The following is a 72,089-nucleotide window of genomic DNA, read 5'->3' on the forward strand; positions in this document are numbered from 1 at the left end:
ATTGATAATTTAAAGCAAAAATATTTACCTATTTACTTATTTTTTGCATAAAAAATTTCACTTTGAGCAAAATATTAAAATTTCATTGAAGTGAAAGGTATTAGTATGGCCACAACGAAATTGTGTACATGCAAAATGGACAACTGCGTTGTTTTGTGTACATGCCGGCCATTGTGTTGTTGTTGCTTCTCAAAATGTACATGTAGTAAGATGAACAACGACGTTTTCAGTTCACTGTCGTGCCGCTGCAGTCTGTCGTAGCCATTGTGTTTACACTATCATTTGTGCTTTTGCGCGCAATAGATGAGCATTACTTACGCCTGCTTTACACTACTCGCGAAGTTAAACGTATTTCTCAAAGCAAAACAATGTCGGAAGTAAAAAAGAAGAGACGGGAATACTGTGCGGAATACATTAAATTCGGATTCATTGAAAATCCCACAAATCCATCCTCGCCTTTGTGTCTTCTATGTCTAAAAACATTTTCGAATGAAGCAATGAAGCCTTCAAGACTGCAAGATCATTTGAATAAAATGCATCCAGATAAGAGAGATAAGAATGTAGCTTATTTTCAAGACCTAGAGAAGAAGCATAATACTCAGCCAAGTGTAGCAAAACTATTTTCGGCGGCTGCTAAGCACGATGACGACGGACTTCGAGCTTCGTACAATATCTCTTTGTTAATTGCTCAAAAAGGCAAACCACATAACATCGGAGAAGAGTTAATATTGCCAGCAATAAATGAAGTAATAACTACTGTGCTTCATAAACCGGCCGCAGATATTATCCGAAAAATTCCTTTGAGTAATAATTCTGTGCAAAGACGAAATGATGAAATGGCTGAAAACATTGAAGAGTCATTGTACGATCACCTGAGGTCAAGTAAATTTTCAATTCAGCTGGATGAGTTCACTTTACCAACTAATGAAGCATTGTTGTTGTTTTACGTGAGTTTTATTAAAGATGAGAAAATATGTGAAGAACTATTATTTGATAGAAATTTAGAAACCTATACAAAAGGCGAAACCATATTCAATATATTGGAAAAGTTTTGCGATGAGAAAGAAATTTCCTTGAAAAATATTATTTCAGTTGCTACGGATGGCGCTGCGGCTATGACAGGGTGCCATAAAGGCTTCATAGCGTACTTAAAAAATAAAATTCCAAATGTCCTTGGTGTACATTGCGTTATTCATAGACAACATTAAGTTGCTAGAAACTTAAGTGAAAAACTATTTCAATCACTGCAATATGTCATCAAAGCAGTCAATAAAATTCGCAACAGCTCTTTGAATGATAGATTATTTCATCAGCTTTGTGTTACTAATGACGAGGATTTCAATCGTTTATTGTTTCATACTGAAGTTCGTTAGCTATCAAGAGGCAATTGTCTGACTCGATTCTACAACCTGTTTGACTCTGTTATAGAGTTCTTGGAAACTAAAGATACAGAATTTCGAGACAAGCTCATAACATCAAAGAATGATATAGCTTACATGACAGACCTGTATAAATTGTTCAACGACATGGATCTCCAACTGCAAGGCGATAAACAAAATTTAATTAAAACAAAAAACGTCGTTGTTGCTTTCGCAGCCAAACTGCTTCTACACAAAAAGAATCTGGGCAGACGTGAGTTTCACAATTTTCCAAATTTATCAGTACTCGTATCATGCAGTAACGACGAATTTTTTGCTTACTGCCAACATTTGGAAAACCATCACACTGACTTCACCGAACGATACCAGGACATTTTGAACTTGGAAATACCAGACTGGGTGTTGGATCCGTTTTCAAATGTCAACACAGCAATGTCACCTCAGCTGGAAGAAGAACTTATAAAATTGACAACAAACGAGGAAATAACATATCAAGTTCAAAAATGGTTACCAAGAATTTTGGCTACAAAAACCGATCTCGCAATTGTACCCTGGATTGTGGTCAATCGTTCAACGATTCTTGATAGCATTCCCATCGTCATATTTGTGTGAACGTGGATTTAGTGCTGTGACAACACTGCTTACTAAAAATAGAAATCATTTGCTTGTTACCGAACGTGGCGACTTGCGACTGTTCTTGAGTAAATTGGAGCCTGATATTAACAAACTTATTAAAGAGCATCAGATTCATCCTTCATATTAGTTTTTATATATGGATCGATTATTTTAGTTTTATTTTTAATAAAATATTCTCTGTTTTAATACTATAAAGTTGTGTTTCAATAATCATTCTTATTGGCAGGTGGAGCCCGTAAGAGTTAACTTGAGACCTAAGCGCCGTTGTATGTTACGTACTGCGCTTAGGTTTCAAGTTGCTGGTTTTAGTAAAAGTTTCGTTTAGAATTTTCCGTTAATATACATATATAGGTCACAATAATTAATTTGAAGATATAGTGGTTTTTAAATAGGTGAAAAAATGGGGGCGCTAAAAAAATATTTATTCTCAAAGTGGGCGGTAGACAAAATAAGTTTGGGAAGCACTGCTATAGAGTGTAATAGTTTTGTTCACCTAACGGTTGCACGTATCACTTAAATCTATTCGAGATAGATATAGATATATAAATGATGAGGATGACGAGAACAGTTGAAATCTGGTTGTCTGTCCGACCGTCCGTCCGTCCGTTAAAAGCTGTAACTTGAGTAAAAATTGAGATATCTTTATGAAACTTGGTATGCAGGTTTCTTAGTGTGAAGAAAAGTTCAAGTTCGTAGATGGGCGTAATCGGATCACTGCCACGCCCACAAGCCGCCATTATGCGAAAACTTATAAAGTGCTATAACTAAGCAGTAGTACTGTTAAAAACTACTAATAGCGCGATAAAACAATAACTAAATACGCCAGAGACGCAAAACTTTGCCTCCTGAATTATATGACAAAGCTTTAAGGGGAACAGGGTACAAATTGGACGAAGGGCGTGACGCCGCCTACTTTTTGGTGAAATCCCATGTCTCGGAAACCAACTGACCGATTTCGACAAAATTTTGTAAGGGTATTTTTGTTATATTTCTATGACACGTTGTAAAAATGAGCGAAATCGGACAATAACCACACCTACTTCCCTTATAGCACAATTTTAAATTCCACTTGATTATTTTACTTTCCAGTACACAAACCAAGAAGCAATTATTATAACGGGCTTTCCACGAATAATGTCTTTAGTTTATGCCAACTTACGATCAAAAATTTTTCAAATCCAACAGAAACTGTTCAAGCCCCTAGGTACTGAATATTTGTATCCCTGTACCTATAGTTGACTTTTGATTGAAAATGTCGGTCAATGTGTGAGATATATAATTGAAATTCAGGGATAGTACTCTTCTGACAATGGTATGTCTGTATGTTAACATTTGCTTGAATCAGGTCTATACTTCTCTGATCCCACATATAACTAATATAAAGATTTTCGAACTTCCAAGTGCAACAAAATGGAAAAATATTATTTGGGGGGAAAATTAATGGACTCCCTGATCGATGATGAACTGCTGCGCGCAGAAGATAAAAAAAACGTCCGCCAATATTGTGGTGATCGTGATGTGTTGTGTGCTATATTTCGGTGCTTAACTCAGTTAGCTAAACACAACTCAATTATAACAAAAAAACATTCGTGAATGACTTATATTTGCTGTCAACATATCAACAATACTTCAATGCGAAAAATCCTCTTTATTGCTTCAAAAATTAACCATAAAATTTTTAAATTGAATGACAGTTGTTGCCACTGGTGCGCTTTTCCTGACCGCTAGTATATTGTGCCTTCAAGTAAGGAATTAACAAAATGCGAAAAAAATTTTAAAAAACTTTTCAAACAAAAATTTATTATTATTTTATAGTAAATTTCATTAAAACTAATGTAATACTTAAGAGAATATTATTTAAAGAAGAACAAGTCAATGTTCTTTAACTTCGTTTCTGCATACCAAACCCCCTTATGTGCTTAAGATTATGTGTAACAAGTTTCATCACAATATCTCAAGTTTTACTCAATCAATATCTCCATTATTACTCAAGCTACTTAACTTAAGAGCTAAGTTAAGTTGTGCAAAAAAAGGCATTGGTTATTGTACTATGTTAAATCGCTCAGCTTGTATCTACAAAAAGGGAATTCCTCTAAATTTGTGTTATTAACATATTTCGCAAAAATTAAATTTGAAAAGTAAAATGGTATCCCAGACAATTTTGATACGTGCTAAATGAAACATAATCGGTTAAAAAATTAAAAATTAATTTAAATCAAAACCGCATAAAATGGAAATAAATATGTTTCATATAAAAGGAAACCATGAATTGTTACAATTTAAGAACGAGGTCTCATTTCACGTTTTCGTATGTAGGTCATCTAAAATTTATTTTACTTAGCATAAATAATTTTTGGCTTCAATTTTGTTAAAACATGATTAATATATATTTTCTATCGTTTTTTTAACCTCACTCAGCCACTCAAAATTTAAATCATCTCGTCATCCTGCTCATTTATATAGTGACGTATTCTGCCATACACACACGGTTTACAAAATTTGTTTACAGTATTTTGATCTTAATGCTGTAAGTGCTCTGAGTGCGGTTATGGCAAAACTGCTTTGTTTGCAGTTTTGGTTTATATTTCAACAGAAATAATTTAGATTCATTCCTGCGGATGATAAAATGTAAATTTAGTCTTAAGTCACCATCTAACAAATAAAGACGCACTCAAATTTTAAAAAATTTTGGGTTTTGGTTGAGTTGGCATGGGGCCATAAATACTTAAGTGGCGCAGTCGGTCGTGGTAACTTAAATGTTATCAGAAACAAAAAACACGCTTATAGATGCCCACGCAACGGTTAATATCGTGTTAAGTTCTAACAGAATCTTCGACAATAGTGCGACACCGTATAACGCAAAGTCATACATTAAGAAATCAGCAATTAAAAACTTCAACAAAGTAAAACAAATTGAGAATAAAACAAATAAAACTAAGAAATCAAAAATTAAGATCTTCAAAATAAATAAAAATAAGAAATCAACAATTAAGAATTTCAACCAAGTAAAATAAATTAAGAAACAACATATAACAACAACAAATAAAGCAAAATGACAGACCCTGAAGCAGCACCGACGTCTCTCTCAGACAGCAACATGAGCTAGGTCGCATACCAGATTGCTAGTGTTGAGTAGTTCGAAGGAGACCCAAACACGTTGTACACCTTTATTAGCCGAATCGACTACATATTGGGTCTTTATGTTAACGGAGACGCACGCCAACAGCAGATCCTGTTCGGACATATCGAGCGCGGTATCAGTGGAGATGTTATGCGCTGCATTTGAGTTAATGGCATGAGAACTTGAACAGACCTCAGACAACAGCTAATACTCAACTACAAGCCCTAGACCCCACACCACATCCTTCTGGAGGAATTTCGCAGGACCCCATACAAAGGCAATGTACGAGCATTTTTGGAGGAAGCAGAGAACCGCAGGCAAATACTAAACAGTAAGCGTGAATTAGAACAAAACTTTGAAGAAAAAACATTATACCTTAGATTAATCAAATCAAGCATAGAATCTCTAATAGATAAGTTGCCGCCGCACATTTATTTAAAAATCAGCAATCATAACATACCAGATTTGCGAACACTTACAGGAAAAGGGCATTTATGAACAGCCTAATTATTCAAATACAAATTTTCAGAAACAAAACTCTTCTGATAAGCCGAAAAAATTTCAAAACCATAACACCAATTATTCACCAATATCATACCTTACTTGGCGAATGTCACCATTTTATCAACAATCATATCAACACCCAACACCCAACAATCCTAAACCAAATTTCCAACCTCATCCAAATTATAATCCTCAAACAAGCCTACAACCACCAAACACACCTCGAACTAACACAATCAACAATCGACAAGCTACATTTGACCAGAACCGTTTTGGGCATCAGTTCCAATATCAAAATCAACATCCATCATATTCAAATTCTGTTGTACCCAATCAACCTACTAAGCGAGTGAGACCATCCAATAGCGATCAGAGTAGGATGAGTATTGAAGAGTTAAGACATCAGGAGGAAGCTGCTGATCAGCCACAAATATACTATTACACACTTTACTATCCGACTTATGACTATTCGAGTTATTATCCGGAACACCATGACCAAACAGACAACAGCAACCAGAATTTACCACAATTCCAACAGACCGATACAAACCAGTACGATTTTGACATCAATACATAAAAGGAAAAGAAAATCATGTGGCGGACGCTTTGCCTCGACTAAAATTGGAGGAGACATACATATTTTAGTGAACAGACCCAGCACAGTGCAGAAGAAGGCTACGGTGACTTGATTTTTATAACAGAAAAACCAATTAACGTATTCAACAAACAAGTAATATTTTCTAAATGCTCACCAAACATCAGAACTACAAAATATTTCAAAAAACACATACATAACTGTAATCTTTTATGACACTATGACCGAAGAAAAAGCTAAAAAATATTTGATCAACTACATATTTTTGTGGCAAGAGTAGCGCGTTGTATATTGAAAGCGACGCAGATTTCGAAATCATTCAAACCGCACACAGGGAGATCATAAACAATAATTATACAAAAATTCTTCGCAGCCTGATTTTGTTGAAAAACGTACTTACTTAAGCAGAATTAAAGGAACTGGTTCTGACTACTCATGAAAAACTTCTAAACCCCGGAACTCAGAAAACCACTAAATTTTTCGGTGAAACTTACTATATCCCTAACAACCAATTACTTATCCAAAACATTATAAATGAATGCCACATTTGCAATTTGGCAAAGACAGAACACCGTAACACAAACATGCCAATGAAACTACACCTAAACCAGAACATTGCCGCGATAAATTCATGATAGATATTGATTTATCCGAAGGCAAACATTATTTGAGCTGCATGGACATTTATTCGAAGTTCGCTACGTTGGAGCGGATAAGGACGAAGGACTGGATGGAATGTAAAAATGCACTTATGCGCATATTTAACCAACTGGGCAAGCCTAGACTATTGAAGGCAGACAGCGATGTCTTGAGAGTGAGGAGGTTGATTTACAGCTCAACACGACAAAGACAGGGATAGCGGACATAGAAGGACTACATAAAACAATTATTGAAAAGATCCGCATAATTAATACATCTGACAATGCCGAAGCCAAGTTGATCAAGATGGAAACAATTCTTTACATATACAATCACAAAACCAAACATGACACCACTGGACACCCAATACTTGACACTAAGGAAAACCAAGAATATCGCAAGATCGAGGAGATAGTTGCACTTATGAATCGGGAACGCGTATTGATAGCTGCGGTCCAAGAAACCAAACTAAACAGCCGCTCAGATCTTCTGAGTTATACATGTTTCAACGTAATACGTAAAGATCGCGAGCGAGATAATGGTGGTGGCCTAGCCTTCATATTGCACAACACCGTGCAGTATCGTCTAATCGATGAAGACATCGACCGCAGGGATACTACTCTAGAATGTCAGGGTATAGCCATCCGGTCCAGCAATGTCGAGCTCGAAATACTTAATATATACATCCCCTCAGTTACATGTTGCCCTACAGGATATCACCCGAATATAGGCGCGCTACTTCGTGGTGAAAACCGTTTGGTACTAGGCGACTTTAACGCTCACCACGACCTGTGGCGTTCCTGTCTGTCAAATGATCGTAGGGAGATGGAGCTGGCGGAACAGATTGACGATTCGACATTCTGCACAATGAATGACGAAGCCCCCACCAGAGTTATGGGCACCTGTAATAGCTCGCCCAATATTACCATTGCTAGTGGTGGTCTGATAAAAAACATAACCTGGTGAACTATGCTAACTCTCGCATCAGACCATCTGCCCATAATTATCTCGATCGAGAAACCTCCCGATTGCATTTCTGTGGACAACCGTACCTTCATTAACTTTAATAAAGCTAACTGGGTCGGTTTCACAGAATTTACTGAGAGCACGCTCTACCCATTCCTACGGACGTATGCGTTGGCGAACGTCAATTCCGCAAGGTGATCGCAGCAACTACCGCTCGCTTCATCCCGGCTGGAAGAATAGCGGAAATCCGTCCGAATTTTCCAGCCAAAACAGCCGTTTTAGCTAATGAGCGCGACACCTTACGCCATGCCGATCCCGGGGATTCTCGAATAAGGGATCTCAATTTGGAGATTCGGCGTATGGTAAATCTAAATAAGTGGACGAAATAGATAGAGCACCTGAAGTCCTGCAACCTCTCCTCCGGTGTGAGTAAGCTTTGGGCTACTGGTGAAGACCGAGGAAGAGGTTCTGAGTGTCATTAACACAGCAAAATCTTCAAAATCCATAGGCCCTTATGGAATTAATTTGCTAATGCTAAAGCATCTAGGCTCGACGGGAGTAAGTTATCTCAATAAGGTCCTCAACCTGTCGCTGACCACTCTTCAAATACCCGATGTGTGAAAAGTCAGAAGAGTAGTCCCACTACTGAAACCTGGGAAACCCGCCAACAAAGGGGAATCTTATCGTCCGATAACTCTCCTCTCCCCAGTAGTGAAGACACTTTAGGCCTTGTTACCCCCGAACTTCACTCACCATCTGAGCCTAGCCAGCCACCAGCATGAATTCCGAAAAGTGCACAGCACCACCACAGCACTTAGCCTATTAAACGCTCGGATAGTTCGTGGCCTAAACCAGAAACCACCCTGTGAGAGAACGATCCTCGTAGCGTTGGACTTGTCAAAAGCATTTGACACAGTCAACCACACAACTAATTAAACAGAGGGTTCCGCAGGGTGGTGTCCTCTCCCCGCTACTGTTTATCTTCTACATCTCAAAACTCCCGCCGCCACCAGAGGGGGTTTCCATATCCTCGTATGCAGATGATTGCACGATATTGACGTCAGGCAATGGAATCGATGACATGTGTGCGAAAGTAAACAGCTACCTCTGCGACCTTTCTCGTTTCCTCACTACACGGGACCTCACACTTTCCCTCACCACATCCATAGCGACCATTTTTTCGAACTGGACGAAGGAGTATAGACTTTAACTTAATATTGAAGTCGATGGCGTGAAAACTTCGACTGTCAATAACCCTAAGATTTTAGGTGTAACCTTCGTTAGTCTATGCTCCTTCACACCCCACACGACCGCGAATATCGCCAAGGTACTGAGCCGCAACAAAATCCTCAAGTCACTAGCCGGCAGCACATGGGGAAAAGACAAAGAAACGTTGTTGGCAACATACAAGGCAATCGGCCGGCCGGTCCTCAACTACGCAACACCTATATGGTCGCCTGGATGCAGTGATACGCAAATGAGGAAACTCCAGACCACGACGGGATGCCTTTTGATATCTCCAATCGAACACCTACACAGTGAGACGCTTATGCTCCCAGTTAAGGAGCATAATGAACTCCTCTCCAAGCAGTTCCTGCTGGGATGTTTTCGTAGAAATCATCCTTGCAGCCATCTGCTTGGAGCGGAACCGTCGACGACGTCGTACAGTACGCCGACCTGACTTCGGACGCAACTGACTTTCGACAGCTACTGACCGCCATTCACAGTGGAGCCATTAACACCTTCACAGACTCCCTTCCCGTGAATTGCGTTCTTGGAGTCAAACCACCACCCATCGCAGACGAAGAGCTCGAGTTGCCGCGAGAAACGCGAGTGACCCTAGCGCAGCTTCGTTCTGAATATTGTAGCAGGTTAAACTCCTACTTATCCGGAATAGACCCAGACATAACCAATGTATATCCTGCATGCAACGACTCTCCGCATGACACTGACCACCTCATTGCATGCCCTACCAACCCCACTCATCTAACACCCTTTTCCCTTTGGTCCGACCCCGTCGAAACAGCACGTTTCCTGCGCCTCCCGTTAGATGACGTCGATGACAACACAGATAACCCTTACCGTCCTAACGGGGATTGATAACCGTTAAAACAAAAACAACAACAAAAAAGAAAATAAGATAAACCAAATTAACATTGACAGGCAAAAATATGAAGTTGACACCAGATACAGAAAGGGGCCCCTACAGAAACGCAAATTAGAAAATCTAAAACCAAACAAAATTGTAGAACAAACAGACGATGATCATTACAAGATCACTAGCAGAAACAGAGTCACCCATTATTACAAAACACAATTTAAACAAGTAAGGAAAGGCTAAGTTCGGGTGTCACCGAACATTTTATACTCTCGCATGATAAAGTGATAATCGAGATTTCATTATACGTCATTTACATATTTTTCAAATACCGTATTATTGTAAAGTTTTATTCCGCTATCATCATTGGTTCCTAATGTACTATGTATATGTATATCATACAGAGAAGGCATCAGATGGAATTCAAAATAGCGTTATATTGTAAGAAGGCGTGTTTGTGAAGCGATTTCACCTATATTTCGTACACGTCATCAGGGTGTTAAGAAAATATTAAATATCGAATTTCATTGAAATCGGCGAAGTAGTTCCTGAGATATGGTTTTTGTTCCATAAGTGGGCGAGGCCACGCCCATTTTCAATTTTTAAAAAAAGCCTGGGTGCAGCTTCCTTCTGCAATTTCTTCCGTAAAATTTAGTGTTTCTGACGTTTTTTGTTAGTCCGTTAACGCACTTTTAGTGATTTTCAACATAACCTTTGTATGGGAGGTGGGCGTGGTTATTATCCGATTTCTTCCATTTTTAAACTGTATATGGAAATGCCTGAAGAAAACGACCCTGTAGAGTTTGGTTGACATAGCTATAGTACTTTCCGAGATTCGTACAAAAAACTTAGTAGGGGGCGGGGCCACGCCCACTTTTCCAAAGAAATTACGTCCAAATATGCCCCTCCCTAATGCGATCCTTCGTGCCAAATTTCACTTTAATATCTTTATTTATGGCTTAGTTATGACACTTTATAGGTTTTCGGTTTCCGCCATTTTGTGGGCGTGGCAGTAGGCCGAATTTTTGCCCATCTTCGAATTTAACCTTCTTATGGAGCCCAGAAATACGTGCACCAAGTTTCATCATGATATCTCAATTTTTAACTCAAGTTACAGCTTGCACGGACGGGCGGACGGACAGTCGGACAGACAGACGGACGGACGGACGGACGGACGGACGGACGGACGGACGGACAGACGGACGGACGGACAGACAGACATCCGGATTTCGACTCTACTCGTCACCCTGATCACTTTGGTATATATAACCCTATATCTGACTCTTTTAGTTTTAGGACTTACAAACAACCGTTATGTGAACACAACTATAATACTCTCCTTAGCAACATTGTTGCGAGAGTATAAAAACGTAAGAAAATTATCAGATCCCAACTCCACAGGTATTTGGTGTACAGTAGCATTGCTGCTCATTTTGACTGGCACAGACTACACACAACAAATCTAATTAAATGACATTACCACCGGCTACGGATATCTCCTGTTTTTCGGACAAACCAATCCAGATATCATTATCCTTTGAACACCATTGTTTAACAATCAACTTGACAAAAATAAACCAGGTAACAGATTACTTCAAAGAAAAGCTGCGTGGCGGTTACCAGGCACCACAAATCAAATTTTTATACAATAAACTGAGAAGATTGAATGGGCAAAAATCAAACAGCTACGAAAATCAGAAATCAGCATAAGTCACCGTTATTCGTTTTTCTGCTTTCTGCTTTGCTGTAGCTTTCGATCGTATACATAAGTTGCCGCAGCAGCTATCGACAATTTTCGACAGTCGTCAGCAGTCACAGTCGAGAAAAGTAATGCATTCGACTTTTTGCTACTTTTGATTTTTTTGGCTGTTGCTTTCGATCAGCAGCGTAAGTCGAAAAAAGCAAGAAGCGTCCGATTCGTGGAAGTCGACCGTTGCGACCGTTTTTGGTTAGTTACGACTTTAAAGAAATGTTTGGCAATTACTTATCGGACGCTTCTTGCTTTTTTCGACTTACGCTGCTGATCAAAAGCAACAGCGACAAAAATCAAAAGTAGCAAAAAGTCGAATGCATTACTTTTCGCGACTGTGACTGCTGACGACTGTCGAAAATTGTCGATAGCTGCTGCGGCAACTTATGTATACGATCGAAAGCTACAGCAAAGCAGAAAGCAGAAAAACGAATAACGGCGACTTATGCTGATTTATGATTTTCGTAGCTGTTTGACCGCTCGGGTTTGGGGCCGCGACGAGGCGCGTGGTTAGAAGTGCTGTAACTTATTTTCTACTGGTCGAATCTCTATGAAAATTTGAGAAAATGTTCTCAAGAAGTTGTTCTTTAAGATAAAGCAATAAAAAATTTCGATTTTTTTAAATTAAAAAAGGTATATAACCCCTTAATCCCATTATATACACCGATAATGGAAGGGCAGTGACGTATTCTGCCATCCACACACGGCTTACAAAATTTGTTTACAGTATTTTGATCTTAATGCTCTAAGTGCTCTGAGTGCGGCTATGGCAAAACTGCTTTGTTTGCAGTTTTGGTTTATATTTCAACAGAAATTCATTCATTCTTGCGGATGATAAAATGTAAATTTAGTCTTATGTCACCATCTAACAAATAAAGACGCACTAAAATTTTAAACAATTTTGAGTTTTTTTTTATTTTTATGGCACAGGGCCATAAATACGTAAGTATTTATACACTCGGGGCCACGCAAAGCTTACCACTATACTTTATTAAATTTTTTCTTCAATTTTTTTTTTGTAAGTTGTTCGTAAGCAGAAGTAAACTAAATTATATTATATGGTTATAATTAAGGTTTTTAATTTCTTACGTAATAATAATGAGGAGGATGGAGTCATGTGTAGAAGTTCACGGAAGTGAGGAAAGTTCTCTGATCGCCATTCACTTGGGAGTGGCCAGAAACGATTCTTTTACACATGGCTGAAGCAGCTCACATCTTCCGGTCTTTGACCAAGTATCCTCTGGGTAGCCTAAGAACATCCGTTCGAAGGCGAGCTAAAGTGAGAAGGCAAAACATCCCCCACATAGGGTTGTGCGCTGGGTTTGGGACCCGCCGCGTCAAAAACCCCCCCAATGAAAAGGGGGGAATGAACAACAAGCCTCCGATGAGAGACCCCCCTTTTGATGACGACCATGGCAAATGAAATAAGGACTACGAATTAAGGGCATGCACCTGGAATGTCCGGGCCCTTAATTGGGAAGGTGCCACTGCCCAGCTGGTTGATGTGCTCGCGAAAATAAAGGCTGACATCACCGCCGTCCAAGAAATACGATGAACGGGACAAGGACACAGACGAGTAGGTCCTTGTGAAATTTACTACAGTGGCCATATAAAGGAGCGTAAGTTTGGTGTTGGATTCGTGGTGGGAGAGAGACTCCGTCGCCGAGTACTATCATTCACTCCGGTGAATAAACATCTAGCCACAATCCGCATCAAAGCGATGTTCTTCAACATATCGCTGATTTGCGCCCACGCCCCGACGGAAGAGAAGGTCGATGTGACCAAAGATGTCTTCCATGAGCGCTTGGAACGCGCTTATGAGAGCTGCCCCCGCCACGATGTCAAAATCGTGCTTGGCGACTTTAACGCCAGGGTGGGCAAAGAAGGTATATTTAGCAATACGGTCGGTAAATTCAGCCTCCACGACGAAACATCCCCAAATCGGTTGAGGCTGATCGACTTCGCCGGGGCCCAAAATATGGTTATCTGTGGTACTAGATTCCAGCACAAGAAGATACATGAAGCTACCTGGCTGTCTCCGGATCGAAAAGCCACCAACCAGACCGATCATGTTGTGATAGACGGAAGACACGTCTCCAGTGTTCTATACGTGCGTACGCTCCGAGGTCCTGACGTCGACTCGGACCACTATACTGTTGCAGCAAAGACTCGCACCTGCCTCTGTGCAGCAAAAAACGCACGTCAACAAACACAAGGAATGTTCAACGTCGAGAAGCTGCAATCACAATTTACTACTCGGCTTGCACCGCTGCTCTCTGAAAGCACTCGTCAACAACTCGCTATAAGGGAACTGTGGGACGGCATTTCAAACTGCTTACGTACAGCTGCAACCGAAACCATTGGTTTTCGGAAACTGCAAAAGAACAGATGGTACGACGAGGAGTGCCGTGTCGCAGCGGAGAGAAAACAGACTGCCTACCTCGCAACGTTGCGATCGACCACAACAAGTGCGGGATGGGATAAATACCGAGAGTTGAAGAGGGAAGCGAGACGCATTTGCAGACAGAAAAAGAAAAAGGCCGAAATGTGTGAGTACGAAAAGCTTGATAAGCTGGCCGACAGGGGTAATGCTCGAAAATTCTACGAACAAATGCGGCGGTTTACAGAAGGTTTCAAAACCGGAGCATACACTTGTAGAACTCCCAAAGGTTATCTAGACACCGATGCCCAGAGCATACTTAAATTATGGAGGAAACACTTCTCCAGCCTGCTGAATGGCAAGGAAAGTACAACACCAGGAGGAGGCGAACCCGATTCCCCAATCGATGACGATGGAGCAGACGTTCCATTGCCCGACCATGAAGAAGTTCGAATAGCAATTACCCGCCTGGAGAACAACGAAGCGTCGGGGTCCGATGGATTACCGGCCGAGATATTCAAACACGGCGGCGAAGAACAAATAAGGAGCATGCATCAGCTTCTTTGTAAAATAAGAATATTTGGAATTTAAGTTTGCTCTGCCCAATCCATAAAAAAGGAGGCCCCACAATCTGCGCCAACTAACGTGGGATAAGCGTCCTCAACATCGCATATAAGGTTCTATCGAGCGTATTGTGTGAAAGATTAAGGCACACCGTCAACAAACTGATTGGACCTTATCAGTGTGGCCTTAGACCTGGCAAATCAACAACCGACCAGATATTCACCATGCGCCAAATCCTGGAAAATACCCATGAAAGGAGAATCGACACACACCACCTCTTCGTCGATTTCAAAGCTGCTTTCGACAGCACGAAAAGGCGCTGCCTTTATGTCGCGATGTTTGAATTTGGTATCCCCGCAAAACTAATACGGCTGTGTAAACTGACGTTGAGAAACACAAAAAGCTCCGTCAGGATCGGGAAGGACCTCTCCGCGCCGTTCGATACCAAACGAGGTTTTAGACAAGGCGACTCTCTATCGTGCGTCTTCTTCAACCTGCTTCCGGAGAAAATAGTTCGAGCTGAAGAACTAAACAGACAAGGTACCATCTTCTATGAGAGTGTACAGCTACTGGCGTATGCCGATGATATTGATATCTCAGGCTGGACAAGGAAGTACAGAAAATGGGTGTGGCTGTGAACGAGTGCAAGACGAAATATCTCCTGTCATCAAACAAACAGTAGTCGCACTCTCGACTTGGCTCTCACGTCACTGTTGACAGTCATAACTTTGAAGTTGTAGATAATTTCGTTTATTTAGGAACTAGTATTAAAACCATCAACAACGTCAGCCTGGAAATCCAACACAGGTGCTACTTCGAACTGAGTGGGCAATTGAAAAGTGAAGTCCTCTCTCGCAGAACAAAAGCCAAACTCTATAAGCCGTTCATAATTCCCGTCCTTCTATATGGTGCAGAGGCTTGGACGATGACAGCAACTGATGAGTCGACGTTACGAGTTTTCCAGAGAAAAATTCTGCGAAAGATTTATGGTCCTTTGCGCGTTGGCCACGGCGAATATCGCATTCGAGGGAACGAAAAACTGTACGAGATATACGATGACATTGACATAGTTCGGCGAATTAAAAGACAGCGGCTACGATGGCTAGGTCTTGTTGTCCGGATGGACGAAAACACTCCAGTTCTGAAAGTATTCGACGCAGTACCCACCGGGGGAAGCAGAGGAAGAGGAAGACCTCCACTTCGTTGGAAGGACCAAGTGGAGAAGGACCTGGCTTCGCTTGGAATATCCAATTGGCGCCACGTAGCGAAAAGAAGAAACGACTGGCGCGCTGTTGTTTACTCGACTATAATCGCGTAAGCGGTGTCTACGCCAATTAAGAAGAAGAATAATGAGTAAACACAAACCAGCTTTTCTGTGCTTATACAAAAGCGGCCGATTTTATTATTTTTAAAATAATACCGCGACTAAACTTTGTGTTTCAATTAAGCAAAAATAACATAAAACATTAATTTCAATTACACTATAATTAAATTAAATTAAAAAAATATATATATAATTTTTCCATCGCATATCAGCCTCTTACATTTCGAGCTCATTTTGAAAAGCTCACCAACTTTCAAATGATTTGATCTAAAGGTGTGTTTTGTTTTTAATTTTTAAAACTTTTGATAAATAACATGTTAACTTATTTTTAATTAAAAAACTTCTATGCCGCAAAAAGTATCGCTATAAATTGTTGTCAAATATGCACAGCGCTTGAAAATTTTGAGTGGTTAGCTTTTTGCGGTTACGAGTGTATGTATATACTAGCTTTGCCGCGCGATGTTATCCGCGGTTTATTAGGTAAAATAATTTAGTGATTAAACACATTTTCATAAGCAAGATAATTTAAATTTGAGCATCGGAAAAATCAATTACAAAATTTGATGACTGATTTGATTGACGGTAAATAACATTGCGAGACTTATGCTTCATTTAGTCACCGACATGCCGTCTTTACGTAGTGCCAACACAGTTGTTGTTCTCTCCTGTTGATTACATTTGAGCAATGTTGCCATTGTTCAATTTGTACAAATTGTTTTCAAAACTTTTAGCTTATGTTGCCATTGTTCAATTTGTACCAATGGTTCTCAAAACTTTTAGCTTAGCTGTTATAATTTTTATCAATGCAAAACATCAAAACTTAATTCTAATTATTAAATATGTTGTACTTATTTATAAACAATTGTATTCGACTGTAACTTTAAGTTGGTTTAAGAATATTTCAAATACATATATTCAAGTTATTTTTTTAATTACTACAAAATATCGAGACTGGCAACCCTGTTTAAGAGAGCAAAATTGTTCAAAAAATCGATTTTTTTATTGTTTCGTTAAATTCTCCGCGTTTTTGAAGTCGGTTGACAAGATTTCTCGAGAACTACTCAACCGATCTTCATGATTTGAGATACAATCCTTAAAGCTTCGGGCGAAGGATTTTTTCGGTTACATCTATTTGTAAAAGTGTGTGCCAAAATCCAATTTCCAGTTCTAATTTAAGTTTTTGTTTTAAACACGTATTTTTCACTTTAGATGATGCTGTATGGAGTTATCCTGCCAACGCGGGCGCATCTTTTTTCCAAGGGATCACTGGAAATGGTGTCGTAATGGTCGAGTTTAAAGTATTTTTTTCCAAAAACTCAAAATTTCTTTGATAGTAGTTGTGTTTGTTACAATAAAAATTCTAATAAAATATTTCATTTTTATTTGAGAAAATAATTGTTGAAAAAAGATGTTTTTTACCAGAGGAAACCAATGTAACCCTTTAATAGAGTTCATTCGTTTATACGAAAAAAAATCCAATCTACTAAATATTCAAGTTACGGGAGGTAGAAGCGGTGGTGAGTTTTGAAACAGCAACAATGCTCAAATGATAACAACAACATCTACGTTGTCACTATTGAAGGATGGCACGTGTGTATGCTAATAAAAATAGTTCTTGCTCTCGACCTTGAGTTTGCTTGTAATTTGCATGGTGATGAATGAATTTGCACCGATCTATGTAGCACCGATCTTTAACTCTCGGAACATTGTATTTGTGAAGTGTGTTGCCTTAACTTCAGATTTGAATTCGATCGAGGATCTGTGTGGAATTTTTCAGAAAAAATTTACGCATTTTTCGAGCAATATGACAGCTTTAAGCCATTAAAACTTGCAGTCTTTTTTTGTGAGTGGGGGGTCAAACCACGTCAAGTGGTCCATGAAAATTTCGAAAAGTCTCAGATTTGGTAAATTAGCAGTTCATTAGGAATGGGACCAGACGCATACCCTGTGGTATAAATATTTCGTCAAAATTCTGTTTTTTGTTAAAGTTATTGATAGTTGAAATTTAGAGCACAATAAAATTGTAAAATTATTTTCTCATAAACTGCTGGAGATAAATCGATGAAATTTTGTGAAGTCAAAGAAAAATGTACGTGCTATATTAGAAATATTTTTCCATGGTCCTTTTGTTTAAATAATAATATTTTATATAATTTTTTGTTAAACAATTGAAATTGAAAGTATGTGACACAACGCGGAAAATATTCACCTTTAATAATCTATAAAAAAAATTTTGTTCATTCATACCATTCCAAAGATATTGCATTTTTTGTCCTCCTAACTCTCTTAAAACGTATGGCTTACTACATTCAGACAACAAATTTGTTTGCAATACCTTCAGTTTTTTCGAATGGCGCTTGTGGAGTTCGTACGCAATACATTTGTATAAAGTTTTGACAATCCTCGGCGTTTATTCTTGCCTTAAGTGCGGTAATAAAATTGTTCATTTATTCAAGAACTTATCATTTCCTTCCTTGTTTTGCGCCAAATATGAATGACCACGTTCTAAGTTTATACATGCTTATATGCAGGGGCAGATTCTGAGTAGAATTTTAGGGGAAGAACTGTATAATTTTGTACTTGATTTGAAAAATCTAAATCTAATCTTCTAACTTTATTTTTGATACATATTTCAACATTTATCACACAGGCAATGCCGTAGTTTATGTTGAGGAGCCATTCAACTTTTCTGAAACATCGTTGTTCTGAGCCAAGTTTTGATTCGGCACAAAAAAGAAAATAAGCGTTCAGCGCTGGCATTTGTGGCTGGTAAGAGTATGAATCGTCGGATATACATATGTATATCCTTATCGCAAGTCTGAGGGTTCCTAAGGCAGAAACCACTTGCGTTCTCGTAATCATTTGCATCTTCCATATCCAAAGCGCTACTTCTGCTTTGAGCTTCGATTTTTGCAGTTCATTGTTTTTTGGCAAAATTTTCTCAAAATTTCTAACTAGGCATTCATTTAGTACAGTTATATCTTCTTCTTCTAAGTTTAGGTTAAATTTTGGTAACAGCTGACTCAAATTGAAACTTTGAAGAACTCCTTTGGACAACCGCGTTTTTAAATCTTGCATGTAGTAAATCTGTAGAAGTCTTCCCAGCTTTGAGATGGGTGACTGTTTCGATGACTCTGACAACCATTCTGGTTTTTTCACTTCCACATCAACAATTCAGCAATCTGTGTAGCATTTGAAAAAACTGCATGAAAGTGAAGATCAGCCCGTATTCTTCGTATGTTCAGTGTTGCAACCAATGTTGTTATGACGTTTGATGATTTCGAAAATTCGATTTATTCTTTCTGCAAAATCACACAAAGTGGCTGCAACACTTAATCATCTTCGTAGTTTTAGTCGGCTAGGCTGCAATTATTATCAATATAGTGTTAATAGTTCTATCACCAATACCATAATTAGTATTTATTTTGAAATGCTTACAATGTCAACTGATGTTGTCGTGGTACAACTTCCAATTGGCTGCGATGATTTGTAGAACTCGATTGACCCTTCGTTTTGAGTCTCTTGAGGACTTCCACGTAAAACTTGGCGTTGACGGTTTGTCCAGGAGGAACAAATTCATGGTGGACGATGCCTTTTATGTTAAGAAAGACAATGAGCATATGGTTCACTTTGGATTTACTCATTTATCAGCGACCTCTTCCCGGCCCTCCGAAAAGGTCTAGTGCCACTGAAACACACCACTTCTTGCTAAAGCAACATCTGTGTAAGCCTGATTGATCATACGTCTTTGTCGCATATTTACAGAGCTTCACAAAGACTCCAATCGCGTACCTCTGCTCTAACGAACGGTGTATTTTCAACTTGCATCACTCGCAGAAACATGTCGCTCGAAAATGTTTGACCTGGCTCTCCTGGTGCTCGGAGACAACTGACCAGTCGCTCGTTCATTAGTGAGGAACGCCATCTACCAAATCCAGTCGGTGCATGCACGCTCCGAAGTACAGCCGCGGTGGAAGAAAATCAGTTCAATTACATTCGGACAAACCCTGTAGACACTGGGGTCCATATATTTGGTATCTAGGGGCTTTAACAGTTTTTGTTGGATTTGAGCAATTTAAGGTCAGAAAGGGGAATACAATAAATGGATTATACAACCAAAGTTTTGACCCGTTAAATTAATTAATTCTTGATCTTGCATCATTTTCGCAGTGTGAAGTAAGAATAAGAGAAGAGTGTACCAAGTGTGGTTGCTCAATTTTTATACCGGCTTCTTTAAGCCTCTTTCATAGCATTTTTAAGCAACGTTACATGGGCAGAGGCGGAAATATCATTCGATTTCATCCATTTCCACACTTGTCCTAAGCGAATTTGGCTATGTTAAGTGTAGTGGTCTAGAAGATATGTACATTAAACATATGGTGGAGACACGTTCACTTTTTAAAAATTTTCAGCTCACAGGTGCTCACCTTGTTACTGCAATCCTCTGTGTCAAGTTTTAACTTTGTATCTTATTTTAGTGCTTAGTTATGCCACTTTGAATGGTAATCACCCGTATTTCACTTATTCCCGTCATCCTGATCATTTATGTATACATAGTCCTATGTCTATTTCGATTAGTTTTAGGTGATAGGTACAACCGTTGTGTGAACAAAACTATTATACTCTGTAGCAACAATTTGCAGGACTATACACATTATAATGTTATGTTGCCATTGCATGCCATATATTTTACATTCACATCCTATAGTTTAAAAATAATCGAAATTGGACTGCAATCACGCCCACTTCCAACATAACACAATAATGATTTTCTTTTACTTTACATCATATAAATCCAAACCATAACAATTCAAGTCCTCGTATACGGAAATTAAAGATTTCAGCTTCATATTCAGCCTTTCTGCCGCAAATAACAGACAATCTTCTCGCTGTCTTAATAAAATTAAGTTGACATTTATGGTATTCAGAGTTTACTTTTAAAGTTAATAGGTGGCAACTTTAACAAGATAACACATTCAAACTGTGAGCAACCCTTCTAACAGCTGATTCGAACTGTCAAAAATTGTGTAGCTACAAAAATATTTACATGTAAGCAATGCCTCGCAGAAGTGGAAAAGAAAAATTACTAAACGGACTGTGCTTAAAAAACATGTTGGTATTGCTGCTCCAAGATTCAAGTAGGCGCACATTTCTATATTCATATAACTTTTATAATTTTGCGCATTGATTTAAGCAGTGAAGATGAGGACTGCGATATTCTAACGGACTTTAATGTTAGTGCAGCAAAAATTTATGTCCTCAAGAAGATACAGCCACGTAAATGTGCCAAAATCTAAAAATTGGATTGACACAATCCTTCCCAACTTCGATAACAATCGTATGCGGCAAATGTTACGACTGGAATCTCCGGAATTTCAACATATTTTAAGCTTAATCAAAGAAGATACTGCTTTTAAAAATAAAAATTCGGTTCCTCAAATGCCAGTGGAATTGCAATTAAAGATCGCACTTTTCCGTTTTGGTTCTAGTGGGGATAGTGCATCCATCAGAAAGGTTGCAACCTTGTTTGGAGTTGGAGATGGAGGAACTGTGTTCAGGCCGCATTATTTCTGCCATCGTAAATTTGAAATCTAAGTTTTTGTGTTGGCCAACTAGGGAAGAAAGACGCAAACTTGTAGCCAATACAATGCACTAGCTGCCAGGGTGCATTGGCTATGTCGATGGCACTGAAATACGTTTGTCGGAATCTCCAATTAAGGATCATGAATTCTATTTTTCCAGGAAAAAACAGTATTCCATGAAAATGCAAATAGTGCGCGACTATTCTTTGAGAATTCGACAAGCAATAATTGGATATAGGGGCAGTGTACATGATGCTAAAATTTTTGCAGAATCAGCTATTGGACGAGCACCTGGAAATTATTTTTGTGAAAGGCAATGGATAGCCGGTGATTCTGCGTATCCCTTAAATAGAAATATAATTACACCTTTTCGGCAAAATAGCAACGAACTGTCGCAATATAAAAGGGATAGGTTCAACAAATACTTTTCTAAATATCGAGTACGAGTGGAAAATTGTTTCGGCAAAATAAAAGAAAGATTTAGCAGCTTAAAAGAGCTTTGGTTTCGATTGTCCAAAGAAAATAATTACAAGAGCTGTTGCAGGTGGATTTTAGCCTGCAGCATTTTGCATAATATATTGCAAGACTTTAACAATGACGACGATAATAGCTGTGATGGGAAAGAAATCGATTATCCTCCAGAAATTTATGAACAACACGAATTACGAATTGCATTGGCTGAATTTGTTAATAATAGGAGCTCCCAATAAAAGTTTCTGAGTGATTTTTTTTTAATTTTTAGAACTAAATGTGTTTTTTTAACCAAATACTATTTAGTTGTAAAGACAATTATTTTAATATTTAAAGGAAGAGTTCCAATGTAATTAATAAATAGACTAGTAATTTATGTTTATACCATATTCGTAGTGCTTTCTTGGTGTATCCTCGGAATGGGTTAAAAATTATAAAGTACAGAAAATAAAAACCGCCAAAGAATATGTAGCAGTGTTTCCGACGACGTGTTTTTCTTTACGCTTGATTTGCAAAACAGGTTTTTATCAACACAGGCTTTAGTTATTTAAATAGAATTAGTTTCGTATAGAAATCTAAACTTTACAAATCTTCATCGAAATCTTCAACTTTTTAGTCGACATTTTTAGCCTTTGGTATGCAGTTCAATAGCCTATTAAATTTTATTGAAATAAAAGATGTTTAATATTTTTCTAAAAAAAAAAATGCTTAGCACCGCGAGATTTTTATTGCATTATTTTCATTTTTTCGATATCAATTCTTTCTTTCATTTCCAGTTCTTTCATAGCTATTCTCTCCCTCATTTGAATTTCCATAACTTGAATTTTCCTGTCAGCTTTTTTTTCTACCAACTCTTTTTCAAATTTTTCTTCATCGAGAACGTCTGATAGGGTTGTACCCGAATATATAACCTTTCGGACAACCTTTGACGTAGAAGGGGTGACCAGAGGCTCGGGTAATGCCACGATTTCCTCGACGGTTATATCAGAGGACGTGGTAACTTCTGGTGAACCAGTACATGCAATGTCCTCGGTATCCAATACAAGGCAGTTTGAAGTGAGCTCCCTATAGCCAAAAATGTCTTCTAAGTCATCGTACCGGGGACACGTTCTTACGATCGCGTCTAAAAAAGAAGTGTATTTGTAGGATATATACATTTAAAAATTTATGATGTGTAGAACCTACTTTTGGTAGTGTCACAATTATCCATGGTGCCACCTCCCGTTGCATTTTGCCAGAACTTGGCCTTAGTGTACTGCAATCTTAAGTTTTTTACCTTGCAACGCACCAGAGTCCAATGCAAGTCGCTGCCAGTTTAGTTCAAAAATCTTTTATAATAATCTTGGGCCGTTGGTTTCTCTAGTGGCCTGTTGTCTCTCAAAAAGTTGATTAAACTTTCATTTTCGTTGTCGGTCCACTTTCTGTAGGAAGCCTTTCGAACACGCTTATGTACAACCTGCAATAGAACAATTATAGGCAGAATATTTTCATATTTATATTTAAAAATATTGCGAATTGCGTTTACCTTCTGTATTTGTGTGTTGCTTTCCATTTTTTCCAAACGCGAATAGTCAGCTGATCAAAGTTGCCAGTTTAGCAGGAAACAAAAACACGAAGTAAAGTAGAGTAATTTTGCCTAAGACTGTTATTTCGAACTTGTATAGGAAACAACAACAAACAAAGTTACCACGTTGTAAAATGTTTTGAAGTTAGCAGATGGCAAAATTAACACATCAGATAATAAAGAACTGTGAAACCCTAATTATTTTTTGATAGCATTGTGTTCAGATGGTAAAATCGTTTCAGGACGTACACTCGGCCCCAAAATAATATGACCTAATGAAAATAAAGGAACATATTGTTTTAGAAATACTCTATTAAGGTGGCCATTATTTACCTCAGCCTACTTATAAATACAAACATTGATTTTAGTTGCTTTGAAGCCAACTATATATTGTAGAAATATTTTCGCAAGTGCACGTTAGTTTCATTTTGGAAATTTCAGTTTTTAAAATCAGTTTTTTAAACCATCATTATTATTTTGCAATCACCTTCATTAATGATGGGTTTGAGTAAATTTGTTATTCAATTAATATTATTACATATTATAATTAATGCTTTACTTTTAAGTCCATTTAATTTTTTTTTCTAATGGCGATAAAACTGTTGACTCTTTAGTCACACAGTTCCATTCATTTTCGGTGCACTGAAAAAAGTTATAAACATAAATGTGAAGCTTTGAAGAAGGTTATAAAACTAAACGTTTACATTTAAGATTTAGAAAAGTATAAAATGAGGACTTCCATGCAGTAGATCTGGGGTCTCATTCAGTCTTTTTTGATCGTCGAATTACAAAGCCCTTTTCTTTTTAAATAACTGTACGTTCATACAAATATTAAGAAATTAAAGAAGAAGTAATTATAGTTTATTAAATTGATAAAAAAGACCAAACATAGTTATATGGTAAGTAATGCTTTTCATCGCATTTTGTGAAGTAATGGAACTCTTATAAGATTTTCAAAGTTCTCCCATAACATTATAGCCGAGTTAACAACAGCGCGCCAGTCATTTCTTCTTTTCGCTACGTGGCGCCAATTGGAGATTTCAAGCGAAGACAGGTCCTTCTCTACCTGGTCCTTCCAACGGAGTGATAGTTTTCTTCTTCATCTGCTTCCCCCAGTGGGTACTGCATCCAATGCTTTCAAAGCTGGAGAGTTTTCGTCCATCCGGACAACATGACCTAGCCAGCGTAGCTGCTGTCTTTTAATTCTCTGAACTATGTCAATGTCGTCGTATATCTCGTACAGCTCGTCGTTCCGTCGAATGCGATATTCGCCGTTACCAACGCGGAAAGACCCATAAATCTTTGGTAGAACCTTTCTCTCGAAAACTCGCAACGTCGACTCATCAGTTGTTGTCATCGTCCATGAGTGGCTTATAGAGCTTGATTTTTGTTCGTCGAGAGACGATGTTACTTCTCAATTGCCTACTTAGTCCGAAGTAGCAAGCAAGGGGTATTCTGCGTTGGACTTCGAGGCTGACATTGTTGTTGGTGTTAATAGGGGTTCCAATATAAACGAAAATATCTACAACTTCGAAGTTATGACTGACAATAGTGACGTTAACCTGTCAGGCGATTGAGGTGAAAGTTTCAACGCGCCCGACGGTCCAATTCTGACAGGCTGGCTCATCGTACCTTAGGCACGAATTTGGTTGTGTGGCTAGGGAATACAAGGAGAGTTTAGTGAAAGTTATGGAAGAAGGTTGAGGGTGTTTTGTTGGTATGAGCTTGGGAGCAGGTCTATAGGATCTGCAGGGTCGTAGGAGTGAGGATATCACCTCTCTTCGCGTCGGTGACATTCTATTATCGTCCTGGAGTGTGCGGGGATCTGTTATGAGCGTTCTTTCCCAGCTAATGCGGGGTATATGGTCGGAAAGGCAGTATGATTTCAAGAAAGGACGCAGTATAGAGAATGCAGGGTTTCATGTTCAGAATGTCGTAAGGGAGATTAACAGAAATGAAAGTATGTCCTTGACATATTTGTTGACTTCAAGGAGCATGTGACTACCAATGGTGGGATCGAATGGTACAACGACTAGAGAAGCTTGGCTGTCCGCAAATTACTCTTTGTCGGAGTTACTTTTTGAAGAGAAAGGCCTCTCTAGTCGGCATAAATGGGAATGTGGAGATTGAAGTGATTTATGGCTGCCCTCAGGGATCCATCTGTGGTCCATAAATTTGAAACCTCTCAAATTGAAGACTCTCTGCTTGGGCAGCTCGAGCCACTCTGTTAATGTTGTGCGTATGGGGACGATGTTCTCCTTCTGGTCGAAGATCGCTCGCGATCTGAGTTAGAGCGGACGGGAGGACATTTATTTAAGATTGTAAGTTCTTGGGGTTTAAATGTTGGTGTGGAGATATCAATGTAAAAAACGCTGAAGGGCAGATTGTCACCGGTCCGGGTAGACGGCGTCAGCATCAAGAATGTGACGCAAGTCATATACCTGGGGTTGACCAAGAGTGAAAAAATGTGCTTTGTTCACACGTAATGAAGGTAAAGGAGCGACTGCAGGCAACAACGCATTTTGAGGAGTGATACGGTCCTCGGACGTCGTTCTGTTCGCACCATAAATTGTGGCTTGTTTCTGGCCTGTGCCGATGCATGGTGGGAAGCAGCCACGACGGTCGTGAAGTCCCAAAAACTCCTCTCAATTCAGCGTTGTATAAGGTTTTCCTGTATGTCGCACCATTTCACCGGATGCTATGCAGGTTTTAATAGGTGCACCCAGCGCTGTATAAGGTTTTCCTGTATGTCGCACCGTTTCATGGGATCCTAAGCAGGTTTTGCTAGGTGCACCCCTTTTTGACCTGATTGTCATACACCGTGCTATTGCATTCAGGTAAAGAAAGAATTGAGTGTGTCATTGCTACGGAATGACTGAATTTCCCGATGCACCTGGATATAAGGGATCTGGGGATTAGCTGTATTGATGAACCATTGGAAGATAGTGGTGTGATCTCCACTAGTCGGAATACCGAATAGTTAGGGTCGTTTGCGCGTAAGTTGTTTAAGCGGCGAAGGCCTTTAACTAAAAATTAGGGTAAGCTATGAGTAGTGTGTGTATGGAGTCCAACCCCTGACCACCAGTTCAGAGCTGTTACGGTCTGACTGGAGACTTAATTCTGGTACCACGGGGAGCAGGAGCCTTTGTATTTCGCTCCAACCTGCTCATGCGGACTGGCCCCTCGGGAAGTTTCATGGCGGTTGTGGTTAAAACACAAATACGGAAAGAACCGACACATTGTCAGTTGAATCTGGAGCTGTATTGCAACCGGGTGCCGGACACAAAAGCACGGCAGAGGTTTAAGATGGGCCTAGAACCCTATCAAAGTGGTTAGTGTGTCCATTTAAAACTGTCAATTAGTACTGAAAATGCCTAACATTCTCAGGGCGCTGATCAACGCCAATGTCGTCAGCAGGTACCCACGTTACACACACCGGACGTTGTCAACAGTGTCGTAGGAGACTAGTCGCTGGTGCGGCGACTGTTCGTTTAATGGCAGGAGATAATTCGTCTTTCCAGCGTTCACTGCTAGGCCCATTTTTTTTCGCTTCTTTACCCATTCTGGGGAAAGCTGAACTAACAGCGTAGTTTTTGAGGCCAATGATATCGATGACATCGACGTATGCCAGCCATTGTACACTCTTATTGAAGATAGTACCTTCCCTATTTAGTTCTGCAGATCGAATAATTTTCTCCAGCAGCAGATTGAAGAAGTCAAACGATAGGGAGTCGCCTTGTCTGAAACCTCGTTTGGTGTCAAACGGATCGAAGAGGTCCTTCCCGGTCCTGACGGAGCTTTTGGTGATGCTCATCCTCAGTTTACAGAGCCGTATTATTTTTGCGGGGATACCAAATTCAGACATCGGGGCATAAATGCAGCTCCTTTTCGTGCTGTGAAAAGCAGTTTTTAAATCGACGAACAGGTGGTGTTTGTCGATTTTCTTTTCACGGGTATTTTCCAAGACTTAGCGTATAGTGAATATCTTATCAGTTGTTGATTTGTTGATGGTGGGTTTCATTCAATCTTTCTATGATAATATGCGCGATAAAAACTTAAATGCGCTTTTGAGGAGATTTATCCATGGTAGTTGGCGCAGATTGTGGGATCTCCCTTTTTGTGGATTGCGCAGAGCACACTTAAATCCCAATCGTTGGGCATGCTTTTCTTCGCCGCCATGTTTGAATAGCTCGGCCGGCAGTCGGGCAATGGAATGTCTGCTCAATCGTCTTCGTTTAGGGGATCCGGTTCGCCTTTTCCTGGCGTTATGCTTTCACTGCCATGCAGCAGGCTAAAGAAGTGTTCTCACCATAAATTTAGGCATCAGTCACTGGATCACTTCTTAGGTTCTACAAGATTATACTCCGGTAATGAAATCTTTGGTTAGTTGCCGCAACTTTTCTTAGAATTTTAGAGGGAGCTTGTCATGCTCTTCGTACTTCTGTAAATGCATCTCGCTTCCCTCTTCAACTCTAGGTATCTATCCTATACCGGACACTTTGTGGTCGTTCATAACTTTGGGAGGTGGGCAGTTTTTCTCTTCACTGCGACACGGCACTCCTCGTCGTACCAGCTGTTCTTTTGAATTTTCCGAGAACCAATGGCTTCAGTTACAGCTGCACGTAAGGAACTTGAAATACCGTCCCACAGCTCCATTATACCAAGTTGTTGACGAGTGCTCTCAAATTCCGTCTGTTTGTTGACGTGCGTTTCTTACTGCACAGGGGCGTGTGCGTATCTTTGCTGCAACAAGATAGTGGTCCGAGTCGATGTTAAAACCTCGAAACGCACGCACGACTAAAACACTGAAGACGTGTCCTTCGTCTATCACAACATGATCGATATGGTTGTTGGCTTTCCAATCGGGAGACAGCTAGGTAGCTCGGTGAATTTTTTTATGCTGGAATCTAATACTACAGATAACCATATTTCGTGCCCCGGCGAAGTCGATCAGCTTCAACGCATTCGGGGATGTTTCCTCGTGGAGCCTGAATTTACCGACTGTTGTGCCAAAGACACCTTCCTTACCCACCCTGGCGTTAAAGTCGCCAAGTACAATCTTGACATCGTACCGGGGGAGGCTCTCACAAGGCGTCTGGAGCGCGCTCATAGAAGGCATCAGTGATCACATCGTCCATCGCACTTATTGGACGGCGGTGATCTCAGCCTTTACTCTCACGAGAACCTCTACGAGCTGGGCAGCGGCACCTTTTCAATTAAGGGACCGGACATTTCATGCATGTACTTAAATCTTTATCCTTAATGCTTTTGCCATGGTCGTCATCAAAATGTGGTGTCTCTTCCCAAGCTGGTAATTTTCATTGGTAGTGTCTTTTACGTGGCGAGTCCCAAACAATCCCTATGCGGGATTACTTTAGCTCGCCTTTAAGCGGATTTTATGCGGCTACCCAGAAGATACTTGGTCTAAGACCAGAAGTCGTGAGCTGCTTGTGTGAACTTCTACACCAAACTCCATGAATTTCCTTTGCATGCCGTATATTTTACAAGTATATTCATTTGGTATTGTTTGAGAATAATCGAAATCGGACTGCAACAGAATGAAATTTCGGTTACAACAGAACTTAGCACTTCTTTATTTGTTCTATTTGCGTTTTTTATTCAATTCATTATGTATTTTCTTTTAAGTGATTTAAATTGCAAAAAATTACAAGAATACTCATAATAACATGGTCGCTGCCTTCATACTATTAAATTTAAATCGTTCAATAAATATTTATATGCGCAAAATGTGACCTGATTAAACGAAATAACTTGTTTAGTTTAGGAATCACTAGATATGGCTTCGAGAATTATAGCAATATTTTCTATCCATATGGTTTCAACTATCCATTTAAAACTACATTCTCGCTCCGAACTTTTAAATATGATTGTTGGGTCACCCTAATGACAGTGACCCGTGCTACGGATAAAAGTAATACATTGTTATTATAAATCTCTTTTATCTCATTGCTTGTTAATAACTCAATATACATATACATATTGTACTCATAATTTTCTTTACTTATGTCAATGCTCAAATCTTCTAAAGAGTAATTATGTATATACATACATATGAACAACTTTGAAAATAAATCACTCGCTAATAAACCGAGAACAAGAGCACACTGCACTTTAATTTGTTTTGTACCCCGTATATTTTAATAATAAAATAAGGCAAGAAAAACGCTTCTTGCTCCAATATTGCGCCCAACGTGGGACAGTGTAAAATAAGTTTACTTTCTCGTTCAAACTGTGAAAAACTCTAATTGTGATTATTATACAATAGTTGCATCAATTGCAGTAAAAAATGTACATATGCACTTCCAACAAATAGTTAAGTGCAGTAATCAGAATGTAAATTACATTCGCTGTTGTTGGTTGGTCCCTGGACTGATTTCAGTTTATTTGCACATAACTGGTTTGCAATAGGATGAGTTGTCTGGTGAAATTTTAAGAATTTGTGTTGCTGAAATAACCGCTCATTGGAAAGCGTACGTACATATAAAATCAAATTACTTTATCATCATACATACGTTTACCCGTTCACATGCATGCATAATTCGCTACATCACCGTTTGGAACATTTTGGTTAACGGAGTTGACTTCGCTGCGTTGTTGGCTGATCATCGCATACTCAGCATACTTAAACTGCACTGCTCAGCTGAACGTTCGTAGCTGGCACTTGAAAGCGTCGCGCACTTGGCCGTTGCATCATTACCGCTATTCTGTCAGCGCACCTATTCCGAGAGCGCTGCTGCTAGTTATATGCTTTCTGTATTGAAGATTTGGAACCATCAGACACAGGTAGCGCTGATTTAGAGGATAGCTATGTCACAGCCAAACTTTGCATTCAAGCACAACTTGGGGACGAAGGAAACGTTACAATTAATTACCCTGAGACAACAGCTCCAACACCTGTTTCCACGCCATCGTTCTTGCCAAGGTTGTCGTTGCCTACTTTCAGCGGGAATTACGCAGAATCCAAAAACTTCATTGTATCTTTTACTCAACTTGCGCTCGGGAACCTAGGCTATCAAATATACTATGAGCGTCAAAAGTGAGTCAACACCTATGGAAATTTTGGTTTTCGTATAATTACAATCTCAATCTCAATACAAACATAAAGGTTTATTCAATACTAAAAGAACAAGAGCAAAAAAACAACAACAAATGAACGGTGTGATTTTCTAAACACAGTTAAACCAAAACATGTCATATTTTACGTGTCAAAAGTGAGTCAACACTTCTGTTTAAAATTAAAATAAAAGAATAAATGTATATTTTTATGCAATTTAGTATTTGGTTTGGCCTCCCTTAACCTTAATTACTTCTTCTAGTCTTCGTGGCATCGACTCTATCAGCTTTTTTGTGTACTCCACTGGTATTCTTCTCCACTCCTCCAGCAATACAGCCTTAAGGGACTCTTTACTCGAGATTTTTTTTATTTTTTCGTATTTTCCGGTCCAGATAGTCCCATATATGCTCAATTGGGTTTAGGTCTGGGCATTGAGGGGGATGGTCCAGCCGTTTTGATGTTCATTCTTTCGCCAAGCGTGAGGTATGCTTGGGGTCATTGTCTTGTTGGAAGATCCAATAAGTAGACAAGTCCAATTTTGCAACGCTTGGAGCAACATTGCTTTTTAATACCTCTAAGTAACCTCGCGCATTCATTATAGATTCAATAAAAGCAAGTTCACCAACTCCGGAAGCTGCAAAACATCCCCAGACCATTACCGAGCCTCCACCATGTTTTACCGTAGTTTGTAGATTTCGTTCATTGTATTCTGCATTCTTTTTTCGCCAGACTTTCCTGTGCTTTTCTGAACCAAAAATCTCAAATTTACTTTCGTCAGTAAAAAGGACGGTGCTCCAGAAAGAAAAATCTGTGTTTTTGTATTTTTGGGCATCACTTAATCATTTCGCTTTGTTAACTTTTGAAATAAATGGCTTCTTTCGCGGTCGGCGACCATGAAACCCATTTTTATGCAAAATTCTTCTGATTGTGCTGGCACTTACGGTTTTTTCCGATTCCGTTGTGATGTCTTTCGCAATCTCTACTGCACTACTACCAGGTTTCTGTTTAATTGTATAGATTATTTGCCTTACTTCCCTTTCACTCAGCCGTTTTGGTCGGCCTGATCGGTTAAAATTTTCTAATTGCTTATGGTTTTCAAATTTATCCACGATTTTTTTTATAGATAGACACATAAGTTTGAAGAATATATATTTTTTTGTTTAAATTATTACAAATAGTTTTGTTTAGTATTGTATATATTATATGGGTGAAAATAGGCTTCCGGGGGAACTTAGTACCCAAAAAATATCGGTAACGCACCTATACTGCAACCTCTTTATTATTTTTAAGTCCTTTAATTTAAATCTCTGTGCCGAAAAATCAACTATTTCGATCAGGTGATCTCAGCTGTTGACGACCATATGATTCTTTTGTTACTTGTATATTTCTACAATGAGTCATACGCACAGAAGACTCCGACGGACAAGTTGCTGTACATTTACTCACGTCGAAATCAAGGGTCGCACCAGTAAAAAAGCAATTTCTTCCACAACTCCAACTTTGCGGTGCCCACCTTCTCGCTTGCCTGTATGCTAAGATAAAGAAAATATTCACAACTGTTCGCATAACTACTTTCTTTTGGACTGACTCGCAACTAGTTCTACATTGGGTAAAACAACAAAAGGGTATCTGACATACAGGAATTGACCGCAGGTGGACAATGGTGGTATGTGCCTTCCAAAGAGAATCCAGCTGACCTAGTATCTCGAGGCTGCCCTGCTGCTGAGCTCAAATCTTCGATTTGGTTTTCTGGTCCTAATTTTTTGCGAGAAAACGCGATGAAATGGCCAAGGCACATAGGCAATATTGAGCTTGACATGGATATTGTGAACGGAGAAAAACGCAAGAAGACATTAGCTGTAGTTAAAAAGGTAAATTACTTGATCGATGTCATTGATGGCATAAGCTCGCATCTCCATTGTCTGAGTCTCATCGCCTGGCTCTTTCGGTTCAGTGATAAATGCAGACGAAAGCCTACAACAAACACCATTTCGCCATCTCCTGACGAAATATTGCATTATCTTCAATATTCAGCAACAACATTTTTCAAATGATATTCAATTGCTTCGAAAAAACCAAGCTCTAAGAAGTAACTTGAATTTTCTGACACCATTCTTGGACAACGTAACCGGTTTTGAACTCGTAAAGGTTAGTGGACGTCTAGACTATGCAGATTTACCCAACCCGCAGAAACATCCGATTCTACAACCCAGCGATTCACAATTTGTACTAAAGAACGTTCTATACTTACATTTGCGAAATTTTCACGCTGACCCAAAGGCATTAGTCGCCTTCATCAGATTAGAATTTTGGATTGTCAACGCTAGAGATGTTACTCGTCGCATCGTTCGTTCCTGTGTGCATTGTGTTCGTTACAAGCCAGTGCTGTTACAACAGGTAATGGACCCACTACCAGTTACACGTATTACACTTGCACGCCGTATTACACTTTGAAACCGACTTTTGTGGACCAATAAACAAATATCTTCGAATTCGAGGAAAACCCCCCACCAAGTCACATTTAGCTGTATTCGTGTGCCTCGTAACTGAAGCTGTGCACATCGAGGTGGTCTCCGACCTATCAACAAACGCATTTCTAAATGCATTAAATCGAATGAGTGGTCGCCGTAAAATGCCATGTGATATCTTTTGCAACAATGCTACCAATTTTGTGGGCGCATCTAACCAGTTAAAGGACCTCAAACAGTTCTTATTCAAGACTGAAACTTTACATGAAATCTATAAATATTGTTCCTCTGATTTTATGAATATCCATTTCATTCCACCCAGGGCAGCTCACTTCGGCGGCGTCTGGGAAGCTGCCTGAGCGCTCACTGGAGCTGAAGACCGTTTCACACCTTGATCGCTACAACACAATCACTGCCATCAAGCAAAGTTTTTGGCGTCGCTAGCCTGTGGACTATATAAACGAACTACGAGCCCGCGTAAAGTGGAAAACACCTTCACCTGATCTCACTAAGGGTGATTTAGTGATCATACATGATGACAATCTGCCACCGCTACGTTGGATATTAGGTCGGTTCGGGAATCTCCAAACTGCCAATGAAACTCTTTGTAGGCCACTACATAAATTAGCCATTCTTCCGATTACTTGAAAGATAGTTCTTTCAACGGTGGCCGGGATGTTGGGTCACCCTAATGGCAGTGACCCGTGCTACGGATAAAAGTAATACATTGTTATTATAAATATCTTTTGTCTCATTGCTTGTTAATAATTCAATATACATATACATACATATTGTACTCATAATTTTCTTTACTTATTTCAATGCTCAAATCTTCTAAAGAGTAATTATGTACAAGGTCTGTCGCAAAAGAAACAGGACTGTTAAAAAAAAACAACAAAAAATTAATATTTTTCAAAAGTTATATTTTTTTATTCAAAGTAGTTTCCTTGTGCTTCGATACAGCGTTTAGCCCGGTTAATTAGCATTTCAAAAGAGTGTTTAAGGTAATTTTTCGGAATGCTCTTGAGAATATCGGTCGTCGCCTTTTGGATAGTTGAAATGTCCTGAAACCAGTTTCCTTTCAAGGGCAAATGAAGTTTTCCAAATAGGTAAAAATCACAAGGTGCCAGATCAGGTGAGTAGGGTGAGTGATTAATGGTAAATATGGAGTTTTTTGTCAAAAAAACAGTAACAAGCGTCGACCGATGACACGGCGCATTATCGTGCAACAGGCGCCAGGACCCTGCCTCACGGTATTGTGGTCGAGCACGACGAATGCGTGACAAAAGACGCTTCATAACACGACGAACTCTCGGTGTACAATACCCTCGGAATCGTAAAAACAAATCAGCATTGTCTTTATTTTTGACTTCTGCAGACGACCGACTTCTGATCGTCACAGAGATCCTCACGACCTTCTTGGAATCGCTTAAACCACTCATGCACATTACTACGGGATAGGCACTGATCATGATCAACTTTTTTCATCATTTGAAATGTTTCAGTAAACGTTTTCCCAAGTTTAAAACAAAATTTAATATTTGCTCTTTGCATTTTACGACCGATGACCAAAAGCTGCTGTCACATTTTGATCGATAACATCGATTGTAGTTATCCAATTGTCTTAAAATTTTTACGAAATGTCAACTTTTTATTTTTATTTCATATCCCTACCAATAGGTGGTGCCACCAGAAACCGTTATATTTAAAAAGTTTTGTTTCTTTTGCGACAGATCTTGTATATACAAATGAACAACTTTGAAAATAAATCACTCGCTAAGAAACCGTGATCAAGAGCACACTGCACTTTAATTAGAAAAACGCGTCTTGCTCCAATAATGATTCTAGTAAAATGTAAGATTTCATCACTTCTAAAACACTTTTTATATTGTTTAAAATAATAATGTATAAATAGGTTTTGATATCTGGTTTTAGTAAAGCATTTGACGCCGTTCCGAGAGCATTTATTACACTGGTCTGTAGTGAATTTGTTGCTTTAGATATAATATCGAATTTTGTGTTCACAATTTATGAAACTATCAATGATTTTCTAGGATTTACTCTTATAATTTTTAAACGTTTATTTTCATTTTACATTAAAAAAATCACAGAAAAGGAAACAAAATAACTAACATTTTTATGATATCAGTTTTGCTACGAACATTAAAGTAAAGAGAGAGAATATGAATAAAAACACATTTAATGAAACTCCCTTAATAAACCTTTCCTTTAAATTTTTATAGTTGGACATATTTAAATTCTAATTTGCCATTGTATGACGACACCTTTCTTATACCATGTTCTGACCGAACTTTATCACTAGTAATTAAAATGGGACCCTGTTTATTGGGATCACACCAGATCATGAAACTTTAAAATTAAAATGTCGGCGAAAGGGATGTTCAGAATTTATTTAATTTTTTAGTATAATTTTTAATAATTTTTTGGTCGCGAAGGATCATTGTCATACTGAATTAACATCCGGAATGGTCTCGATATCGTGACGCAGTGTAGATCGATTTTGAACGCGAGTGATAATTATGTGATGTGGTAACCAACCTTTTTGTTGCTTGGTCGTGTGGGGTCACGTGTTCTCAGCTCACATTCCCTTGAATGGGTGAACAATCCAATACTTGTTGAATTTTGCTTCACAATGATAGGAAGAGCCCATTTACCTTGTGGTTTCTGCCCACACTGAGCTGGCCTTGGGACGCCTCCGTTATTATTTGAGAGATGTACCGCTCCAGTCAAAGTCCCCACCTGACAATATCCTTGAATTGTATCATACCAAAGTGTTGGAGTTATACTAAATTTTAATTATAATAATAACACCGAAATGCTATAATTTTTTAATATCTTCCAAGATTTTATGTTACATTTTGTAGTGGGGTTTGAAGCTATTATAATTGTTTCTCATAAACCATCCGTATGAGGAGCGCTTATATATGTATATGTATGCGATTAGAGCGACATTTGAAGTTTGCTCTTCCTTGACTGTATGTTTTTAGTTATTTTATAAATTTGAAAATTTAGGCAATTATGAGACAATATGGTTGAGATACTTATGTATGTCGATGCTTCGACTTCGAAGATTCTCTGAATTTTCAGATTGTTTGTGAACTGGCACCATTTTTCTAAGAGAAGTGCTTTTACTTGCTCTTCTCAATCTGAAGCCATTAATCATCGGATCATGACTTTTGCTGTTTTCGTAATCAGCAAAAGCCCAGAGGGAGTAAAGTTTTTATTTTTATTGTGATTATTGTGGATAATTGAGGAAAATTGCGGGCTAAATGGTAATCGTACGACGCACCGCCCATTATTTGATCGAGTAGTTCTGGTTTTATATAATTGTTTACAAGACTGATTTTCTCCAGTTGGATTTAATATGGAGAGAAGTTTCCCTAATTCTTGAAACTTCTTAAATGTGAATTAACGTGTTGGTTTGTATTTGCAGGAGTATAGTTGGTATTTATATGATAATTCGGAAGCACGTGTATAAGTTCCCTTTTTTTGTTAGCAGCTTCAGCCTATAAATAATCGTTGTGATCCTTAGTCTATTAAGGATCTGAGCTTAAGCCATTCTCCTCGGTGTTCGATGGAGACGGCTGCTGTGGGTAGTAGTACCCTATTTTAAATTTCGCTGAGTAGCGTTTGAGATTTTTGTGACTTTGAGCAGAATGGTTAGAAAAAGTAAACCGTTGTTACAACTAAACACTGAATCTCTTTGTGTAAGCGCTGGTTTTAAGTGACATGGGAAATTTGCTGTAATGGAGCAAAGAATTATGCCTATTTTGATAATAGATGCAATTAAATGTGATTTTACAACTTTTGCAATTTCCACGCAGTCTTTTTGGACTGACGAAATTGTTTCTTTTGTTAAATTTCAATTTAATTAAACTTCTCGCAAGATATACATATGTAAGTTTACTGATGCCCCCTTATTCATTGTTTCCTTAACGTTTGGTTTTCTTTACGGACATGAACAATATCGTCTTGAAACGCTTCTGTTTATATTGTTGTAGCTTCTGGCTTAAGGTCTGTTGAAGCTTCTTTTTAGGTCCGTTTGAATATTTTTTCATTTAAATAGTTTTTTGCCTAACCTATTAACGATTTCGTACTGGGTAGTTTGAAAAACGTTCATTTGTTTCCAGGTTGTCTTTTCTTCGCAAGTAGCCGTAGCTGAGAGTGTCGATTCGGCGCCGTTCCAGCAACTCGGACTGACCTATGAAACGACGTGGCACATTTTACGTAGCGATCTTAAATTGAGAGCGTACATAATACAGTTTGTGCAAGAACTGAAGTCGCTCGACCTGCCGAAGAAAATCCGACGAGCCAGTGTTTTTCAGCGATGACCCCGTTTTCGGACTCAACCAAAGTAGTAAACCAAAAAAAAAAATGCCGCATTTGGGACGGAAAGCTACCATTTCATTCAGAAAAAACACTGTTTGATATGGTATATTTCTTCAAAAATGATGCCCATGAGACCAACATTTGATAGAGATAATTTTCAAAAAATAAATGCCAAAGAATATTCTTTCGCATGATATTTGATATACAATCCCTATTAAGTTTAAAGTATCTGTGTTTTTTCTTTAAAAAAATATGGAAGCTCGCAAAGGATCATTATTGTTTATTTACCAGAATTGGATGGGAATGATTGTGGTAATGTTTTATGTCGATAGAACCGACAAAAAATTTGAAACAGTGAACTAAAGTTTGATAGATTCTTCACTTGTTACTTTTTCAATTTTTGACAAGTTGTCATTTCTTGATTATCGACCAATATTATTTCATATTAATATCTAGGTTTTAGAGCTTCCCAAGCCAAATTGATGCTATCGTCACTAAGAGCGAACTGTTTAACTACTACGCCTGCTTGGCCTTTTGTTTTGTATCTGAGGTTGATAAAATTTTTGTGCTTTTGATAATTTTAAATGATTGATGTAAACGGCTGTAAGCATGTTTCGCAAGGATGCCTATTGTTCATAACCACTATGAAATATTGCTTAGGATCCAGCTCTCAAGAAATAAAAACTTCATATAAAAAAAAAACGCTTAAGAAATTGTCAAGAAAATTTCCTGCGGTATGCAGCTTTAAAGAAATCTAGTATTAAAAATTATACATTTTTTCAATTAAATACGTATATGGGAATACTGGTTTTACGAAGAAACATGAAATCAACAATTGTTTGATGAATTAAAATCAAGGTAATCATTAAATTCATCCTACAATTAGTTAAAATCATTATTGTGAAAGATAGTTCATTTTGAAATTTTGTATTAAAATTTTTTATTAATAAGGTATAAAAAGAAATAATGATAGAATTAGTATATTTTTTTTGTTTATATAATTTTATATGATAAGTTTGTATAAAGAACTCAGCAAAAATTTTACCCGCCTGTTTAACAAAAACATGTATTTTTGAGTTATTTTTAAAGTCTGACCTGCCCACTGAAATTATTTAAATGGCCGCAGTATTCTAACTGTGCAAAGGTAGCATAATCATTAGTCTTTTAATTGAAGGCTGGTATGAACGGTTGGACGAGGTATAAGCTGTTTCATATAAATTTATAATAGAATTTTATATTTTAGTCAAAAAGCTAAAATTTAATTAAAAGACGAGAAGACCCTATTTTTTTTTTTGAAATTTTGTATAAAACTTCCCAATCTTCTTTCATATTCCTTAAATGAAAATATTTATATACTTACACACTTAAGTTTTATTTGTTCTTTTCTCTTGCTCTTCTAATAAGGATTATTCATAATGCGTAACCAGCTGTCAAAATTACTTGACTACAGCTCAAGTATGTATTGAGAAATTACTTAAGAGCTGAATACGGACCTTATGTCTGAATTTGCCTCTTGTGTAGAATTTGTGGCAACTCTACTCTAGGCTGTGGAGTAGGTGCAATTTGATTAATTAACTTTAATTGATGCGAAATTATAGTTTGTATTTCTTCATACTGGTCTAAGCACTAATCGCATATTGCGTAAGCCGATAATTAAAAATTTGTTGATACTTTTGAATCGTCAGAATCTACTATGGTGTCATAAGCCGCCTCCAAAAAAAGAACTTGTTGTTTATTTATAATAACGGCTCAAAGATGTCTTGAATAGGTGATGATGAAAGCCAAGTGCAGTATCATATTGTATTAAGATCAATCGAATCACCATAATTTGTTTAGTGCTGTTTAGTGGTAGTCGGTTGTACTAATATCCGTATTTAAATCAGAATTTCGAATTGCAAAGGAATGAGTTACACCATCTTATATTTGTTGGGTCTATATTCGGTTATTTAATATCATCTGTTAATTAATTAATAATTTGTAATAATAACATCTGAAGGGATAAATACGCACGCCGACTTATACGTTAGCAGCTGTTTTACAAAATGAGATTTCCCCGAAAAATGCGACTTAGATTTAAAATATTTATGGGAGGAAATTTGTATGAAATTCGACTTCTGAACGCTATTGCCAATTCAGACTTCCAGTTATGGAGAACTTCCAGCTATGGAAGTTCGAGGTATGTAAGTTAAACTATATTTCGTTTTAATATATTTTTTACATTTAATATAAATTTACTAGAAATCGAAATTTTTCGTTTTGAATAGCTTTTAAGTCGTGGGCTTGTAAATATGCTTTTCTGTTCTTGTGCAATTGAGAGCTCTTTGAAGAGATCAATGCACTTTGTATGTACATATGTACGCAGGAATTGTTTGTACGCAATCCTGCTGGTTTACTGCAAGGGGTATTATGGGAAATATTCTAACGTGCATTTTGAATAGATATGTATATGTAATGTATATGTATTCAATTATTTTTTTATAGTAAACGGTTGGTTTTCAAAAAATATTTACATACATAGTTATTTCTATAATTTCTTAAATTTTACACATCATTTATTCATTTTCGAAATAATATAAATTTTTCTTTAATTTGTAAAATTCTGATATCTAATTGAGCCAACGTATATAGGGTACATATTTAGACACATTGTATGAATAATGTGGAGATGCACAATGTACATATATACATATGCATATGTATATGTGTGTTTGTCAGTTTATAATAAGTTAGCAATGTGTTTTGTTTATTATGTACTTTGTTAATATTTTTGGTACGCAAATGTGCTTATTTATTTTGAAATAAAAGCATAGTGCAAAAACGTTATTTAAAAGTATTACTATACTCCGTTGTACATATAGTATATGTATTAGGGTGTGCCATTTTGAGGCAACCTTTTTTTCAACTGAAAAACAGGCACAAAACTTTCGAAATGTGTAAAAAAAAAGTCACTCAAAAGATGAGCTCTTAATATTAATATTAAGAGGTGCCTCTTTCAAATTTTCTGTTTTCCATATAAATTACATGGAAAAAAAATCGTTTTTTTTGTAGTGGTTATTCTGCGGAGGTTATTATATGTGCACGCGATGGCTGCCAGTTGGGATGGTAAACTCGATTCGGATTCTACTCGAGAATCGAGTTTTCTCGTAAAATAATCGATTTTTCAGAATCGATCTCCAGTAGTCGAAGTCGATTAAGAATCTATTCTTGACATTCTAAAACCTAAAATTTCACTTACAATATGGCTCACACTGCCTAATAAGATAATAAGATGTATAGAGCCTCTTCTAAATTTCATTCAGTCAATCGACGATCTTGCAAAACCATATCCGGTATTTTGACTATAATTTTTGGTGTTTATGCGCTTTTTAGACGTCCTTCATGTGGATCGTCTTCAAGGCTTGTACGACTACATTTAAATTCAGCAACCCATCTTTCTATTGTTCTAATAGTAGGTGAACACTCACTTTTAACATTCGTTCGTGAATTTCTTTTGGTGCTACACCTTCCAAAAATAAGAATTTTATCACTTATAATCATTTATATTAAGCATTAAATTAAAATATACATACATATAGAGGGTCAGAGCCAAAGTGATGCAGCCGTATAAAAAATTGTACCTTAAAACTAAATACATTTTCAAAAAAGTATAAATACCACCTAACAGCGGCAGATATAAACAATTGATTTATGCTTTAAAAATTTAGACTTCATTGTTATTTTATTTATCTGCAACAAGAACTAACTTCAGTATTAAATTGCACCTTACAGCGAAAATGATGCAGTAACAGAAAGAAAACATTTATACTTTGTGGGATACCCCTTATTATTTATAACTGATTTCATACGTTTCGATATGGATTCCACCAATTTTTTTGTAAGGGTAGGTGCAATTTTATTCCATTCTGCTTGCAGAGCGCTTTTCAATCTCTTATTCTAAAACTGACCACAGATTCTCAATTGCACTTAAATCTGGAGACTGTGCAGGTGTTTGTACTATGAGCGGACAGTTCCAAATAAGCCAACTTTGCATATTTCCGGATATGTGCTTCATATAATTAATATTTATTTCGTGGCCCTTTATAGCACATTTCGTTTCAAAATGTCCAGATACACACTCTTGTCCATAGTACAATCAATGAATTCCAAATTCCCGACTCCAGAAGAAGACATGCATTCCTACACCATTATATGAACTCCACCATATTACTGTGCTACGTAAATTTTGCGGTTGTAGCTCAGCTTTTGATTTTCTCCATACATAACTCTTTCTATCCGATCTAAATAGGCTAAATTTGCTTTCATCTGTGAAAATTACGGTATCCCACAAGCTTTCACCTATATAAATGTTCCTTTGCAAACCTCAACCTTGCACTTTGATTTTTAGCATTGAGGTATGGCTTATTTCAGGCTGTGCGACAATTGAAATCAGCTTCTCTAAGCACTCTTCTTATAGTTGCCGGATGACTTTTCTTCCCCAAATATTTTTCCACCTCGCTGCTTAATGTTGAAGCAATTAAATGGGGATTTTCTCGTATTTTCCGTACAATCCAACGAGAGCAGTTTCGTTAAATATTTTATTATGAGCCGATTCTTTTTATTTGCGACGCGACTTTCAAGGACATAACGTTCAATGATATCCTGAATAGTTCCATGACTCAGTTTACCTATTTCCGCGATTTTGCGTTGTTCGGCGGTCCATTTTAAACTGCACTTTACAACATACAATACTAATGGAACAAATCTTGCAACTTTCAAGAATCAAGCCAGTGAAATACTTTGAGGTGTAAAACCTCAGAATCGACTTCGAAGCAGACAAACACATCATGTTTATTAGGAAAACGAAAATCGTTATATGAATTATTTATTTTTCCCAATACCATACTACCATACTATTAACCAGTCACGTACTATAAAACCATCATCTAGACTAAAGTCAGCGAGAGTTCGAAACTTCTCATATTTAATTTTAGGCACAAAGCCACAATGTTTTCAGTCCAATACGCTCTCTCGTTTTCATTGAGATAACTCAGATATTGGCCGATATAAGCGGTACAAAGTCACCCTGAAATACGAAAATCTATATATTAGGTATATGGAGGCTAAGAGAAGTATTAACTCGGTTCAACCCATAGAGACATACCATTATCAGAAAATATTTATCGTTTAATTTCAATCAGGATCCGGGGTCCAAATATTCGGTACCTATGGGATTGAACAGTTTCTGTTGGATTCCAATAATTTTTAGTTACAAGTATTAATTACTTTTTGATTTGTGTAATGGAAAGTGAAAGGATCTAGTGCAATTTAAAACTGTGTTTTATGGGAAGTAGTCGTAATTGTAGTCCGAATTCGCCCATTTTCACACTGTAATATAGGAATACGATAAAAATGTTATGTATGTATCAAATTTAAAAGAAGGCGGTGCCACGTCCATTGTCCAGTTTTCACTCGGGCTCCTATAAAACTCTCTTATACCCCCTCAGAGGTAAAATTGAGTATTTCTGGGTTATTTAGTTTTGGATTTATTGCGCTTTTAACAGCACCGTTATATGGGGAGTGAGCGGTTTCATCCATTTTTACACTGTCAGTAAAAGTTTTTATAAGATTCGTATTCAGCAAATTTGGTTGTCGTACATTGCTTAAGTGGTTTAGGAGATATGTACCGTTAGGTAAACAAAACTATAATACTCTGTAGCAACTGGTTGCAACTATCAAATTTTAATCTAAAATAGCGTACATTAATAACAGTAAATACTTCGAAAATCGCCGAAAAGCTGTCGTCGCTTACAAACATTTTTACCTAACTGCTTTTCCATTTCATTGCTGCATCGTTTTGGCTGTGAACTACTGTATACCGATTTTGGCACGGATGATCTCATTAGTAAGGCACAATGATGGGTTAAGTTTTTTTTTTTAATTGCGTAGCCTCGTCCCTTAAAATTATTAAGGTACATACCTCCGAAGCCATTAAAGCTATAACAACCAAACTCACCTAAAGTAAATATTATAAGAACTCTTACCGACACTGTGAAATTCGGTAATAACCCCGCCCATAGGCAGTGGCTCAAAGTATAATTGGACGCTACGTATAAGATTGTTGAAATGCCGATCTTTCTCTTCAATGGAAACATTTCCATTGCAAAGCCAGGAAAATAGCTTAACGTTCTTCTTTATTGGCGCAGACACCGCTTACGCGATTATAGCCGAGTTAACAACAGCTCGCCAGTCGTTTCGTTTTTTTGCTACGTGGCGCCAATTGATTATTGGATTATCAATATCATCGGCATACGCCAGCAGCTGCACACTCTTATCGCACGATAGGGAGTCGCCTTGTCTAAAACCTCGTTTTGTATGGAACGGCTTGGAGAGGTTTTATCGATCCTGACGGAGCTTTTGGAGTTGCTCAACGTCAGTTTACACAGCCGTATTTGCTTTGCGGGGATACCAAATTCAGACATCGGGGCATAAATGCAGCTCCTTTTCGTGCTGTCAAAAGCAGTTTTAAAATCGACGAACAGGTGGTGTGTGTCGATTTTCCTTTCACGGGTTTGTTGCAAATTTCGGCGCATTGTGAATATCTGCTCGGTTGTTGATTTGCCAGGTCTAAAGCCACACTGATAAGGTCCAATCAGTTTGTTGACGGTGGGCTTTAATCTTTGACACAATACGCTCGATAGAACCTTATATGCGATGTTGAGGAGGCTTATCCCACGGTAGTTGGCGCAGATTAAGGGGTCTCCTTTTTTATGGATTGGGCAGAGCACACTTAAATTCCAATCGTTGGGCATGCTTTCGTCCGACCATATTTTACAAAGAAGCTGATGCATGCTCCTTATCTGTTCTTCGCCGCCGTGTTTGAATAGCTCGGCCGGTAATCCATCGGACCCCGCCGCTTTTTTGTTCTTCAGGCGGGTAATTGCTATTCGAACTTCTTCATGGTCGAGCAATGAAACGTCTGCTCCATCGTCGTCGATTGGGGAATCAGGTTCTCCTTCCTCTGGCGTTGTTCTTTCACTGCCATTCAGCAGACTAGAGAAGTGTTCCCTCCATAATTGAATTATGCTCTGTGCATCGGTCACTAGATCACCTTTGGGGGTTCTACAAGAGTATGCTCCTGTCTTGAAACCGTCTGTTAGCTGCCGCATCTTTTTGTAGAATTTTCGAGCATTACCCCTGTCGGCCAGTTTAACATAACGTCTTTATACTCACACATTTCGGCCTCTTTCTTTTTCTGCCTGCAAATGCGTCTTGCTTCTCTCTTCAGAAAGCAGAAGTGGAAGTCAAGTAGAAAATCGTTCTGCTGTCTGTTGTGATTGTAGCATCTCGACGTCGAACCTTCCTTGTGTTTGTTGACAGGCGTTTTTTGCTGCACAGAGTCGGGTGCTTATCTTGGCTGCAACAAGGTAGTCCGAGTCGGTGTTAAGACCTCGGACCGCACGCGCATCCAAAACACTGGCGACGTGTCTTTCGTCTATATATCACAACCTGACCGTTCTAGTTGATGGTTTTTCGATCCGGAGACAGCCAGGCTTGATGAATTTTCTTATGCTGGATACTAGTACGACAGATAACCATATTTCGGGTTCCGGCGAAGTCGATCAGCCTCGATCCATTTGGAGATGTTTCATCGTGGAGGCTGAATTTACCGACCGCAGTGCCAAAAATATCTTCTTTGCCTATCCTGGCGTTAAAGTCGCAGTCCTTATTTCGTTTGCCATGGTCGTCATCAAAAGGGGGGTCTCTCATATGAGGCTGTTTTGTCTTTTTCATTGGTACTGTTTTTGCTTGCACGTTCTAAACTTCATTGTCGCAGACCGTATATGCACTCTTTGCATTTGCTCCGAAGGTTATCTACTTTGCTACTGCAACAACAATAAGGTCGTCTGCGTATGCAATTCATTTAACGGCATTAAGTAGGTATCTCCTTAGCATACCTTTCTATTTAAGGTTCCAAAGAAGGGGCCTAGAATCGAGCCTTGCGGTATTCAACTCGAAATAGAGTCGCCTGATTTCAAAATAACTCATAATAATTTTCATAAGATATTGAGGAGCGCGTATGTCATACCGAGCCCTTATTATGTTGTCCACTTTGCTGAGTTGAAGGCATTTTTCACGCCCAAAGTGATCAGCGCGCACAATAATATTTTTTTATTCCGCCTTTTCCTTTTTTTTCCACTTAGTGCGCAGTTCGCAGTATCAACGACATTTTTTAGTATGTCAATGGTGCACCTTTTCTTCATATTTTCTTCCTGATAATCCGCGGGTTTCTCGATTGTCATCTAATCCAGGTGACTTGTTGCATGCTTTATATGCATTGTGCATGCTTATATATGCTGTTTCCCTAAGGTTTTTGTTTGCTTCGTCACAGAGTTTTTCGAAACAACTTTTTACAGCGGCTACATCAGAAGCTTCTTCTGGCTTTCAAATATTTTTCTGCGACATTTTGCATTTTTTCACATTGATTACGTTGTAGACGGCGTATAGCTGATTCGCAGAGCTTTCAGAGCGCAGCTATTTCTTCATTCCACCAATACGCTGGATTGCAGTTATTGTGTTGAAATGTCCTACATATAATTGCGTCTTACGCTGTGAACAGTTCTTTTCGCATTGCGGATATCAAGAGAATGACGCCTTCGCCTTGTATATTTGCTGAACTCCAGACTATTTCCATAAGGTCGGCATCAAAATCTTTTTGTTTCTAGCATCCTCTCTAGCATGTGCTTCTGCTGCGGCGTTCCGTCCCTCTGGTATCCGAGACTTCAGCACTATTAGCCATATGGTCACTATTTGTAAAAATGTCCGACACCGTTCACCTAATGTGTGTATCTGCCAAGAGCGTCTTTGGTAAACCTGAGGTCGATTATGAAACCTTTGTTTCCCTTTTGAACAGTATTTTGTGTTCCGCGATTGAATATCGTATGATTCATTTTGCCGAGGACTTCTAGTATCAGACGCCATGTGAAACAATTATGTTATCTGGAGCGAGATATAAATGGTTTTATTTTACATGACCACATTGCATCTTTGCCGGATATACCTGAAATCCATGTACTTTCAGAACACCGGGAGTGGGCTTAGTAAGGCGACATCAATAATTTTTTTTTTTCAAATACTGTCTGTTTTAGCGGATCTTGTGCTGCAGCCCACGAATTCTATTTAATTGTATTATCATCATTTACCTAAAGATTTTGTCATCTACAAGTACTTGGGGCAAGTGGTACTCAACGCTGAGTGTGCTTCTTTACAAAGCAAACAGCTTGGATCGTTAGTGAATGACATCGCTACAAGTCCACCGGCTTCACAATATAAGTATATATAGTGGCGACCTGTCTACGGGGTTGTAATGTGCCCCAGGTGGAAAACCCTAAGGCAACGGGGACTAGCGGAGTATTCCCGAATTCGCCTCGGGTCTCTCGCACGCTCTTAGTGCTTGTTTCCAGCTATTCTATTCGCACTCCTTTTGCAGTGTCTCACATATCTCTTCTTGAGTAGTTATTTCATCCAAATCCTTGCACACAATCGTGACGTTGTGGGTGTTGCGCTGTATCACAGGTAATTCTAGTATTTGGTTAATTTCACTACTTGCTGTTTCTTCAGGTAGTTTTATATCTGTAAATGTATGGTTGGGAGAACAATTGAGTGGTCAAAACGAAACAGCAATGCAGAAATAAAGCACGCGCTTTGTTTGGATTGCTGTGTCAGGGGAAAAAGAATATGTTTCAACAAAAGTGCCACGGAATATATGCAGGTAAGTGTACATGGATTTTTATTTAAAAATACAAATAGTACTTATGTATCTTTCCTTGTAGATTTAGTGTCCGTTTGGATATACAGTTTCCCAAAATTCTCAGGAAAGAAATCAAATATAGTTGGTGTGGAAAACTAAAAATTTTAAGAAATACCAGAACCGCACTAAAACCACAACCACCTCATTTGAACACTATACATATTTACACTGGTTTGTAGGCGAAGCTGTTACAGCGGCGAGGGAAACGGGATGGATTTTCTGCCAGCAACACAAGATTAGTTTCGTCAGTCCTCCGACACATTGACTCTTTGACAAAACGTTAGTTTCGGCCATTGGTTGTCCGTGATAAAGGAGATTTCGCAGGAAATAATAAGTGTACAACTTAACACATAATAAATTAACAAAGTTTCAATAATTAAAGTCAAATCAGATTCCGGGAACCTGCTCCGTAAATGCGCGGTAATTTGAACATAAATATTTTGCAAGTTCAAAACAGCCACACGCGCATCCGGCGTAATACTGCTATTGGTGCTAAAGTGCTGATCTTGCATACTGCACTTACTGCAAACAATAACCTTGTTCACGCCTTTGGCTGAGTAACCGAATATCAAATGTTTTAAACTAAATAAAGAATTAAATTTTATAAATTCAGTCTCCTTTTCGTAGTTTCCGGGTCCGATCAATAAACGAAAAAATCTCTATTCTTTTAAGGCGTGTTCGATCTCAGGAATGTACCAAAGCATTATCCAATGGGTTTCGGTGATCTCGCAGTTTAGATATATGTTTAATTCTGCTATCTTCTACTTCTTTCTTTACCATAGGAATATCAAGATCTTTATGGATATTTTCGCTACGCATGTACCATGGTGAACACATAATTGTTCGAAGAATTTTCGATCGGAATCTTTGTATAATATCAATATTAGTTGCACAGGTTGAATGCCTTCCATCCAAATCGGCTTTACAACCGCATTAGATAAAAGCACTTTGTTGTCTAGACTAAGTTTAGAGTTTTTATTTAAAATTCAATTTAAATTTGCAGCTCTAATCTTCATACATGTTATTTTACTAGAGATGTGTTTTCTCCACGTGAGCCTTCTGTCTAGGTGAATCGCAAGATAATTTACTTCATTCGCTTGGGGTACTAAACTATTATTTATTTTTACTGCCGGGCACGGTCTAAGCTAAAATGTAACATGCTTACACTTCTGTTCACTCACATTTATACGCCAGTTCACTAGCCATCCTTCGAAAGAACTTAAATGCTCGGCTAATATTCTTGATGCCAGAATGTGGCAGTTGTTGCGGTTCACTGTAGCTGTGTCATCCGCAAAAGTTGAAGTTAATACATTCTTAGCTGTTGGAAGATCTGCTGTATATATGAGGTATAGAGTTGAACCTAAAACGCTGTCTTGTGGTACACCAAACCTTATCTGTCTTTCATCAGATATGAAATCTCCTACTTTCACCATAAATTGTCTATTATTTAAATAAGACTCCAATGTTTTATACAATTCTAAAGGTAGAGTTTTTTTAATCTTACATAAAGGCCTTTATGCCATACCTTATCAAACGCTTGAGCTACATCTAGAAATATTACTGAACAGTACTCACTGTGCTCAAATGATGAAATGAGGTTCTATAATTTCATTTTGAATAATAATTATCAGATTATCGTGCATCGAACAGCATAGAGTAGCGCGCAGATTCGATGTCGTGTCGCAGTGTAGATCGAATGTTCCCTACTTGTTTTTAAAGAAAAAACGAATAAACTTCAAATTTACTGGGTAATGTTGTCAAGATCACGATCGGTCGGATTCGGATCTTCTTGGAACTTTTCAAGTATGTATTTTATACGCTTTCAATTTAAGATCTCGATGTTACATGCGCTAAGTCGTTCAAACGTCAGTTCGAATTGCTGCGAACGGCGCCGAATCGGCGCTCTCAGCTATGGCTACTATATTTTCTTCACTCCTTGGTGGATATGGGCAATTCGGTCGATTATTATTATGTTGGCCATAAGTTGAGCGTAATAATGTTGAACGATTTGTAAATGTTGCTCAGACGTAAGTCTTTCCAGAATGAAATGTCAAACAAAAATAACATGACAGCTTGACACGACTCACGCGTGATCTTCCAAAAAAGGCTATTGAAAAAGGTACCTATAACTGGATAGCTCGTTATAAAGCGAATGATAATTTACTGATGTGAGACCATCCTTTTTGTTGCTTGGCGCTGGGTAGCGTCGTCGTATGCTGCCATCTTGCTAAGTGTGGTGTTGTTCTCAGGTGTGGTGTGTATTAGTAGAGTCCCTGCCAGCCAAGAGTGGTTAAAAAACTAGTGAAACAGTAGGTTCAGTAGTGAGCTCATCTTGCTAAGTGTGGTGGTGTTCTCAGGTGTGGTGTGTATTAGTAGAGCCCTGCCAGTCAAGAGTGGTTAAAAAACTAGTGAAACAGTAGGTTCAGTAGTGAGCTCGCCATAAGCCGCGTGAAGATTCTAACCACTTTTCTCCTCACACGTACATATACATGTGATCATACATCTCTGTTGCGCTCATTCAGCAGTGTCATATACTCGATATATGAAAAATATGTCACAAAGCACTCCACGCTTTTCTCATAATAATGCAGGATTTTTTCCTTCATTATTATTGTTAGTTTATACAAAGAATTATTTTTCACTTTTTAGCTTGATGTGCTTTAAAAGCGTATTTTATAGTTTTTTTAACCAAATTTATTTTTAATTTTTTAGCTTGAAACTCCAAATTTGTTAAAATCAGTTCAGATATTAGGTAGGTAGAATATTTCTTTTTGTATTTTAAATTTTTACGAATTCTTATTTTCCGCGGGAACCAAAAAAGTAACGGTACAAACTTGGCTTAATCCATTTCTATTGTTCTTGAATAGCACTCATAATTCAAGTGGTCGACCCGGAAAATAGGTAAACTAGGTAGGTGGGTTGGGAGAATGGGGTCATGTGTAGAAGTTCACGCAAGTGAGGAAAGTTCTCTGATCGCCATTCACTTGGGAGTGGCCAGAAACGATACTTTTACATATGACTCAAGCAGCTCACGACTTCCGGTCTTTGACCAAGTATCCTCTGGGTAGCCTAAGAATATCCGTTCGAAGGTGAGCTAAAGTGAGAAGGCGAAACACCCCTGCATAGGGTTGTGCGCTGGGTTTGCGACCCGCCACGTAAAAAGCTCACCCCAATGAAAAACCAACAGCAGCCTCGGATGAGAGACCCCCCTTTTGATGACGACCATGGCAAACGAAAGAAGGACTACGAATTAAGGGCATGCACCTGGAATGTCCGGTCCCTTAATTGGGAAGGTGCCTCTGCCCAGCTGGTTGATGTCCTCGTAAAAACAAAGGCTGACATCACCGCCGTCCAGGAAATGCGATGGACGGGACAAGGACAGAGACGAGTAGGTCCTTGTGACATTTACTACAGTGGCCATATAAAGGAGCGCAAGTTTGGTGTGGGATTCGTGGTGGGAGAGAGACTCCGTCGCCGAGTACTATCATTCACTCCGGTGAATGAACGTCTAGCCACAATCCGCATCAAAGCGAGGTTCTTCAACATATCGCTGATCTGCGCCCACGCTCCGACGGATGAGAAGGACGATGTGACAAAAGATGCCTTTTATGAGTGCTTGGAACGCACTTATGAGAGATGCCCCCGCCACGATGTCAAAATCGTGCTTGGCGACTTAAACGCCAGGGTGGGCAAAGAAGGTATCTTTGGCACTACGGTCGGTAAATTCAGCCTCCACGAGGAAACATCCCCAAATGGGTTGAGGCTGATCGACTTCGCCGTGGCCCGAAATATGGTTATCTGTAGTACTAGATTCCAGCACAAAAAAATTCATCAAGTTACCTGGCTGTCTCCGGATCGAAAAACTACCAACCAGATCGATCATGTTGTGATAGACGGAAGACACGTCTCCAGTGTTTTAGATGTGCGTGCGCTCCGAGGTCCTAACATCGACTCGGACCACTATCTTGTTGCAGCCAAGATTCGCACCCGCCTCTGTGCTGCAAAAAACGCACGCCAACAAACACAAGGAAGGTTCGACGTCGAAATGCTGCAATCACAACAGACTGCCGAACGATTTTCTACTCGGCTTGCACTCCTGCTCTCTGAGAGCACTCATCAACAACTCGCTTTAAGGGAACTGTGGGACGGCATTTCAAACTCCTTACGTACAGCTGCATCCGAAACCCTTGGTTTTCGGAAAGTGCAAAAGAACAACTGGTACGACGAGGAGTGCCGCGCCGCAGCGGAGAGAAAACAGGCTGCCTACCTCGCAACGTTACGATCGACCACTACACGTGCGGGATGGGATAGATACCGAGAATTGAAGAAGGAACCGAGACGCATCTGCAGACAGAAAAAGAAAGAGGCCGAAATGCATGAGTATGGAGAGCTTGATAAGCTGGCCGACAGGGGTAATGCTCGAAAATTCTACGAAAAAATGCGGCGGCTTACAGAAGGTTTCAAGACCGGAGCATACTCTTGTAGAACCCCCAAAGGTGATTTAGCCACTGATGCGCAGAGTATACTTAAATTATGGAGGGAACACTTCTCCAGCCTGCTGAATGGCAGTGAACGCACAACACCAGGAGAAGGAGAACCCGGTTCCCCAATCGATGACGATGGAGCAGACGTACCATTACCCGACCATGAAGAAGTTCGAATAGCAATTGCCCGCCTGAAGAACAACAAAGCGGCAGGGGCCGACGGATTGCCGGCCGAGCTATTCAAACACGGCGGCGACAAGGCGACTCCCTATCGTGCCATTACTTCAACCTGCTTCTGGAGAAAATAGTTCGAGCTGCAGAACTAAACAGAGAAGGTACCATCTTCTATAAGAGTGTACAGCTGCTGGCGTATGCCGACGATATTGATATCATCGGCCTCAACACCCGCGCCGTTAGATCTGCTTTCTCCAGGCTGGACAAGGAAGCACAGAAAATGGGTCTGGCAGTGAACGAGGGCAAAACGAAATATCTCCTGTCATCAAACAAACAGTCGTCGCACTCGCGACTTGGCTCTCACGTCACTGTTGACAGTCATAACTTTGAAGTCGTAGATAATTTCGTCTATTTATCTTGGAACCAGCATAAACACCACCAACAATGTCAGCCTAGAAATCCAACGCAGGATAACTCTTGCCAACAGGTGCTACTTCGGACTGAGTAGGCAATTGAGAAGCAAAGTCCTCTCTCGACGAACAAAAACCAAACTCTATAAGTCACTCATAATTCCCGTCCTGCTGTATGGTGCAGAGTCTTGGACGATGTCAACAACGGATGAGTCGACGTTGCGAGTTTTCGAGAGAAAAGTTCTGCGAAAGATTTATGGTCCTTTGCGCGTTGGCCACGGTGAATATCGCATTCGATGGAACGATGAGCTGTACGAGATATACGACGACATTGACATAGTTCAGCGAATTAAAAGACAGCGGCTACGCTGGCTAGGTCATGTTGTCCGAATGGACGAAAACACTCCAGCACTGAAAGTATTCGACGCTGTACCCGCCGGGGGAAGCAGAGGAAGAGGAAGACCTCCACTCCGTTGGAAGGACCTAGTGGAGAAGGACCTGGCTACGCTTGGAATATCCAATTGGCGCCATATCCAGCGAAAAGGAGAAACGACTGGCGCGCTGTTGTTAACTCGGCTATAATCGCGTAAGCGGTGTCTACGCCAATTAAGAAGAAGGTAAGTGGGTTGTCTCATTTTCCATTTATTCAGGTAGAGGGGTTCAAATATTAGGTAGGTAAAATATTTCTTTGTGTATTTAAAATTTTTATGAATTCTTTTTTTATATTGAATGAATCTATTTTTTTCTTTTATGAGATTTACCAATATTGTGAAATATAATCGAGTCACATCGACGGGACAGCGAAAGTTTAAAAAAGGAGTTTTCTATTGCAGTTGCTTTTCGGAGGCGTTTTGAAAACTAGTATCTGAATTTTTTTTTACTACAAAAATTTTATTATAAGTATTAATTTTTTCGATACCTAAGTCACATGTTTTGCATTATTTGATATTGTTTCTTCTGGTGCGCGGTTATATATACATATATCTATATAAAGTATACCCGGAAATTTGTTGTCAAAACTTATTGAATATTTTTAAGATTTTCATCAAAATATATTATTGTACATTAATTTTTCGTCATATCCATTGCGAATTCACTAGCCGCCATTTATGAAAAATTTAACTTCAGTAAAACGGAATAAATAGCTCTATAATTGCGGAAGCAAGCTTAAAAAGACACCTTTTCGTAATTTCCACGAGGATTATTAAAACACTACAATGTTCGAATAACAGTGGTTGAATATATTATAAATTAACGCATTGCTAGCGAGTTCAGTTGCATTTGCAGAAAATTGTCAGATCAACCCTGAAAATGACTTTTCGAAACACCACAGAACACGCCGTGCTCCGAAGAAATATGACGATAATCCAGCAACTGCTTGTAATTTTGATTTCCAGACATTTTATAGAAAAGAATTCAAAATTGTCCTCGAAAATTTCACAAATTATATTCAAGATAATTTGCAAGAAACTATGTCAACCTTCAAACCCATTCAAGAGATGTTCAGGATTCCAGCTAACAGAAGTAATATTACAATAGTATCTATACAATTTGCTGTGCAATTGGAACCTAAGTTCTTCAGTGAAGATCTAGATTGTATTTTTGCTGAAACACAAATTCTTTTTGATTCATGTAAGGAGTGTAAATCTTTCGATGACATTTCTATAGTAGCGTACAAATTGAGAAAGGTCATTCCTTCTGCGTACAAAATTGTTCATTACATAATGAGTAAATTGAAATTTGTTTTCAACGATTTGCGTACAATAATGGGGGATGAACGTTTGAATTCTTTGATGCTGCTTTCTTCTTCAAAGGATAAAGTAGACAAAATCGATCTGCGCGATGTTGTTGGAAAATGGTCAATGTTGAAACATCGCAGAATGAAAATATAACTCAGAAATTTATATTTTTTGCAATTCAATTTCTTAAGAAAATCTTGTTTTTTCCTGCGTAACACGTCGCTGAACAATATATGTATTTTATATTAAGAGAAACATATTAAATGATGATTATACTAATATGTACAATACTTATTTGAGAATAAAATAATGAATTATGCTATTATGTTGTCAAACTTCTCCGTAATACCTTATCAGAAATGAAGATATCCTTATTTTATATATATTTATAAACATATACATTAAATCGGCAAATTCTTGAAATGAGTCGGCATTTCAAAGGGACTCACCCCCTCATGATCTGGATCCTCGCGATGCCCCTGAGTATACTTTCCTTAAGGATATACATATATTTCAGTATATACATACATATACTATTCAAATGTAACTAAAACTAGTTTTATACAGTTGTTGCACACTTTTAGGAGCATCTTTTTGGTGAGCTGCTTAAACTTACTCTCGCCTTCCAACAGTGTCGCTCAAATATTCTAGCTGTCAGTACCACTTAAAAAAAAAGTTACAAACAAACATACATACCTACAAGTGAAGCTAATAAAAGCGTATTAAAAAATAACCCGAAAATGTGCGTTGGTGTTAGTGAATAGAGAAATAATTTGTAGTTGTATTGAAATATTTGAGAAAAGTATACTATATAGCAGCCGTGGCTGGCAGGGGTGAACCAGTTTTTCTCGTGTGGTATAGTGGTGTGCACATCTATGGGGAGGTTTAACTAATTTAACCAACGAGATTCCAGCTGTTAAATAGGTTATCTCGATAATTTACTAGATTGGCAAGATTTCACCATACAAAAATTACAATTGTCAATCTTGTCCGCGAAGAGACGCCCGTCGCCCCGGGCGCAACGTCTTGGGGGCGGCAAAACGATCTTCGCTGTTTTTTAAAACTCCAATTCGGGCAAAAATTCCTGCAAATTGTGTCAAAAGTGTACAAGATGTAGGGCGAAAATGGGTTTTTTCTATGGCTTTTAATAAGATGTCTTGTAAATTTACAATCAATGTCCTCAAAAACCGTATTGTGAGAATTTTGGAACTTCAGAATTTGCGTGGCTTCTAGTTCCTAAATTTTATATACTTAATATTGAAGATATTGTGTAAAAATTCACTTTTGTTCGAACCACCTCATGAAACTTGTAGGTAGGTAGATAAAGGGGGCGGCAGAAGATCCTTGGCCCCGGGCGCCCGAAGTTGTAGCTACGCCACTGAAACCATATGTATTTTTCAATACCAAATTAAAATCTCTATCGGCAGTAAGGGCAGTCTATATTAATGAATAGATAAAATTAATTGTAATCACTTCAAATTTTTCGTTTAAACATTGCATTAGAATTTTCATAAAATTTTTATCTTTTCTGCCATCAGAACGAAACTTTTTCAAGCTTCAATTTCCAGAACAGTTATAACCTTGACGCTCCGAACACAAAGAGAGCGACACGACTGCTGTCATAGCACGACAGTGAACTGTAAATGGCGTCGTGAATCCTTCTACATAAACATTGTAAGAAGGCAGCGACAAAACAATGGCCGGCATATACACAAGACAACACCATACTAATACCTTTCACTTCAATGAAATTTTAGTATTTTGTTCAAATTGAAATTTTGTATACAAAGAATAAGTAAATTACAAATGATATAACAGAGCTATTTTATACTTTTATTTGTAAAATAACACCAGGATTATTAGAGCTTTAAATAATTTTACATTTTACATATAAGTGGCATCACTCGTCTCTACTGTCAATTCTACTGTCGTCGGCAAATATAAATATATTTTCATGTGCTGAACACAATGAGCGCGACACGACATGACAGCACGACAGTGAACTGAAAATGGCGTTGTGGGTCCTACTCCATGTACATTTGTGAGAAGGCAGCAACATAACAATGGCCGGCATGTACACAAGATAACACAGCTGTCCATTTTGCATGTACACAATTTCGTTGTGGCCATACTAATACCTTGCACTTCAATGAATTTTTAAATTTTGTTCAAAGTGAAATTTTGTATGCAAAAAATAAGTAAATAGGTAAATTTATTTGTTTTTGGCCAAATGAGCTTCAGCGTACTACACCCGCATACAACCCTACATAGAGCCGCAACATCGACACCCGCATTCATCATTTCACCACACAAATTCCACAACATTTCCACACATAACATCCACAATGTCACCGCTACAGCAGATCTAGCAGCTGACCGGCACCCACGCCAAAAAGCTAAAAAAGGAATAACGGGCGGCGAGCCGGTCCTTTTTTCAACGTCACGCTCAAGCAAGTAACAACGCGCGCTCGACCTCATTTGTTTCTTCGCTCAACCTCATTTTTTTCATCGTTCGACCGCATTTTTTTCATCGTTCGACCTCATTTTTTCCATCGTTCGACCGCAGTTTTTTCATCGCTCGACCTCAGTTTGTTTCATAAAGAAATCGTATCAAAATTGTATTTATCATAAAAAACCAAAAGCCTTGAATTGAAGTTGTGATTTCTGATTTTTCTCAATAAATTCTCCCGGTTTATTCCTTCGTTGGAAAACAAGAAAAAAAGGTAGTTTTACGGTTTAAGGTATTGAGCTAGTGTGTGACTTCGAGCCCTAGTGAAAAGCACTATGGGAAATTAGCAAAAAGTTTAATAAATAATAAAGTGAGCAAAAAATTCATACAAAGTGATATAAACCAAATAAAAGTGAAGTGAAACACATACATAAGTACACATTACATACATATTAAAAGTGCCGAAAAAACAAAACGGAATTAAGTTATTATAGAGTGAAAAAAAAATATGCAGTTGTAGAGATCATCAGCAGAGGTCAATAATACAAGTTATAAATCGCGAAAGTTGGACTTTTTGTGTTCCGTTTCATTGCCATTTAAGGGGGAAAACGTTAGACATATATTCCCTTCACAAATCAAATTCACAGTTATTCCGTTTCATTGCTACCTGCCATTTAAGGGGGAAAACGTTAGACATATATTCCCTTCACAAATCAAATTCACAGTTACGAGCGATGCTCAAGTGTGCCAGCTTATTCCCAGTATAAACAAACAATAGATTCTCAAAGCATTTTTACTTATAATAAAATGAGTAAACACAGTTGAGTGAAAAATTAAAAAAAAATTATATTACTACATATACATAACTATATATATACATACATATATATATATAAATATATCAATATATATAATGCATTATGTGCCTGAGATTGTGTTCTAGACTACTGCAAATCCAAAAACGAAGTGTCTGTTAAGTGAGGTTAATATAAATGTGAGAATATTCAGTTCTTCATAAATACGTCACCACAAATTGTAATACATACAAAATTTTGTGTACTACGAACAGGCAGCTAAACAATAAACTACAAAAATCCATACATACAAGTGTGAGGTACATGTGAAACAAGAAGTTATTAAAGCTAAAACAAAGTTAAAATAAGTGCAAATCCAAAAGTATATAACGGCTATGTACATAACACATAACACATAAAAGAAAAACAAAAAACGGAGCGGGCGCGTAAAAACAGAAACAAACCAACAAAATTACTAACGGCGCGGACGCGAAAAGTTACACAAAAGAGAACAGGAACAGGAAGGAGGAAATAAGCGCAATTAGTGGGAATCGCCAACGCAGAGCCCTGCACATACATACATAAGTATTCAAAACCCCTGGAGGAAATCTATGTGAGTGGTATCGTTTTCATATAACTATATACTGCTTATTATATGTATGTTGCTATGTATGCATGTTCAAATGCGATTTTATGCGTATATATAGATAAAATCGGTAATTTACTGCTGCAATTTCGGTAATTTACGGGAAAACTGAAAATTCCGCTATCACGAAAAAAACATACATAATAATTATATGAATATGCATTACAACAATTATGCTGAAATTATAAAGAAGTGAAGTACATAAGAAAACGGAAAAAATTTCATACTTACTTTCTCTCTACCTCCGTACCGCGAAAATTAAGAAATACGCATACATATATACATATATACCAAAATACAACATAAAACCCATTTATGCCGGTATACCTTGCGTACATAGGGTACAATTATTCGGAGAATATTCTAATAATAAATATACATAATAATTCTCTTTGACCGTTGGCAAATTGAAATTACGCCAATTCAATATAATCGTGGAAAAAAGGTTTATATGCTTATATTTAATATATGTAGCCGAATTACAACAATAATTCTACTAGCTTCAAAGTCCACATCGGCATCTCTCTTGCAATACCCCTTGCAAAAGGCAAGCAGGATTGCTTACAAAAATTAAAGCAAAAACAACGCGTGGTTATATACCGAATAGTGCATTAACTTCTTCAGCGAGCACTTAATAGCTCAAGAACAAATACATACAAGTCCAAGTATTAGGGTGCGCCTACATACACCATAAGGACATTAACAAAAAATTTTTACATATACATATTTCTAAATATTATTAACAAAGGTGCGGTTAACAAGCAAAGCACAACATTTCAAATCGAAAAAAAACTCTTATTTACGTAAAAGAGTTTCGGTCTCAATTTTTAATTACAAAGAATAATTATGATCAGTAAACACTGAGAATAATTATGTCGAAAAATTATATTTTCTAAATGAACTCAGATTCAAAAGAATCAAAAAATTCCAAGTATTTACAAATACCAAAAATGATTGCAGACGAAAAAAGCACATGTACACCGGTAGAAGCTACACGCTCAAAGCAAGGTGCTACAAAAGTAAAGAGGGGTAAAGATATTTCTTATACAAAATTCATCGCTGAGAGTGACAGTTTGATACGATACTGCACTCGATTTTCATCTTCGCCGATTCAAGACAATTCGGAATCGGTATTAGAAATCAAAAAAGACAATTTTGACAATTTTTGGACGCGTCTCCAAGCTGCATATGACGCAATCGTAGAATCTGATGATTCAGATCTACCAGAAAATTTCAAATCCTCGGCTTACGCCAAATATGAAAATTGCTTAGACCAATTTGAAGAAACGAAAGCAATGATTAATGATCAATTGAAACTAATTAAAGCAATTGCACCTACTCCACTTCCGCGAGTAGAGATGCCACAAGTACAAAGTCAAGAGGCAAGTTCAGGTATCCACCTCAAGGTGCCTGCATGTGACACAGAAATTTTTCATGGGGGTTATGAACAATGGCCGTGCTTCCGGGACATGTTCACAGCCGTTTACATAAACCACCCAAAATTATCTAATGCACAAAAATTGTATCACCTCCGATACAAAACGAAAGGTCAAGCTGGCGTCATAGTAAAACAGTTCGCATTAAATGACGACACTTTTAATATGGCTTGGGAAGCTTTGAAATCAAGATACGAGAATGAACGAATATTGGTCGATAAGCAGATAACAATTTTAATGAACTTGCCAAAAATTCAAAAGGAAACCAGTGAAGAATTTATCAAACTTCAATCCACTGTTTCCAATTGTTTGTCGATTTTATCGACCCAAAACATTCCTACAGACAACTGGGACCCTATACTGGTAAACATATGCACAGCAGCATTACCAGAAAAGTCTTTATTATTGTGGGAGCAATCGCTCTCATCACGGAAAAAGTGCCCAACGTGGCAACAAATGAAAGATTTTCTCACAACCCAGTACGAAATCGCCGAAAGGGTAGACAAAAAAATAACCAAAGCAAAAGGTATTCAAAACGACCTCAATAGAAGCTTCCACAGGCTCCAAGCCAGTAGCAACAACAATTCAAATAGAAGCTTCTTTAAAAATCAAACGTTCACATCCGAACAATACAAACAAACGTCATGCGAACTATGCAAAGGGGGGCATAAACTTAAATCTTGCGAGAAATTTAAAAAATTAAATATCATTGACCGAAACAATTTTGTAAAGTCAAAAAGACTGTGCATAAACTGCTTATCACATGCTCACATGCTTAAAGATTGTGAAAGCAAATTTAATTGCGTTTATTGTCACAAACGACACCATTCGATGCTTCACGTAAATAATTTTTCCAGCTCACCCCCAAACAGCGCCAATATCAAAAGAGCCACCGGTTTAGTTACAACAACGAATCCCGAAGTGCCAAATCCACAAAATTGCCATGAAGCACCATGCTGCTCAAAGGCATTGAAAACACAAACGCTACACAGCGAAAATCAAAGTAGGGTACTACTTCCAACGGCTGTCGTCTCCATCGAACATCGAGGAGAATTGTTTAAGCTCAGAGCCCTAATATACCAAGGATCACAACTATCTTTCATAGCGTCTAGGGCACAAAACAGGCTACAGTTGCCAGCAAAACTGGCCAATTTTGAAATTACGGGAATGGGCGGAAGAGTTGTTCAAAACTCAAATAAAATCTACCCCATTACCCTCTATTCCCCCCAAGCGGACAAGCGCATACAAGCAGAAGCTATTGTCTTACCGCAATTGACCAATATGTTACCCAGCTATCATATAAATAGCAAGCATTGGCAAAAGGTTTCACACATAAAGTTAGCAGATCCAAACTGCAACACCCCCGCTCAAATAGATCTTCTATTAGGCAGCGATCTCATACCACAAATAATACTCGAAGGTATTAAGAAAGTCACAAATACACTACTGGCGCAAAATACCATTTTCGGATGGGTCCTAAGTGGACTAGTTGCGGAACCAGTCACAACATTGACAACTCAGGTTGAGGAAGTCTCAAACGAGTTCCTCAATTCACAATTGAAAAAATTTTGGGAATTGGAAGAACTCCCCCCCCTTACCATTACAACGCCAGAAGATCAGTATTGTGAGAATTTTTGCAAAGCCACAACTACTAGATCAGAAAACGGTCGATACGTCGTACGACTACCACTTAGCAACAATTTCCAGATACACTCGCCTTAGGTCACTCTCGCACCTCTGCAATACAGCAGTTTCTAAGTATGGAAAAAAACCTACTTAGAAAAGGTGAGCTGAAACAAGAATATGATGGTGTCTTAGAAGAATACCTTCATTTAGATCACATGGAGGAAGTAAGCCCATGTGAAAAAATCATAAAAGGCAAATATTATTCATTCTACTTGCCACATCATGCAGTAGTAAAGCCTGACAAAAAAACAATAAAAGTCAGAGTTGTCTTCAATGCCTCAAGAACCACTAGCTCGGGGAATTCCCTAAATGATATTCTATTTACGGGACCTACACTCCAACCAGACTTAATGCTCCTCATATTAAATTGGCGTGTATACAAATGCGTATTCAATGGGGATGTCGAAAAGATGTATCGACAAATACTGGTACATGAAGAGGATCAAAATTTTCAGAGAATTATTTTCCGAAAATCCCCCAATAGTCCACTAAGCGACTTTAAGCTAAAAACAGTTACCTTTGGCGTAAACTGTGCCCCGTACCTAGCCATTCGTACACTCCACGAACTGGCAGAAGACACAAAGTCGGAATTTCCTCTGGCAGCACAAGTGTTAAAAGCACAAACGTATGTAGACGATATTCTGTCTGGAAGTCACAGTCTTCCACAAGCATACGAGTCACTAGCACAAGTGACACAAGCTCTCAAAACAGCTGGGTTTCCGTTAAAAAAGATAACGGCTAACCACCCTAATATTTTAGAGGGTATACCAAAGGAAAATATATTAGACACTAATTTCCTTAAATTTGAAAAGGAAAGCACAACAAAAACTTTGGGTATACAATGGAATGCGATATCTGACCAGTTTTCATATACTACTGAGTCAATATCAGCACTATCCGCCATAACAAAGAGGCAAATTTTATCCTCGGTGGCAAAACTTTTCGACCCCGCAGGATGGCTTTCGCCAATTATGATACAAGCGAAAATTCTGATTCAAGAATTATGGCTAGACGGAACAGACTGGGACGAACAAGTGAAACCACTTCGTTTAGAAAAGTGGTCCCAGTTCGCAGGAAATCTTAGTGATATCTCACAGATCCAAATCCCACGTTGGGTAAATTATGCCCCAGAGCACAAAGTCGAACTACCTGGCTTCTGTGACGCCTCTGAAAAGGCATATTGTGCCACCATTTATGTGCGCACACAATCAGACACAGCAACCACCAGTCACCTACTAGTAGCCAAGGCAAAGGTAGCTCCTCTAAAAACAATAAGTCTACCACGACTGGAACTATGTGGTGCGTTACTACTTGCTAAACTAGTATCCATTGTACAAACACATCTAAATATGGAAAAGTATAAATTGTATCTCTGGTCTGATTCCGAAATCGTATTAGCCTGGTTAGAAAAACCACCACATGCATGGAAGACGTATATTTCCAATCGAACGTCTCAAATCCTTGACCTAGTGGGATCAGCCACTTGGCGACATGTAGCCAGTGCGGACAATCCTGCCGATCTAGGTACAAGAGGGTGCAAACCCCTGCACCTTACCTCCACCACTCTTTGGTGGAATGGTCCCCGATTCTTGGCCACAATCGCCTATGCGCAATATAATTGCCCCCGAAAGTCGGAAAATCGATTCCTTTCATACAACGATAGATGACGACGACATCCTTGAGCGATTTTCATCATACTCCCGAGCACTCAGGGTAATCGCTTACATGCTCAAATTCATAGAGCGACTCAAGATTAAAGTCAAGGGAGAACCCTCAGCGTACTCCCAAGGTGATACATTGTTGCACCTAGACCTACAAAAGGCAAAGGTCGCTCTCATCACTTACACCCAATCGCGCCATTTCAGTAGCGAGATGTCACTATTAAGAGAATCGAGGCCGATTAATAAAAGGAGCTCACTCTTAGTACTAAATCCATTTCTGGATACAAAGGGTGTGCTTCGTGCGAACGGTCGGCTTGCCAACTCAAGCCTGACATATAACGATCGCCATCCCATAATTTTGCCAGAACAATCACAGCTTGCCACATTACTTATCCGTTATATACACACCTTAATGCTACACGCTGAACATCGCTTGATGCAACATATAATCCGTCAAGAGTTCTATATTCCCCGACTTAAGCCTCAAATAAAAAAGTGCATTTTCATGTGTAAGGTCTGCACGATGCATAAACAAAAAATGAGGACGCAGATTATGGCAGCACTTCCACCGGAACGCTGCAACTTTGCTCCGCCTTTCACTACCACAGGTGTCGATTTTGCTGGGCCTTTTCAGATAAAGGCGTCCATGCTAAGGTCTCCCACACTAATGAAGGGCTACGTGGCTGTCTTTGTCTGTTTTACGACAAAAGCAGTGCACCTCGAGCTATGTACTAATCTGACAAAAGAGGCTTTTCTCGCGGCATTCGCACGCTTCGTCGGACGACGCGGTTTTCCGTCAAAACTTATGAGCGACAACGGAAAAACGTTTATAGGGGCTCAAAGAGCCACAGAAAAACAGTTCGTTGATTTCATGAAGCAAGTTTCCCCTGATATCGTACAAAAGTACGCTCACCAAGGCATTAATTGGCAATTTATTATTTATATGGGAGTCCGCAGTAAAAAGTTTTAAATCCCATTTTAAAAAAGTAGCTAGAAACTACAAGTTTAATTACGAGGAATTCACAACATTACTAATCCGCATTGAAGCCGTACTCAATTCACGGCCACTAACAATGCTCTCGCAAGACCCCTCAGATCTTACAGCCCTAACCCCAGGGCACTTTCTCAAAGGAGCACCCATTCTGGCCACACCTGAGCCAGGCGTGGAGTCGCTGTCCTTATTAAATCGATGGGAACGAATTAAAAATCTCCATCACAATTTCAGTCGCCGATGGAAAGAAGACTATTTAAAAGACCTCCAATGTGCCTAAGCTTGGAGATTGTGTCCTAATTAACGATGATTGTCTCCCTCCGACCGAATGGCGGCTTGGCCGCATAGAAAAGCTTTACTATGGCTCCGACGGTCACATCCGAGTAGTCGATCTCCGTACGCAAACCGGAACGTTAACTAGACCACTTGTAAAACTATGTTTTTTACCAACTACCGATAATAACGAAACGGTGTCAAAACTCGTTAAAACAACCGCCGAAATAAACGATAATCAAACAATATAACTTAATTATTTAAAAGCTCGTCCAAAATGACGGCCCATCCGTGCCACATATTGTGGAACAAACTATGAATGATAATCTATAAACACTTCCTCTTCTTCCACACAGGGTATTATGGATGCAGAAAGGCCAGTTACACCAACGCCAACTATACGTTCGGCTATCACTGTGCCGCGCACTGGGGCTGTCCCCGTAGCAGCGCCCCGTACAACCACTGTAACCACCGCGCCAACCGTTGCACGAACTGCCGCCCGACAAACAACGACCGCGGCTTCGCAGCCGCCCCGAACCCGATGCCCGCTTTGTTGCCGCCCACACCGCTTGCAGCACTGCCCTATTTTTAAGGGGATGACTCCCAATCAGCGTCAGCAGGCGGCTCAGGCATATGGACACTGCTTGAATTGTCTGGCTCAAACGCATGCTACACAGGAGTGCGTGTCTGACACCATGTGCCAGCACTGTGAGCGGCCACATCATACGCTACTACACCGTCATCCCAGATGTGCTGTCGCCCGTTCATCTGCTCCCCGTAGTCGCGATTTAACCCGACAGGCGCAGCCAAGCCGTGTAGCACGGACCCGTCAAAGAAATGTCCTCGCAGCACCTCAGGCCTGGCGTCCACATAACGACACTTCGATGCGGCGCCAATCATCCACGCCACAACCTCGCCGCACGACAGGCCTCAGCAACGTGGTCGCCACCTTGCAGCAACTACAGCGTCTCCTAGGCTAAATATTCGCCTAGGGGGGCCGGGATGGCCAAATGAGCTTCAGCGTACTACACCCGCATACAACCCTACATAGAGCCGCAACATCGACACCCCGCATTCATCATTTCACCACACAAATTCCACAACATTTCCACACATAACATCCACAATGTCACCGCTACAGCAGATCTAGCAGCTGACCGGCACCCACGCCAAAAAGCTAAAAAAGGAATAACGGGCGGCGAGCCGGCCCTTTTTTCAACGTCACGCTCAAGCAAGTAACAACGCGCGCTCGACCTCATTTGTTTCTTCGCTCAACCTCATTTTTTTCATCGTTCGACCGCATTTTTTTCATCGTTCGACCTCATTTTTTTCATCGTTCGACCGCAGTTTTTTCATCGCTCGACCTCATTGGTTTCATCGCTCGACCTCAGTTTGTTTCATAAAGAAATCGTATCAAAATTGTATTTATCATAAAAAACCAAAAGCCTTGAATTGAAGTTGTGATTTCTGATTTTTCTCAATAAATACTCCCGGTTTATTTCTTCGTTGGAAAACAAGAAAAAAGGTAGTTTTACGGTTTAAGGTATTGAGCTAGTGTGTGACGTGACTAATTTTAAATTATCAATTGTTATTACCAATGATATAATAGAGCTATTTTATGCTTTTATTTGTAAAATAACTTCAGGTTTGTTAGAGTTTTCAATAATTTTACATTTTACATATTGGTGGCATCACCACTCTACCTCATCTCTCTACTGTCGTTGCCAACATAAAAATATATTGAAGTTAGCGAAATCGACAACTGACGACCTGCAGTCGTGTAGTCGTGCAGCTGTCTAAATAACTGTGTTCATAAGAACGTGTGTATTTTAATATTTGACAGATATTGCTTGCAGTCTGTCGCGCTCAATATGTTCAGCACTTGATAAATCTCTATCTTGCATTATTTGCCGTATTTGAGAACCATCGCCTTTCAACTTTTCCATACTAAGCTTCAGAAATACTTATTTATTAATTATAAATTCCTTTCACGGTGCGCAGAACCCAAATAATGACTGGAAAGATACGTTTTATTACGAAGTAGCCGAAACAAGCTTAAAATATAACGTAGTAATATCACAAAACAAGGGGACATTTGATACTTCCATGAGCAAATTTATAATCTGGGCACTTGAAAATATCAAAATTTGATAAGATATTCTGGGCCTGAAAATGCGTTTTTTTTATATGTTCGAAAAGATATCAGGCTTTAGAGTTGATATGTGTGTATATATGTACATTTTGCGTAAAAAATTAAAGAAAAAAAATTTTTAAGTCCAAAATAAGTTTCATATCGTATTTGAAGTAAATTATAATTAATTTCTTACAATTAAATTAAGCAGTTTCATGTATACAATAATAAACAAGTAAGGAGTACTAAGTTCGGGTACAACCGAACATTTCATACTCTTGCAATTTGCAATGATGAACGCCAGGGTTATACTTTCAGGTACATAAGGCTTGTTAGTTATTAGGAGTCTAATCCTATACATATATCCAAATATATCCATTAGAAGCACTAATTTTATGAGGATAACTTACATATTGGCCGAAACATGTAGTTTAATGTTTGAAAATGTTTATATTAGGTATATGGAGGCTCAGGAAAGTATTGACCGAATTCAACCCTTTTTTGATACACAGATATACTTGTATATACAGTCCAACTTCCATAACTCGAACTTCTTTAACTCGAATTTTCTCTAACTCGAACTAACATATAAATTTCCTTCCGTAACTCGAAGTTCTCCATAACTCGAACGAAAATACATAATTATGACTTCTATAACTCGAAGTAATGTGCTTTTCTCTCATTCTACAACTCGCAGTATTGTACTTTCTCTCTTTCGCTCTACATTTTTCTTTTATTTGCTTTTTTTTTTGAACCGTCTTTTTATTCGGGGAATTCCCTCTTTGTTCATCAAATGCTTATTTTTGTTTTCGTATGTATCAGTTCAGTGCAAGAATGATAGAGTACAAGATTGCGCAGATGAGAGACAAAACATTTTTCGTTCTGCGCATCTACGTCACACGGCTCATAAATTTCGTGAAATAGCTTGAGTAGCAAGTAAATATTGCTTGTTAACAAGAATGTTAGAGTAGTAGAGTTTATAGCTGCCAAATTTTTTACTGCGCCGTGTGACGTAAGCAATTGTATGTTTAGTATAACGGACCTGCGCAATGCGTAATCTCTTTTCTATCATTCTTGAGTTCAGTGCATAAATGTCAGTCAGGAATAATGGGATGCCCAACTCTCCTGTCACTGGAAATGTGAGAGCCGCTCACCTACCGAACTTTGACAGTTGACTGGATTGGGTAGGTTTCGACGTTTTGCAATTGGAATGACTGGAACGGCCAGATTGAAGCTATACCAAAAATATATGTGAACGGAGAAATTTGTTGCCGCCGTGCAAGATCGTTAATAAAAATTTAAAACAATAAAAATCAAAGAAAATGCGAAATTTAAACATATTTCATGAAACGTTTTGTAATTTGATGCATAATAGAAATCATTTTCTATTACAAATGATTAAAAACATTCATTAATTGACAACTAACAGGCTTAATTCACCTTATTAAGTATTGAAAGATCGAAAGTCAGTTGTTTTAATATATCATAAAATCATAAAAAAGGATTTAAGTGGTTTCGCCATATATTAAAAGTCCAATATATAATAATTTGCAATCGTAATAAACGTTGGGCGTTTTAATTTAGATGCCCAAAAATTCTTATTTTGTTCGATGTGGCCACAATTGAAAATGTTATAAAAAACGCTTATTTTGAGGCGCTCTCACACTGGAATAAGTTGGGCATCCTATTATCCCTGATGTCAGTCGTACTTGATGATACAGGGAAATAAGATCGTATTTATTAATTATCATGGCAACTAAACGTGTTTTGAAATCTTTGTCGATTGAAGTAAAGTATAAACTATTGAAAGAAGTAGAAGGTGGCTTAAAGAAAAAGAAAGCAGCTGAAAAATTTGGTATCCCAGCCAGTACGGTGTCAACGATTTTTAAGAATAAAGAATCAATTATTACGTCGTTTGAATCTGGGGTTCGTCTGGGTAGTAAAAGGATTAAAACCCCAGTATTTCAGAACATCGATAAAGCAACCCTCGATTGATTCAAAGCAGCTAGACATCAAAACAGGCCTATATCTGGAGGAATTTTAAAGGAGAAGGCAAAGGAGTTTGCAAAGCGCTTTGGCGATGATCATTTTATGGCAAGCACAGGTTGGCTTGATAAATGGAAGCAGAGGTAGGGAACAAAACGTTCAATTGGCGAAAATTTCAATTTTTATTTTAGGTATGCTGTGGGATATAAAAGAGCGTGTGGGGAAAGCAATGACGTTAGTGAAGTGAACTGCGAAAAGTGGAAAAAAGATGTTTTGCCGAATTTATTAAAAAAGTAATGTGAACGGGATGTTTTTAATGCGGATGAATCAGGGTTGTTTTTTAAATGTTTTCCAAACAAAACATTGACGTTTAAAAACCAAAAATGCCACGGAGGCAAGAATAGCAAGCAACGGGTTACGTTGATGCTAGCAGCAAATATGGATGGATCGGAAAAATTTTAAATTCTATTGATTGGAAAAAGTTACCCGTAGACTTTAAAGCAAACTCCAAGGCCTGGATGACTGGCCAAATTTTTGAAGAATGGGTTCTAAATTTGGATAAGCGCTTTCAAAGTACTGGCCGAAAAATTTTATTGTTTATTGATAATTGCCCAGCACATCCAAAAGACGTACAAAGCAAACTGAAAGCCATTGAACTGGCATATTTTCCACCGAATATGACCTCTTAATTACAGCCGCTGGATCAGGGAGTAATTCAAAACTTGAAAGTTTTTTATCGTACCAGAATAGTAAAAGAAGCACCAAAGCGTATAGAGGCAAACGAAAAACAAGATATTACACTTATGGATTGCATCAATCATGTAACAAAAGCTTGGGATATTGACGTCAAAAATCAAACCATAGCGAATTGCTTCAAAAAAGCTGGATTTGGTCAATATTCTGAATGAGAAGAGGAAGAAGACATACCTCTGAGTTTTTTAAGTACTACTGATGAATATCAAAATGTAATTGAAGCTGATTACGAAGCATGGTTAAAAGCAAACAAAATAACTTGCAGTGCTACTCTTCAGGATTATATTGCAGTAGATAATGACCTTTGCACAACTGGCTTTTCTACAGATGCTGATATTGTTGAGAACTACTGCCCTGAATTAGATGATCCAATATTAAGCGGAACGGAGAGTGACGGCGAGGGATCGGTAGAAGAAACTATTCGCCAGCCTTCCAGAAATGATGAAGAAAATGCTTTCCGAACATTGAGTTTATATTTGCAAACAAATGACACTACAACTGATGAGCACTATACGGCTTTAAACAAATTAGAGTCATTTTTTACTGAAAATACCAAAAAAAAAAAAAAGAAAATTTTCAGTCACTAATTTCTGAATATTTCACTTCACTGTAACTTATTACAGTTTTCTGTGATGTGTGTTTTAAACAAAAAATACGTATTCATCATTTAATATACTCTAAAGTAGCAATTGAGTTTTTTTAACAAAAAATTTTTTTCTATAACTCGAAGTCTCCGTAAGTCGAAGTTTTTTTTGGGATAATAGTGATTCGAGTTATGGAAGTTCGACTGTATATACATTGACCGTTCTTTTCTGTAAATATTCAACTATAAATACTAAGGTCCACATCAGAGAACGGCTTCCGTTGAGCGCAAAAATGTTCATGCACGATCAATACCCGAACTATCAGCACATTCGGCTCAAGCGCTCAAAATGGCATTCGTGAATGTTTTCGCTACTGAGCTAAATTCAGCTCAATTGCGGTAAATTCGTTTGCTTGCTGAGTTTATTCACGCTCGTGTTGAAACAGCTCTACTCAAGCGTTCGCTCATTCGGCTCAACAATGATCTTGTTGAATGAAAACAAAAACACAAAAGAGCAAACTCAACGCCTATGAGCAAACTCAATGGGTATGAGCAAACTCAACGCATATGAATAAACTCACTGTGCTTGAATAAAAGCGCCGCCTCCTTAAGCGATTTGCAGCACTTACATACATACATATGTCTGTTAAAATTTGAAGAATTTTTTGGCAAATATTTTAAAATATTGTTACAGGATTGGCAGTATATATGTAAATCCATTCCAAATAGTGCCATCCTCTTTAATAATTTCAGATAATATATTCCAAACATGGCTCCTTCCCTTATGTCGGGCTGACAATGTGTAGGCGTTTGTACGTATTTTTTCTAAACTATCTTCTTGCTCCATATCGACGGGATGACAAATACATACCTAATAAAATATAAGTTGTGTACCAAATTCTTATTGCAATGCATGTGACACATAAGCTGATCGCGAACAAAGCATACAAAAACTATATACATACCAGAGAACTGCAAAACTCACTTTTTCCTTAAATCAGCTCATACGCAAAAGTTTCTATTCAATTCCAATCACTGAGCGAAAGTGAGCTAAACATTTCGTAAAGTGAGCGAGCTAAATATTTCGTGAAGTGAGCAAACGTGAGCAAAGCATTTCGGACCGAAGGCTCACATTGTACGCGAATGAGCGATTCGGCAACATGAGCTGATTTTTACTCAACGCTGTGTTTCGCTCAGTGATTGGACTTGAATAGAAACTTTTGCGTATGAGCTGATTCAAGGAAAAAGTGAGTTTTGCAGTTCTCTGGTCCACATATTCGGTACTAGGGGCTTGAACAGTGGTAGTTGAATTTGTACAAGTTTTGTTTAACAGGTGGCATAATTCAAAAGCATTAGCCGGGCAAAGTTTATTCAATTATATTAATTATTTCTTGATGTGTACACAGGAAAGAGAAAGAATCAAACGGAATTTAAAGTTGTGTTATTTCGGAAGTAGGCGTAATTGTAGTCCGATTTCACTCATATCAGCACTGTTACATAGGAATGTCAGTAGAATGTCTTTTCATTCTGATTATTTATATACATATTACTTTATGTCTATCTCGCTTAGTTTTGGGTGATACGTACAACCGTTAGGTGAACAAAATTATTATATTCTGTAACAGCATATTGCAAGAGTATAAAAATGTTGCAGCCAACCAATCATCGAAGATACGATTACCAAGTTGGCGTAACATTTTCTCTATCAACCATTATTTTATGTTTTATTTCCTTTGAACCTTTGTATAACCATAACATTATATACGCAATATGCCAGTTGAGACCAAAAATACGTGATCAGACCCCATGAACAAATAAATAATAACCTCGAAAATTTGAATATAATATTATAAATTTGTCCTTATGTAAATATATGAGCATCCGCAGACACTACCGTATATAATGACACTACACATAATTGAAATATATATACAATAAACGAAATATATTTGCTGATCACAACAACAGTGCTGATGGTAACTTCGAAGTGACGCTTGCAACAAAAGCAACAATTTACTCAGAAGGATTAGTCGAGTGGAAACCTCCAGCAATTTACAAATCGTCCTGTGAAATAGATGTAGAATATTTTCCTTTTGACGAACAAACATGTGTTCTCAAATTTGGCAGTTGGACATATGACGGGTTCAAGGTATGTTAATTAAATGTACTATATATTAAAAGTCTTGAATAAAAGTAAAACAGTTATGTGTGCATATTACTACATTTATCAAATTTCTGTACTTAAAAATATTTAGAAGGTGCTCTATTTTGCATTGTAGTAAACGCGTATCCAAAGCATTTTTAAATCATATTTTAATCATATATTTTGTCAAAATATGCAATGCATTTATTTGGCGTTTATGAATGGCACTGTGTATTATCCTAATGATAACATAAATAACTAATAATAAATAAAATGAAATAACTTTTAAAATTTAATAAAATATATATTTTAATATTAATTATTTACTTTATCGTCGAAATTTCCATTTTAAATATTTTCAGTGCAAAATAAGACTCATGCACATTTTGACAGTTCATGCGTATGATTTGGGGATGTCTTGCCTTCAACGATTTCATACTGCTACATACACATACATACTAATGGTGTTTACGAATATTCTGCATTGCATGTATACT

The 72,089-nt window shown here is 38.4% G+C and overlaps 1 long non-coding RNA gene across 1 annotated transcript; it reads left to right on the forward strand.

Annotated features, from left to right (window-relative positions):
• Positions 1–20,963: 20,963 nt before the first annotated feature.
• Positions 20,964–21,418, forward strand: LOC120780289. The gene is made up of 2 exons (XR_005705850.1): positions 20,964–21,094; positions 21,154–21,418. It is a non-coding gene; the product is annotated as an uncharacterized LOC120780289 (long non-coding RNA).
• The last annotated feature ends 50,671 nt before the right edge of the window (positions 21,419–72,089 follow it).

The sequence above is a fragment of the Bactrocera tryoni genome, unplaced genomic scaffold (genome assembly GCF_016617805.1).
Source record: "Bactrocera tryoni isolate S06 unplaced genomic scaffold, CSIRO_BtryS06_freeze2 scaffold_25, whole genome shotgun sequence".
Classification (NCBI taxonomy): Eukaryota; Metazoa; Arthropoda; class Insecta; order Diptera; family Tephritidae; genus Bactrocera; species Bactrocera tryoni.